The following is a 72089-nucleotide window of genomic DNA, read 5'->3' as shown; positions in this document are numbered from 1 at the left end:
ATGAATGAATGAATGAATGAACAAAGCGAAACTTGATTAATCCCAGAGGGAAATTTACTCAGCGCATTTATGTGCATGACGGTATGTATTTTATACCGTATAGAAGGTTATGTATTACAGGAGGAGGTAATAGAATATGGGGGCGCGGTGGCGTGGTGGGTTGGACCGGGTCCTGCTCTCCGGTGGGTCTGGGGTTCAAGTCCTGCTTGGGGTGCCTTGTGATGGACTGGTGTCCCATCCTGGGTGTGCCCCCTCCCCTTCTAGCCTTATGCCCTGTGTTGCTGGGTTAGGCTCCGGCTCCCCCGCAACTCCATCTGGGACAAGCGGTTCAGATGATGTGTGTGTAATAGAATAACTGTATGAGACAAAATTGTATACAGCACCCTGTGGAGTTTAGGGTTTCTTTCTACCAGTTTTACCATTACAGGGGTGTACAGTTGGAATGTGAATCACCGTTCTGTACGGTTGATGTTTCTGATGCACGTTTCGTATTTGTCGATTTGCAGTGATGTCTCTATCCAAAAGGTTACTGCATTCAACTGAGCTGCCCATATCGACCACACGTGATCAGGCAAATCAGGCAGTCGGGTTCCAAGAGTAATTTTAACACAGAACGGATTTTTATTTGTACTGTGATCAGTGAAATGTACACAGATACTTGTGGAACTTGTTGAACTAGAACTCCCAAGTGTAGCTGCACCTTATTGAGGCGAGTCATGTTTAAAATGAGTTCAGCACATCCTCGCTTTGAAATGAAATTCTGCCAATTTTAGAACCAGTTTTTGGGCGTCTTTCCTCTGTGGTTCCAGAAAGTAAATGTCAGATTTTTGTGAGTTTGTTACAAGAGGAGCAGTCTTTTTAAATGCATAAAGGTAATTTAGGTGGATAGAGCCATACATGGTAATGGGTGATGCTCTCTTTGGCCCATGTCCACTAAAGGTCACTTTGTCATTAATGCTCATGCCTTTGACCGAACCTGTGTGACCTATCAGCAATACTTGTCTCTTTGTGGGCAGGACAGCTGAGATGTGTGCTTTGATTACATGGTAAAAGAAATACCCAGCACATACACATGGTCTGAAACCACTTGTCCCCTGCGGGGTCAGGGTGAACCGGAGCCCAACCCGGCAACACTGGGTGCAAGGCTGGAGGGGGGAGGGGAACGCAAGTCCACCACAAGGCACCTCAAACATGACTTGAACCCCACAGCGGGCAGAGAGCAGGACCTGGCCAAACCCGCTGTGCCACCACAGTCCCCAAAGGAACACCAATATTCATTAACAATTTGAAAATAAAGAGCAAAAAGATACACTATAATGCATACGGAAGTTTAAATGAAGAAGGTGAGGTTTTCCGGTTCTCTGCATTTTTGGCAGGAGGAAGTAAAAATACATCAAAATCAACTGTAAAAGAAATATAAACATTTGTACTTTTATTAATATTTTATGATGAAGTGTATTGTGTATGTATTACATCATTTGATGTCATGGACAAATACAAGAAGTTATTAAACACTACTGAAAAAAGCTGTGGCACACAGGGTGAGCTGGATTCGGGGGGTGTCTAGGCGTGAGGCAGAATGAGCTGGACTGTTTTATTGAAAATACTAAACAAATAGTGAAAGGAACACATCATGCAAATACAATCGCTTTAGGCAACAAGCGAATGAAGAGCAGTCCGAGCTCCGTGGTCCACCAAATGCTCTGGTCACACTCGAAGAGGAGCATGACTGAACATCTACAAACTACAAATACTTTATTTATTTGCAACTCTGGTGCTTATTTTTAATGTGCAATGAGTTATTTCAACAAGTTTATACTAAAATAACAATATGTACAGCCATCCCTGACACTAACCAGGCAATCACTGTATATAGTTAAATCCATATATATGAATTCATAATCAACAGCATCACACTTGTGTTACGTAAGTAGAAGCGCGTCGCGTTGTTACGAGCTGTCTGGGAGGAAACTGGACTGTCGGCATGTCATACCTTCGCTTCCACACAATGACTCTACTGCAACGGAAGCACGCTGGCCTAGTCTTACCTGCTTCCTTGCCATGATTTTTGCACCAACATCTGAATGTCATGGGTGACTGATTCTATGTCTAAGGCTATCTGAAAATAAAGGCACCTTAAAAGTGCAATATATTGGAGCCCATGACCATACGTGTCCACATGAGGATCATTATTATTTTTTCTTTTGCTTTGTGCTCTATCGATGAATGTCTTCTTGCTTGTGCTGAAGGCCTGTATGTGGAGCTCATTAGTGAGTTTGCTGTGGTGACAAGAAATTGATCGCTTCCTTCATTTAGGCCACTGGGTGAGGCAGCTAATCACGTTTCTCATGGCACAATAAAGTTGGAAGGAGTGCGAGCGATAGGGTCTGCGACCCCGGAGCTGTACTGCGTTCACGTCTGCAGATCACTGACACAGCCCGCAGTGGAGAGTATACAGCAGAGTATATTACGGGACCGAAAATCTGTTTGTAACTCAATTTGGTCATAAATCCAACCACTGCACTACAATCAATAAAAGCTTAATAATACAGACATCCCTTGATTTTTTCACTCGTTATGACCTGTAGAAAAACCTTAGCTAAAGCCGTCATAAATTAAAAAAATGCCCCGTGACACTTTCATTTATTTATTTGCTTTTTCTTAAATGCTCATCCTATTTAGTATCACTGTGTTCCAGAGCCTATACTGGAAAACGCAGTGTGTGAGGAGGGAACCCTGTGAATTGATTGCAAATCCATTGCCAGACCTTCAGTTCATTATCTTTCATTAACATGTGCAACATTTGTCAGCATCTAGTCACTTTCAGTTTCCTTTAGCATCTATGCAGTCAATAAAAGCAAAAAACCTCTGTGTATTTGCTTATTTGCTTGTTTGTTCATTTTATTGTCCTTCGATGTAGTTATTGTAATGTAAGATATATGATACTGCTGAGAAAAGTAAGGCATCATAAGGATGAACCAACACAAGCAAGCTTGCTTTGACAACATTCGGCTGAAATAATTTTGTTGCTCAAATTATTTTGCTCAGTAATAGGAGAGCTGTACCCCACATGAATTTCTGGCAAACGTCTGATTCCCTAACTAGTACGACACACCAGATGCTACCAGATACACCAGATCCTTAAGCAAATATTTCTTTTGTTTGATGAAGAATTTTTGTGAAGCATTTTTTTTTTGATATGCCGTGCTTGTTTGCCAACGGCTCAATTGGTTTCTGGCACTTGATTCGTCGTGTTCTTTAAAGGAGAGTGGTGAACGGGCGCTGAGACGGCTCCGTGCATGCAAATGAGGTGGGGTGATAAATTCGCACAGGTGGTCCGACGGAGCAACTGCCTCAAACAAATGACTTCATCCGAACAGAGCAGCACTGCGCGTGGCACTAGGTATGTGGTCTCATAATAAAAACAAGGGGAATGCTGATTGAAGGTATGCTGATTGGAGGGAAGGCTGACAGGTGGAATGGTGATTGGAGGGATGCTGATTGGAGGAATGCTGATTGGAGGGAAGGCTGACAGGTGGAATGGTGATTGGGGGAATGCTGATTGGAGGGATGCTGACTGGAGGAATGCTGACTGGAGGGATGCTGATTGGAGGAATGCTGATTGGAGGACCACTGTCTAGAGGAATGCTGATTGGTCCGTTTGGCAAAGCTCTATGCACGGATGCGCACACTTCCCATCAGTATCAGTTTAAAACTCAGATTTTGCTCTTTGCCTCAAACCAGGCCAATATGTTTGATCCCCAAAAACTTGTTTCCACTGACAGGCTGAGCGAATCCCGTCAGATACGATCTGAGGATGTAATGGCGTCACAGGGGCTTTGAACCCAAATGTTCATTGATTTGCTGTTATCGAGAGCCGAAGGCTGATAACGGCTATTTCCACTGGATGCGACCGCCATTGTTTGTGTGGATCTCAGTTAATGAGACGTCTCACATCTCCAAAGCTCTGCGTTTACTCATAAGCCATTTTCTCCTCTCATTGAGAAGTAATCCTGTAACACAGGGCCTGTCGATGACTCTTTTGATGCCGTGTGGTTTCCAGTTATTTTCTTTAATTCATTTTTGCGTATTTTTAATTCCTATACGCTTAAACGTATTTATTGTGATTTCAAGGTATCGCCTCCGTTTTAATTTCCTTTTGTTAATTTTCATGCATTTGTTTGTTCTTACATATTTCTTTAAAAGTGATTATTTGCTTCCAGCCTGCTTCCACTGTCTCCGTCGCTACGCCGCTCTAGGTGTTTGCTGCCGCGGCCTCATATAATTTCTTTACACATTAATCGAGCTCCCAAGCAACCTGCAATCTTGTTGAATTTAAATCTAACCTAATCTTTTCATTCACGGTTTCCTATATTTAATGGAATTTTTATTTTCGGGCATCAGTTTATTATTTGCATTAGGACCAGATCTGCCTCTGCGCAGGTCGCGCAAACACAGAAGAGGTATGAAAAGCACACGCCCTGCATGCCACGCTCCGGTTGCCACCCCTGGGTCGCACCTGTAACCGACCAATTTGTAGGCGCAGCTGGGCGGCCGGGCCCGCGGTCTCGCCCCGCTGAGCGCTCGTCACGCTGAGGACGTGAGGGCCCATCGAGAGCCACATAATGAGAGCACCAGGCTTAAGAACAAAAGAAGCAACACGGAGGCTCTAGGAGTTGCGGAGATTAAGGTGTCAGCGCGCTGCTCGTGGGCCCGTACCCCGCGGGTTCGAGAGCTCCTAATGAAAGCTCCGGAGCTGGGCTGCCCTTGTTAGTTCCCAGTGCGGGCGCCAGGAACTCAAGCTGAACTCGCAGGGGCTTCGCCGCTCCCGCTTTCATGTGGGGTCAGAGCCGGTCGGCCGAAGCTTTGTCCTGACAGACAAAGACACGTCTAATGATGAAATAATCACACAAAATAATCCGTCCCACACAGGGCTGATGTGTGATTTAAACTCTTGTTTTACCATGTTTCTGGACCCTGCCAGGGACACAAGGGTCATTTCTGGATGTTCGCTTATATACTCACCGAATGTAAGCTGAAAAACGTTTACTTTAGTTCTCGCAAACTGAACAAACCATCAGAAAAACATTTGAAAACGTACAAGTTTTTCTATTTTCAATAAACTGTAAGTGAAAATAAAGGGTATAAAAAGTGAGCAGCACTTATGAAATAGATGTTTGGAAACATATTTAGTTTTATAGCGCTTTCATAAAAATATGATGGCTGTCAAAGCAGTCTGCTTCCCCATGCTTCCCCGCTTTATTTAATTCTGTGCTGTGTTTCTTTCGCTGTTTGTTTTGTTTGTTATTATTATTATCATTATTATAAATTCTGGATTTATCACTAGAGATTTCTGGTTCTTAAATGCAGGATCCCATGGAACTCAGACCTTTGAAATGAGGGGTGAAAATATGAACGCAAAACATTTTCACGATCAGTTCCTCTTCATCACAGTTGCAGAGCACTGGCAGGTATTCCACTTTTGGAACCTATAGCTCTATAAAGCTATGTAAAGCGCGGAGGTTCTCAGTTCTGGCTTCGTTGTGGTGGAACGGCCTCCCCCTCTCATTCAGAACTGCGGAAACTGTCTACATTCAAGAAGGGTCTGAAAACTCACCTTTTCCAGATCCACTTCGCCCAAGATCTCTCCAGCTCATTTACAGTATAGCTGTCCATGCATCGTAATTCCATAAGCATCCCCAGATACAACCTTTATTCAGCCACTACTCTGGCATTGTACTTGTTCATTTGTCTATCTTATAATATTAAAAAAAAAAAAATTGGTGGGAGAGTATCAGGATTTGTCTATCCTGTGTCTTATGCACCTACTTGAATGATGAACCTTGATGCAGCAAGTGGTAGGTAACAAACTAGGTTTACTTGAGTCACATGTCTGCAGCTATGTGTCCTTCTCTCAATGTAATGCATAAATTGTACTTTTGATGAGATGTACGTTGCTTTGGACAAAAGCGTCTGCTAAATTAATACACACACACACACACACACACACACACTTTCAGAACCGCTTGTCCCATACGGGGTCACAGAGCCTACCCGGCAACACAGGGCACAAGGCCCACCCACACCCAGGACGGGACGCCAGTCCATCACAAGGCACCCCAAACGGGACTCGAACCCCAGACCCACCGGAGAGCAAGACTGTGGTCCAACCCACTGCGCCACCGCTAAATTAATACATGTAAAAGTAAATGTAATAAAACTTTCATATCTTTAAAAAGTAATTGGTAATACATTGCAGGAATTAAGTTTTTTCCCCGCTAATATGTATAATTTGACATGCTTTTGGTGTAATTTTATTAATTCTGAATGCAAGTCTGCTGTAGTGGTTTCAAAGCTCAAGGTTTTACATGGTGAACTTGTACATCAAAGTGGTATAAATAAACGTTGACTGGAAATAATTATAATTCAAATTATTAAAACAATTTCCCTGTCATATTACCATATAAGATTCCTTTTTGTATTGTTACCACACACAGTAATAATCTCTGAACAGGTTGTAGTAGTCTTTAAAGAAAGGAAACTGAAGAGTTTAAGTGTATTTCTGGTTATTAATCTGTATCCTTGTTGCTCTATTGTGCTTCATTTCCTTTTTTTCTCACAAATTCCACCAGTTGCCTCGTGTTTCAGACTCTGTGTCAAACATCTGCTTGAATTGAGGTGCTCGTGCTTTTTGAGCTCAATCATCTTTCTGTTGTAGTTAACACACAGATCAGGCTCTCCATCCCTCCTCATGCAAAGAGGTCTGAAAATCTGTGGGACTGTGGATATTAATATTAGAGAGACATGTGAAACATTTCCAGGGTCTTCGCTAAGTTTCTACATTGGAAGTACAAGCATCAATATATTTATTAATGATGGAAAATAAGGAAATTCAAATTTATCCTCTTAGCAGATGCTTTTCTCTAAAGCAACTTCCAATGGATACTATGTAGTGTTATCAGCCCACACACCTTATTCAGCATGGTGACTTACACTGCTAGATACACTACTTACACTGGGTCACTCATCCGTACATCAGCAGAACACACTCTCTCTGTCACTCACACACTATGGATGAACCTGAACAGCAAGTCTTTGGACTGTGGGCGGAAACCAGAGCACCCAGAGGAAACCCACACAGAGAGAACGTGCAAACTCCACACACACTGAGCGGGGATCAAACCCACGTTCTCTTGAACCACCCAGACACTGCAAAACAGCACCACTACTTGCTGTGCCACGTGTTGCCCAGGTTCAAATTTAATTTCATTTATTAAATTTTAAAGAACCTTACAGCTTTAAATTATTTGCAGAATAGGCCTTCCCTTTATTTTGACACTACCCCATGACAGGAACCCCGCTTGTCAGTTTGTCATTTTATATTTTGCGTAATAAAAGGATTATGATCACAATTGACATAACTCCTGTTTGATTGTAAACATTCTTATTAATAAAAGCAATGAATAAATAAACATCCCAGCAGGCAAACCATATTGAACTGATACTGTAGTAGAAACCATACATATTGCACGTCAGAGGTTCCTCTGAGAAAAGAAAAGAAAAGAAAAGAAAAGACTTCTTGTGCTCATCTTTGGGCTCAAGGTATCTGGCACACTGCGCAGGAAGAGTGTCGAGGTGCCAAGGTATAGCATTTCTTGTGATTACCATGTTACACATTGTCACTCGTGTGAAAAAGAGAGCTGTTTCAGCAAAGGTGCATGGAAAAGATCACACTGCGCTTCGAAAGTTAAAATCCCTCAAAATTATGAAAAGAGTAATAAAATGTGTTTGCTCTCAACGGGGCTGTAATAATAGCAGCCATTTCTGAGTTGTTTTGGTATTTCTGTTTTTTACTCCAGAGGTTCACAGCATAGTACGATCAAATTACTAACAATCCAAATTAAATTTTTAGGTAGGAATATGCTCAGCGGAAACATCCAGAGGAGAAGATATACAAACAAAATATAATGCTTTTTTGACTTATTTTTGATTTTAGTGAACACTTAATGAAATCATTAGTTTGACCGTTGATATCAAACTGGGCATCACAAAATTACAAAATAAGATTCATAGCACTGCTGTGGAAATCAAAAGGAATAATATTTAGCTACTTAATTTCCACTGAACTCCTCACTACCTACATTTGTCCATGAATCTGACATTTTTCTCCAAAGCAACTTAGTGTTGAGCGACTTACACTGATTTACCCATCTATATAGCAGCGTAATTTGTACTGTATGAATTCGTGAAAGGTAGCTTCACGAAGGGTAGCGTAGTAGGATGTGGGATTCGAACCTGCAACACACAGTTTTACTGTATAAACACCATGCTGACCTGGATATGAGAGGAGGGGAAGTAGACTCCCCTACTTTCCACCCAGGATTTCATTTTAACTCACCAAATCTGGCCTGGGAGATAAGACACCCAGAGACACAAGTAAGCAGTTGTTTATAAAAGTTGCTCATAAAACCCAACTCATAAAAAGTGAGTCTCACTAAAATACTCCCCACAATCTGCATAAATCTACAGTGTCCTCCTGCCTGATAACACGTTTCGGAAAGAAGTAACACGATAAGATTTTTCTCTCCCATATTGCGCGTTTTTTGCCCTAAATGTAAGCTGTGCGGCTCTTTTGTTATGTAAAACGCTTCAATAAATCGAGCTCGGGAGGAAGTGATAAGATTGCCACTGGTTTACATGGCGCCTTTAATGAAACTCCTAGAGAAGCTGCGAGCTGCACTCCCAAGGCGCCGCATTTAATTATGAAACTACATTTGGTTACGCTCCTATTGAGCATATGGAAAAGATGGGACTTCTTTGATGTGTCCTGTAATAGCACCGGTAAAAAAAGAATAGCTTATTCACATAATGCTGCTGTGCTTCAAAGAACTGTTCACTGCAGCTCCCCAGATTGTTTTTAGAGCTCATTTATTCAAGGGGACAGTGGGAGATTGACATTTCTCACACAAGTGCATACACCGTGTGCTCATCCTGCTTATTTGTCTTGGCCACATTTACCACGTTCTGGTGACAAGAATCCACAAGCTTAGACATCTCACGCATTGCTCACATAACGGGGTTCAATTGTTCCGTCAAATTAGGCCCCTATTAGACCAATTGCCTTTGTTAGGGGCTCAAATAAACAATATTTCTGATGAAAACACACTTGGATAAAACACCACAGTATTTTTATCCATGATGAAAAGACCATCATATTTTGTAATATTTAGAACAAAATATTTCTCTGTTGTCTTTTAGTGTTATATTTTCATTCATTAATACCTAATAATCACAATAACTGCTTGTAAAGTGCAGAGTCACAGAGGTCCAACATCTACCCAGGAGGCACCCTAGACGGAGACGCTGGAATACTTTGACAAATGTTTATGATAGAAAAGAAACATAAAGTTTGCAATATCACTGCCTGTGTTTCACTCCGTAAAGCACATGGACACTGTGCTGCTAGAGGAGATGTGTAACCCACCTCCTGCCGTGTTACCCTTAATCAAGGTACTTAACCCTGAAGTGATACAGCAAAAATGGCCTGGCTGTACAAGCGGGAAAATAAACATAAGTAGCTTAACACTGTAAGTTGTTTTGGAGAAAACTGTCAGAAAAATCTATTAATAATAACAGTATTTAATCTGTGGTTACAGCTGTGGTATTATATTCACCTTAATAAAGGGTCATGATTGGTTGAGATTGTCAATGTCATAGGAAGGGTGACTTCATTTGCCAATAGGCCATTTATTAGAGTAGACAGAAGGGCAAGGTGGGGATGGGCAGTGGAGGCAGAATTATATTCTATAGTAACTCCTATAGATACTTACAGTCCACAGCGAAACATGGCCACAAATAAGAAGCAGTACAGCAGGGCCACCTATACACTGTACATTTGTAGATTATGATAAATTCTAGACTGATTAATGCAGTGAACATACCTAAAGTCAAGATATATAAGACTGTTTTCCAGTTAATTTTTCTTTTTATGAATGACAAGCGATTTCGACGTATCAACTAAAGTGATTATGAAGCAGTTTAGCTGACAGAGTTTATAATGAGCCTTTCATTTTCACGATGCCACAAATTTTCTCCGTAAGAAATTAGTGTAACATGGAGCATTTAATCTTCAGCTGAATGGTTAGAAGAGATACTCATTTGAATGGCAAACTTGTATTTTATAAAAGTTTATAGTATCCATACATTTTATTGTCTTGTTTCTTAAATACATATGCAAGTATACATATTAATCATGCCACAGGTCATATTATGGATTAACATCTAATAGGAAAGGTTTTTTTATACTTCAATGTATTTCAAAGCACTGAGTTGGGTATCTCTTGGATCAGCCTTAATGCAGCAGCAGCACAGCTTTGGTAAAATGCAATATGACGTAAAATTAGATACGAAGACTAAGAGGGGCACTCAGACTCGAAGGTGTTTCCAGTCTTCTTGCTGTATGTGTAGAATTGATGAAGTGCCCAGGTCTACCATCTACAACTCTGCCAGTTGCCACAACCGAATTTTGGTAGAAACTACAGGAATTCTGTTACTATACAACTTTAAAGACACAATTGTAGTTTATTATACACTGGTTCCTCAACTTACAAACACAATTGGGACTGTAAGTCCCCTCATAACTTGATCTGTTTGCAAATCCATCTTCCTCTAATTCACATTTAATAAAAGCTTAAAAATTCACATGCCCCTTGACAAAGCTATAATTAAAAAATGCAAGACACAGGCCCGTTGTTTGAAACCACTTGTCCCAAGCAGGGTCACGGTGAGCCGGAGCCTAACCCGGCAACACAGGGAGCAAGGCTGGTGGGGGAGAGGACACACCCAGGACAGGACACCAGTCCGTCGCAAGGTGTCGCAGAACACCCCAAGCAGGAGTCGAACCCCAGACCCGCCACAGAACGGGACCCAGCCAAGCCTGCTGCGCCACCGCAGCCCCCGAAGCAAGATGCATTTTATTATTTATATTGAAACATTAAAACTGATTCAAAATTTTTAATATTTAAAAAAACAGTTGACCAATTCATCAGATAAATGTCTGCAAAGTTTGTTGGGTTCTGTCACTTTCCACTTCATCACGTACACTTTCAAAAGGTTAATAATATAAACAGTCCTCACCTTATTTGTGAGTTAGGTCCTGTACATGTCTCAAATAAATGTATAATACACAACTGAAACTTGGACTTTTAACATTTTTATTAACTTTGATTTACATTTAAATCCAAACTAGTTTAAAATTATTTAAAACTATGTAATTTCTGCAAACTCTACAAATGCCTACTTAATGCCAGTTGTTGACAAATCCATTAACATGTACAGCATTTGTCATCTTGTTACTGATTAGCAACAGCCAGGTACAACAGATACAAGTTGTAAATACTCTGAAAGCCGGTTGAACAAAGGCGGTCACACATCCCTTCACTGTCTGTATGCATTTTACTAGTAAATAAGAGCTGAATGTGGAAACACAAAATAAAGAAAAACAGCAATTTAAGGAAATGCAATTTAAAATAAATAAAATCTGGAAAATATGTTTGTATCTGAAAAAATTCATAAGTCAAATGTTCGTAACATGAGGAGCCAGTGTATAATGACATGATCACAGCACAAGTAAAAATGCATCAGAGATAAAATTCAAAGCTAATTAAACGAATTGCATCTCATTAATTTCTCTTGCAACAGTTTTTAAAACTAAGACCAGTAAGACATTCATATGTTATTCTTTCATCTTCACACAATAAAAGCATATTTTAGAAGATAGCTGGGTTGTCATTTGTTTCTAAATTGATCTCATTTACACAGACTATGGGTTTTTGGAGAGAGGAATCAAAACAAAAGCAAGGACTTTGTTATGTGAAAGTCGCTGAATTCGTGATTCACCATTGGTGACACTGTAAGACTTTAAGTGGGAATATGACTTAGATGCATATAATTTTGTTATAAAAGACATCCTATCATTCAAAACAGCTAAAACTGCAGTATTCTGCAAGGGGGAAAATTGTGAATAATGATAATAATGATAATAAGGAGAGCTGACGAATATCCTTTTTCTGATTCCCCGTTAACACTTTCTTCAGCCGCTCTTCTTGTTTCTGCACAGCTAAATTTCTTTTTTGTCATCGAGAGACATCACAGTCATTGTTGCAACAGCTACTATGTATTTACAGTAAACCCAAGGAATTGTGCCGATCAGAAATGACCCATCTGCAGTTTGCCAAGAAAACAGTGATGGCAGAACTCCAGCGAGACTTCAGCTGCTGCATCACTCTACCTGCAATAAGATGTAAAATCCTAGAGTTAATTTTCTGCATTCATCTTCCAAGACATCCTAACTAATAATGTCCAGTTCGACTTTATGCTCTTTAAAGAAGAGTTAAAATCGATAGTTAAAAATGTGCTTGTCATAGGCTAACATCTAAAGCATTAAATACAGCTTATTCGGTACATTACAGGAGAACAAGATTACACTTGAAAATCAATAAATCCTCTTGTTAAATTTTGTTAATTAAGCAACTCCAGTAAAATAACAATGGAAAGGCCATCATCATAGTCAGATGGTGTTACTGATTTCAATAGTGACTTCCCAAACAACTTCTCATGTAATGAAATATGACTGTGTGGCTTTTAACATGTTAAGTAAGCTAAATTAACAATGCAAAATTTATGACAAAACTGGACACCAAAAACAGGATTTAGTCTGGAACATAAACAGACTATATGAAGTACCTTGCAATAAGAATCAGACTCTTGAAAAATTATCTCATTTTACTGAATCACAGATGCTATGTTTCAACTTCTCTGTAATACTTAATTTCAAAATATTGTAACTTCAATTTTTTTAAGTGACATTATTTTATGTTAAATTATTTTGAGGAAAAATAAAAACTGAAGCATGCTGTTTGTACAAGTATTTATGCCTCACAGATCATTACTAGGTAGAGCCATTTTTTGCTGTGATAGCAGTAAGTCTTTTGAGGTAAATATGCACCAGTTTTACACATTGTGCAAGAAACATCATCCTTAGTGTGGTGGTTGCAAGTATGGTGGTGACAGCATCATGCTGCGGGGTTGCGTTTGATCAGCAGGAACTGGTTACCTTGCTAAAACAGAAGAATGGATGGAGCAAAATACAGGGAAACAGTGTATGGGAACTGCTTCAATCTGATAAAAAAGTTCACCTTTCAGCAGGAGAATTACCCCAAGGCACAAGGCCAAAGAAATACTGGAATAAAGCAAACAAAAAAGTGAATGTCGTATAGTCATGATTTCAAAGTCCTGATCACAGCCCCACTGAGAATCTGTGGCACGTTTTGAAAACTGCAGTCCACAAGCATCGACCAACCAACATGAAGGAATATCAGTGTTCTACTTTTCGTTAAGTAAAATGAGAGAACTGGTCAGCTGTCTAAATACTTTTTGCAAGGCACTGTATATCACCTCAAAAAGGAATAACTGTCAGGCTGAAAATCTTGCACATTCCTCGTTTGGTTTGATTGTCTTTGTCTTGAAAAATCCACCATACTCACAAAGACGTGTCACACAGGTGTTCATGTAACAATGTAAGCATGTAGGCTGGAGGTTTAACCAACGTTGGCTGTGTGCTTCTTTAATGCATTCGTCAAAACATCTGATAGTTATGAATTTTTTAAGCATGCTACAGTTGCGGTGGACCTTGACCTCGTGTCTGCAGAGGCTATTTACAATGTGGTTACATTCTGAAAGATGCGTTAATTACATTTACAAACACTAAAGTGAATTAATTGCACTTTGTTTCCTGTGACTGGAAACGAACAAGCAGGTGATACTCTATGGAATTTGCTGAAAACTGGTTTGCTCATAAAGCTACACAGCAAAAGACAATTTCACTGAAATCATATCAGTAGAGAGATGACTGCCAACAGCCAACAAGGCTCCCAATGCTAATTTTATGATACCGAAACTCCACAAATAACTGCAGGGGTCAAAAATGCTTTTTGCTATTTCACTCAATCTGTGCAAACATTATATTTATGAATTAAAAAAGTATGAGCCAAGATAAACAAAGCAAACAAACAAACCAAAACAGTGGGCAAAAAAATTGATCATTAAATTGAACTATTAATTTAATGAACTTTATGCAATAAAATGCCATGAAAAATCCAGAGGGTCTTGGGCAGAATATATAGCTGAAGATGTGTTAAAATTCTCAACATCATTACGGGTAATTAAGTGCAACAAATACGATATGCGAGGCGGAAAAATTAGAACTTTGTTATGTCAAGGTTACCAAAGCTGATCTCTATCTGAGGAAACCTTAACGGAATTTTATATTAATAAAGGAGAAAAACCTCTATTTCACACCGAGAGAGGGAAGAATACAAAATCCAGTATGTATGGCGTGTATACGGCACAATGTCGTACAGCGGCATCTGCCTTAGCGCATGGCATCTTTGTGCTTATGAATATGTATATCTAGCCTTTGGGAAAACCAGCCTTGCAGAGTAACAATTAGCCTAACGAGGACAGCAACACTTGTTCCATCTATAAAGCAGAACAGAACTTAAATTCATATTAGTGTGATAAACAATGCAGTGAATGGGTTTATTAGAGCAGCGTGCAGTCAGACGAGGTCACCGCAAAGAGCCCCTGTCGGCGACGCAATATTCACTGCTGGGTTTACAGGTGGAACACAAGCCGCCAAAAGTCCATCACACCTACTTATTGAAAGAATGCATTTAACTGTGAATGGTGAAGTGCTAATGTGGTAAAGCCACTAAAATTAACTGAACTAGCTAAATACATTCCTAAACCTTATTTTCAGAAATATTTAGGTAACGCTCATCAACTGACGGGCTTTGCAAAGGCAGCTTACGCCGAGTTACCCATTTATACAGCAGGGCAACTTTTATTGCACCACCTCAAGGTACGTACCTTGATCGAGCCAACTATCGCAGTACGTGTGACTTGAAGCAGTATTCTTTGGGTAGAAGGCAGGGTCACTAACCACTGCACTACCTGCTGCCCCATCTACAGCCATTCAGATATTTTTAACATTAATAAAGCTTTGCTCTTTATGTATTTTAATCATAAACCTGTTCTGCATTAGATTACAGTTTTCTTTTTACTACATGCTCTAACTGCTCCTCTGTAAGAAATACCGCCCTTTCTACATAAGCTCTGTGTCCAATCGTTCCCAGCATTCCCGGCAACCAGGCAGCGGGCTGCTCAGGACAGTTCGGGACCTACCTTAGTGGTCTTAATCTTGTTGCCCGTGGCACAGCTCCAGCCTTTGAGGTCGGGGAGAACCTTACACTCCTCTCCATCCAGGCAGGGCTCCATCTGACACCACCACTTCTGCTGCACAATGGAGGCTGGGGACACGCAGAGACAGCAGATCACACACATGGAAACGCCTGCTTACATTCTCTCTGCCGTGCTCATCGCTCAGTCTGTTCATTTCATTATGTAGTTGTTCCCTGATCAGGATGACGTCACCATAACCACCAATTTTTTTTTTTTTTTTAATTCATGTTTTTATTTGTCTTTATGAAATTAAATTCTTTGAGCCATTTCACATTCAAACCCTGAGCTCTTAAATGCGTGCCATTGCCTCGCATTTGCTCGGCATCTTCAACACGCCTTTCAGACTGTCTGAGCTCCTCAGCTGCATCGCAGTATTATATGAATAAGTAAGAACTGTACATTTTGCTGAAGGTGAAATCTGCTCAGAATCAGGACTAAGTTTTGCCATGTCCTGCATTTCGGAAGCCCTGTGAGTCTGGAGTCGCCTTATCATAGAAGGAGAGACTGCAGCAGGATTGACCGGGTACAGTAGAGCACATCAGGTCAGTTATGCTTATTATAATGGTCACACATAATTTCATGGCTCTAGGGTAGGAGCACGGTGCACTGCATTGCAATTACACTGCAATTTCCAGGATGGAAAATAATTCATCAATGGCACTATATTGCATTTGTGGAAAATTATCTAAATGAAATTAAAGAAGTCACGTTTGCCTGCTGTGATGTAAACAGCTGTTTCGGTGTACTCATCAGTGGAGCAGACCTTAATTAAACACACACATCCGTCATGAAGGTGCACAGATAATGAACCCAAATAAAACAGAGAAATAGATATAGAAACAGATCAAATGAATCAGGAAAAAGTCGCAAAATACAATGTACAGAGAGAACAGACAACACCCCATCTTCTACTGTAGAAGAATAGTCCAAAGACATGCTGTTCAGGTTCCCCCATATTGTGTGAGTGACAGAGAGCAAGAGTGTGTTCCACTGATGTATGGATGAGTGACCCATTGTAAGTAGTGTATCTAGCAGTGTAAGTCTTTGGGTGCTCTGGTTTCCTCCCACAGTCCAAAGGCATGCTGTCCAGGTTCACCCATAGTGTGTGAGTGACAGAGAGTGTGTTCCACTGATGTATGGATGAGTGACCCCTTGTAAGTAGTGTATCTAGCAGTGTAAGTCACCGCGGTGAGTAAGGTGTGTGGGCTGGTAACACTACATAGAGTTCATTGGAAGTCGCTTTGGAGAAAAGCATCTGCTAAGTGAATAAATGTAAATGAATGTAAATGTAAACGAATAGAGTCTTGTGTCTCTTTAGTCAACGTGCGCAGGCATCAGCAGGGTTTTATGTTATCGTCATATGGGGAGCCCGGAGGTGTTGGAGGGGCGGTACCATCGACGCAGGAGGGCGCCGCGCGGGTCGTCCCGGCCACTTGTCCAGGGAAGCAGGAGCACTTGACGGTCTGAGAGCGCTCCTCGATCTTGTTCTTGTTGCAGCAGCGGTGAACAGCGACGACCTCGCAGGTCCCGGTCCGCACGGGGTGCGCTGCGGAGGCGGGAAGGCCGCAACACACGTGAACGCGGATCCCGCAAGGCCTTCGTGGGCAGCGCAGGAGTCATCGCTTGGCCCTGGTGTCTTAGCCAATTACCCAGCAATTTCCAGCTCGAACCGCCTTGTCTGGATCATTCAGAGAGCGAACCACTTCGTTGTCTTTTAATTGAAGGTGACATTTGCGAGCGGCGTCCATCTGGGACGGGGGCTTCCGCTCGAGCGGCGAGCGGCTCATTAGCAAGTGGTGATACCTGCCTTGGAAGTGCTCCTCTCGCAACAAACCACTACAGACAAGTGCGTCTCATTAAAATGCACCCAGAGCATCTCTTTGTCCTTTTGTGAAATTGCGCACTTTTATTTATTTATTTATGCACACTCTATAAAGGCTTCAGTCGCGGCCTCTTTAACTCGGGTGTGTTATATTGTGTGTTTGTTTCAGAAGCCGAGTTAGCATTCCAAAGCTTAGGCTTCAGGTCACAGCACCCTTTGAAAGAAAGAGCACGGCCCGCATGGGGGTACATCAAAACAAATATATTTCTGTGTCTCTATACGTACAGTACTGTGCAAAAGTTTTAGTCGCTTGGGGAAAAAAGCTGGAAAGTGAGAATGATTAAAGAATAGTGCTCTTAATTAATACACTTCCTACAAAGCTTAGTAACTATCCATCGCCAACAACCACTTGGCGCAGCAGGTTTGGCCGGGTCCTGCTCTCTAGCGGGTCTGGAGTTCGAATTCTGCCTGGGGTGCCTTGCGATGGACGGGCGTCTCGTCCTGGGTGTGTCCCCTCCCCCTCCAGTCTTTTGCTCTGTGTTGCCGGGTTAGGCTCTGGTTCGCCGTGACCCCACTTGGGACAAGTGGTCTCAGACAGTGTGTGTCTGTGTGTGTGTACTTGTTTTCTTTAACGACACACAAAGCCCTTGCTGTAATACTGTAACTTTTTGCAAAAGGAACGCTTGGAAATCTAAAATATGCTCTTTCCCATTGACACTAAGGCAGAAGACATTAAATAACCGTCTAAAACAAATATTTTTGTGAAACATCTAAGCACCTAAGACTTCTGCACAGTACTGTACATTTTAAACTTTTTTGGCAGTCAGTCACTGAACAGTAAAGCAGATTTTAGGCTGTTTATCCAGTTTTATAGAGGCTCTGAACACGTTACATTTGGCATACGCTGTCACATATGGCTATACCGTACCACACTTTGAAAAATGCTCTTAAACGTGCTCATAGTTCAGGCTCCCATATCAATATCAGTCGAGCAGATTTCAGCTGGTCCTGGGTCCAACCCCAGTGTTATAGTAGAACCCTGCCTGCAATGGACCGCAATTGGGTACAATGTCAGTCTGGATGGTTGAAGCTTCTCTGAAAGCACAGAAAGGCTCTTTGAATCAAATTTTATATCTTGTATATTTACTTTAACTACATTGTCGATTTGCATTTGGCACAAAACTCTGAAAATTTCTTTTCCCTTTCTTTCCCAGTCTATGCAAATACCGCGTATTATATATTTAGCCGGTGCCGTGCGGAACGCAGCTTCACGCTGCAGTGCTATTTGGCTGTTTGGTTATGTTTATATGAGCTGCTGCAGAAAGTAAAGAAATGATTTTAAGAGCTTTACAGAGCGCTCAGTTTGCGGACAGCCCGACTCAACCTGCCACCTCATCTGTAGCCTTGTTAGCCGCCTTGATTGACGGCGCTGACAGGTGACGGCCACACAGGTGCCCGAGTTCTCGCTTACAGTGTGACAACCGCAACCGCCGTCTTGTCACGCCCAATCCAAACAATGGCCTGGGACGGTCTGCCTGAGCGCCCAGGAGCCGCGGGGGACAGAAACAGACCCTCGCTCGGCCTCTTCGCACGTGACAGAAATGAAAGAGCTTTTCCCCTCTGCAAAAATGTCCCCGCTCTGTGATTTCGAGCAGCTTAATTGACATTGTAAGTCACCGTCTCTTCTTGGCTGAGGTTTGTGCCACAGGAGGATGAAGGTCATTCCTCGTGTGTTAGTCGCCTGCCAGAGGACAGGGCTGGGAGGGGAAGGTCAGCGGTAGAGTTAGGGCTCCGCGTGTGACTCTGAAATGACACACGCCGCACCGTCATCACACACATCCGCAACCGAAAAACCTCGCGGCCGCCAGACTGGCTAAGATTCGGAGCCCGTAAAACCTAAAGCCGACAGCCATTCGTCGGGAGGCTTCTATAACTGCTCTAGTTCCTACTTAACCCTGGTTATTTAGTTAAGGCGCTTTTACTTCATCAGGGATTCTGTGAGGATAAGCCATATAAACGTTTCAGTTACAGCATTTTCTATTATAACGCACTGCATATTGTAATAAAAAATAAAATCTCTATGGTGTACAGAAAAATTTGGCTAAAAATCGCCCTCCTGGGACAGTTTGTGAAAGCAACATTATTAGGTAACACATATTTCATCTGAATTATTACTAAATTATATGTGTTTTATTATTTATATATAATTATTGTCTTTCTTGGTGTGCCCTAAGTAATTTTTACAGAAAAAAGTAGACGCGATTAAATAAGATAATTTCGATTTTATGCCTGATATATAAGTGGCATTTTAGATAATCTGTCACAATTTCGCACAAAAGTAAGGATATGATGTTGAAAGACAAGAATATTGTGTATTTTGGCAGTTAACGCAAAGAGCTGCTTTGAATTACTTTTGTAAATCAGCTATTTTTGCACTGAAAAGCATGTCAATTTGTTTTGTTAAGCTGCTTCTCTAAATAGCAACACCAATAAGCGCAATCAAATTTTTTTAGCATATTTAAGGTTCACAGTAAACACTGTATTGTTTGAAACTGTTGTCACTCGTTGACACAATGTACCGCGCTTGCTGGAGTGGCAGCAAAGGCAGGAAAGCGTTTTGAAGCTCCGAATTTATGCAGCTGACAGATAAACTGATCCGAGAAAGGACTCGCTGAGGGATGCATGGACACCGGCTGCTAGAAGCTACCGGAATGTTGACCACCAAACCTTCTCCCACGACCAGTACATTTTTCAGCCTTCATTTTCAATATTCACATGGACAGTGCCTTGTAAATGTATTCAGAACCTTGATCAATTCCCTCATTTCACTCAATACCTTTCGACAAGGTACTTCACCTTAATTTCACAATAGATATTGACTGACCGCAGCCGCTTGTCCTGAGCAGGGTCGCGGCGGACCAGAGCCTAACCCGGCAACACAGGGCGCAAGGCTGAAGGGGGAGGGGACACACCCCGGACGGGACGCCAGTCCATCACAAGGCACCCCGAGCAGGACTCGAACCCCGGACCCACCAGAAAGCAGGCAGAGGTCAAGCCCGCTGCGCCGCTGCGCCACCGCACCCCTCTTTCATAATATATTACAGCATTAATATGAAATTGTGCATAACACTACTGACAAAGCCAAAAAATAAGTTGCTTATTATGCTTTATTACCATAGTATTAATTCACACCGGGGGGGAGCGGGAGTAGGTTTTTAACAGCCTGTACCGAGTTTAGGTTAACATTTGCAAGTTCCAGCACTGCAGCGCAAAGGAGCAAAGTCTGCCAAAGGTCAGTAACCCAATTAATAGAGCGAAAAGTAAGCGGTTTCATGGCTCACCTCTGTGGTCTTCTGCTGCTGCAGACCTCTCCCACAGGCCAATAACGCAGATCATTAGAAGAAGTGCACCTTTGTTTGCCTGCCGCATATATCTCAAACTCATCCTGATGGAAACACAAGAGCAGGAATCCCATTACCTGGGGCACAAGCGGCACAATTACACACGACAAATATTTACAGGGCCATAAAACTATAGAAAACCGGCAAGGGAAAAGGAACCTCAAATATTTAACATATCTCAGTGTATCTATAAACATTATAAGCATGCATAATCACTTGTGATTAACACTTAAAAAAAAATGAATCAATAAACGAATGAATAAATAAATAAATAAATGATTCTGTTTTTAAGACCCAGGCTGTGCATTTCAGTGAAAACAAAACAAAAATTCATAAATTTTAATATGTAACTATGGCTTGACTTGGTGCTTTGTTCACGTTGTGAATAGCAGTGCATCACAAACAAATGACCGAAATATTTGAACAACAGTATGTGTATTTATTGCCAGAATGCTTTAGGATTATTATTTTATAACAAAGTCAACAACTTTACTCAGAGCACTTCTTTATTGAGTGCAATGTTTATTCACGCAGGTTTAATTTAATTTACTTCAGAATTCACCAGCAAGCTCTCTCCTGGGGACTGGACCTGGAACAGGTTATCAGCTTTGAGCCTATCAATAAATTAACAACAGTTGGAAAAAATGAATGAAAGCAAACTGCTCCACATGTAGTACTGAGACTTTTGAAATAAGAATGTCTGCAGTGATGTTTGCGCATAAATTGTAACACAATTATGTGATTTCGGCCCACAGCAGGACTCATGCGGTTCATGCTTTCCGACGGGGTGCCTGCCACACGGAGGAATAGGCAAACAGCTCTTCTTAAATGTTTCAGGAAAAATTAAGGGCAACTACACACACCGGCTGAAACCGCTTGTCCCGAGCGGGGTCGCGGTGAACCGGAGTCTAACCCGGCAACACGGGGCGTAAGGCTGGAGGGGGAGGGGATACACCCCGGACGGGATGTCAGTCCATCACGAGGCACCCCAAGCAGGACTCGAACCCCAGACCCACCAGAGAGCGAGACCCGGCTAAACCCGCTGCACCATCGTACCACCACACCCCCCCCAAGCGCAACTAAAAAACATAAAATATAAAATTGTTTGAAAAAAAATTAAAGATACAAGAAAGATCACATTTAACGTAAAACTGAAGACTTGTGTAGACTCATGGTCGGCAGCATGTCTGCAATCAACTGGCACGAAAGATGCGTTGAATTACGTGTTTAGTAAATTTGCCAATGCCTGTAAACAAAAATATTCAATTATTTTATGCTACTTAAGAAAATAGTCTAATTCGTGATTTGGGAATAAAAGGCCCGGAAACACTTAATTCTCTGCGTACTGACATGAAAAAGCTGTTCTCCCAAACAGACCATCATTATATAATTATTTCCACGGCTTGACAGAGTTGTGTAAATTAACGGCTTCTTCTACCACTTGGATCATGGTAAAACATCTCCAGTTCTGGACATAAACACCAAGGTCTGAGTTCAGACATTCTGTCAGTTTTAACGTGTAGCTCAGGCAGAAAAAATGCGGGTTTCACTTTTTTTCTCCATAATCCCTGGTTCATTTGTGTCATTTGTTTCCAACCCATAGGTGGGTGCCGTGGCACAGCGGGGTGGACCGGGTCCTGCTCTCCGGTGGGTCTGGGGTTTGAGTCCCGCTTGGGGTGCCTTGCGACGGACTGGCGTCCCGTCCTGGGTGTGTCCCCTCCCCCTCCGGCCTTACGCCCTGTGTTGCCGGGTAGGCTCTGGTTTCCCGCGACCCCGTATGGGACAAGCGGTTCAGAAAATGTGTGTGTGTGTGTTTCCAACCCAATAACCAGAACAGAGCTTTAACTAATGTCCTGGGTTTTTTTTTTTTTTTTTTTTAAACTCCTGCAATGAAAAGATGGAGGAACTTTTTAAAGCAAATGGTGAATTTCATGCTTCATTCAGCACGCCTGTGGCTGTAAACCTGCTGTCAACCTGGGAGAAAAACCCAAATGCATTCAGTGTAAATAACACCGCCGCATGCATATTTTAATGTAACGACTTTTCATCCAGTAAATGCTTTTTCTCTGTTGTGACTTACAGTTCAGCCGATGTTAAAGATCACTTAAAAACAAACGAGGGTTGTGAGCAGAGCAGTTATAGTAGTTATAAGCTCCATGGTGCACCATTGCCATGCTCATAAACAGGGTCATGTAAATGTAGAAGAGTAAATTCACTGCACTAACAGGAGTTCTGGCCTGAAATGTGTTACAAAAAAGAGGCGGTTTGTGACTTCTTGAAGGCAGGAGGCGTCCAGCAGCCAACGGCTGAACTTTATTCCACCGCACGCGTGATGTCCGTTTGGATGCCAGGCCCCATCTGCGAGGGACGGTCAGATGATTGGAGATGGAGCAGCACTGGGGTGCAAGAAACATGCTACGGCTTCCTTGCCCTCAGCCTTGGAGGTGATATATGCGGCAGCTGGACATCAGTGGAAGGAGGAAGGACGGAAACATCTTGGCAGGTAGAAGGAATAAGGCTCACAGCGGTGGGTAATGAAGGCCGACCCCCAGGCTTCCGAATGCTGCTCAGTTCAAACGAGGTTCATGGATCGGCAGGGAACGATCACCAGTTGACAGAGGTCCTTTACTCTCCGGCTCTACTATGTATGATAATGGATATGAAACTGGAATGTGTTACAGTCACTCCTGTTAATACAGTGCTGCCTGAAAGTACATGAACCCTATAGGGATGATCATTATTCTTATAAAATTAACTTTCAAATCTTTCTTTTAAACTTATCAAGTGAATAAATGGTTTTGATTTACACACCTGATTCTACTTACCAGTTTGGTTTCTCCAGTGCAACTTGGGGTTCACTTTTTTCAGTCCCTGCACTACTTCCATGTATTTACTACATACGTGATTTCCTCTAAGGCAATACATGAAATTAGTAATTACACACCTATTATGTCACATGAGAAAAAGTGATAAAATGATGATTTTTATGGTAAAACTACGAGACACAAGGGGTTCACATACTTTCAAGCAGCACTGTGTGTGGGTCTGCAGACAACATGCTGCTCAGGGAGGTCGAGGCTGGGAAAATCATGCCTAACACACTGGCCTCTGTCCAATTACATGAGTTCTGGCCCACATTCTGCTTTTTTTTACACAGCTAGACAAACTGACAATTTGGATAATTACAGCAATGTTGCACACAATGATCAGCTGGCTCGCAAAATTACATCACATTGTGTTTCCAGTATTGCAAATATTTTGCTGATTTTAATCATTGATAGATTTCATACTAAACAGTTTCGTAAATGCTACTGAAACTGTAACCTGTTTACGATCATCTCGTCGGCGCACCTGCGCTTGTGACAGTTATCTATAGAGCAGATGTCACCAACATATTGCTGAAGACTGCTCAGTTCACGAAAGAACCACATGAAACCTCAGCTGACGTCATAAAATCATGAACAGGGCTGTAGTATCCTTCATCAAGGTACCTACCCTGAACCAATAGAGAAACACTTACCCACATACAGAAAACAGGTAAATCAGTGCAAGTTACACTAAGCTGCTTTGTAGAAAAGTGTGAGATAAATAAATAAATGGTAAGCAAATCTAATGTAAATACAGTTGTAAAGGAACAACTTCATCATTTCTTGGTTCTTTCTCGAATATTCTGCCAACCGCTGCCACCTCACCGAGCTCCGCTATCACTCATTTTTCCCCAGATTCGGCATACATTACTGCTGCACACCACAGGGTAACACACCATTTAGACACAAAGCAATAAGGATCCCCGACTTATGAAGAAGAGCACCACAGCATCAGGACCCAGGTTATTCCATTTCAGGGCAAAATTTCTAGCCACTATCCCACCTGAATGATGTACAGCATATGCATTTGCTGGTCATTATCATTCATTTACTTAGCAGATGCTTTTCTCCAAAGCAACTTCCAATGAACTCTATGTAGTGTTATGAGCCCACACACCTTATTCACCATGGTGACTTACACTGCTAGATACACTGCTTACAATGGGTCACTCATCCATACATCAGTGGAACACACTCTCTGTCACTCACACACTGTGGGGGAATCTGACTGGCACATCTTTGGACTGTGGGAGGAAACCAGGGCACCCAGAGAAAACCCACACAGACACAGGGAGAACATGCAAACTCCCCAAAGACCAAGTGGGGATCAAACCCACATTCTCCCGCACCACCCAGGCACTGTAAGACAGCAGAGCTACTCGTTGTGCTACTGTGCTACCACACCACCCATTCATTTTTGCGCTGAATAATTACACTCCCATAGTTAGCTGTCTCAGAACATAACCATATATGCTATGCATGTTTCAACCATTAATAATCAAATAGCAGCTACAAGACTGATGCTGATCACAATAATCGGTCACTTTCAGCATCTCCTCATGCAGGTAGGAGCTCTGGGAGCCACATCCTGTCCTGGGTAGAGTAGGGCAAAGATCCACAAAAATAACCCTACTGACACAGGCGGGCCTCAATTCAATTCTAAGTCAAGGCCATGAAATTACCTGCTGAGCTTCTGTGCCATATGAGCTTCAGGACAACAGTTACTGGTATATTTATTCATTTGTATCACACTTTTCTCCAAAGCAAGCCACACCGATTTACCCATTTATATAGCAGGGTAATTCTTACTGTATCAACTTAGGAAAAGTATCTTAATCAAGGATGGGAGGTGGGATTCAAGCCTGGGTCCTTCAAGTGTTCGATGGAAGGACTAACCACTATGCCCAGTGAGCATAAGACGCTTAAAACAATTTCGGTAAGAGTAAACGAAATTGGGGGTGTGGTGGTGCAGTGGGTTGGACCGGGTCCTGCTCTCCGATGGGTCTGGGGTTCGAGTCCTGCTTGGGGTGCCTTGCAATGGACTGGCGTCCCATCCTGGGTGTGTCCCCTCCCCCTCCAGCCTTACACCCTGAGTTGCCGGGTTAGGCTCCGGTTCCCTGCGACCCTGTATGGGACTAGCGGTTCAGAAAGTGTGTGTGTAAATGAAATTCAGCATGAGGTTGAATTTGCACTGTTCACAAGTGTGAGTGTGTCTGTGTGTGTGTGAGACAGAGAACGAAAGTGTGAACTCGGAGTGCACAGACCTCATCGCCCGTCTTAGGAGCAGGGAAACAGACTCCCTTCTCTGTCCTGTTTAATGAGCAGTGTGCAACAAACAATGAAACAATGCGGTTACGGTGCTGCACATTGCCTTCAAAACTCTCTTATTAAGTAAATGTCAGACAGCTTCTGGCAACTTCCTGCCGGGCGTTTTTTTTGACTGCGAGGAAGTGTTTAATGCATGCCATTTTATCTTGGAATATGCTCTAAACGAATGTGCATAATTTAAAGTTTTAATTGCAAACTGGAGAAAAGAATGCAGTGTACACAGTATCCACTTAAGGGCAGCAAAACAAACAGTTGCGGCAATTAACAAAACATCATCGCCGTCATTCCAGCAACATCACAGGCCTTTTACCGCACTCTAACCATGGTAAGTGTGGGGCACGTCAAGTGTCATCGGTCGCCCATGTTTCTGCACTCGTAACCACACACACACGCACACACTTTCTGACCCGCTTGTCCCATACGGGGTCGCGGGGAGCCGAAGCCTAACCCGGCAACTCAGGGCGTAAGGCTGGAGGGGGAGGGGACACACCCAGGATGGGACGCCAGTCTATTGCAAGGCACCCCAAGCAGGACTCGAACCCCAGACCCACCGGAGAGCAGGACCTGGTCCAACCTGGTTCAACACCTGGTCCAACCTGGTCCAACCCACCACCGCGCCCCCGCGCCACTTGTAACCATTTACACTCAATGAAAAAGTGAAGCTGCTGACCCAGGACATCCACAGATGCTGGAAATCTTCGCAGCTTTTGGACAATCCTGCTGTGCACCTTGTTGTGAGACAAAGAGAGGTGGGGACAAAGATTCGATATTTGATTCTAACTGGAAAGTCAGGTAAATCTTGAGGGTATGTGTGAAAATCACTGCATTAAAGATAGACGTCTGCAGGACAAGCTGCCGCCCTCGGTGGCTCCGTTGGCTGGTTCTCATCCTGAAAAGTGCACCGCTTCCGTTTCCGCATTTCTCCGACATCCGAACAGCTGCAGCGAACAAACACAATTTCTGTACTTTACGGCGCAGTCTCTAAGGCGTTTGCCCAACGCGGTATTTACCATGTTTTTTGCCAGCCCCATACAACTGAGATTTCCATACGAGGGGAAGATTACCCCGTTTGGCCACCTACCGTATATGCCGAAAGGGACTAAATCCTGTCTGGTAAGAGCACTGCATGGTTTATAGTGCCAGCAATGTCAATAAAAAGGCAGTCATTACACTTTTTAGTCAAAGGCAGAAGCAGGAGCTTCAGCTCACAGATTTACATGGATCAGCAAACTTTCAGGGTGACTCCAGACCAAAGAGACTCCGGATAAAGAGCTTCAGACAACGAGGAATTAAGGTCGCTGTAAATTTAATTGGTGTTTTCTATCATGGCCTATTATACGGCCGTAACTGACTCCGAATTTACATTCATTTGATTATCTCGTGTTTTTCCCAGCCACCTGACATAGGGATGGGAGATGTTAAATGTCTAATGAAGTTTATTATGTTTATGATATTTATGGTTTCATAAACATAAGCCCCACAAATGTAGTAAATCCCGGAATGCAGCTGTTAAATCCCTAAACTTGCTGGTTTATACACTATATAATTGAGTTTGGGTATAAGCAAGAGGAACACATTTAGGCCTTTTGTTGAATAGGTTATTAATTGCTGCCATGTTTCTCTTGTGTTCCATTGTGTTTTTATTCATTCCCATCGCACTCCTAATTATGTGCACTTTTGAATTCTCAGGTTTATTCCCTCCCTTTCATACACACACACACACACACACACACACACAGACAGATCATCTGAATCTGCTTGTCTCATACGGGGTCACGGGGAGCCAGAGCCTAACCCGGCAACACAGGGCAAGCGGACACAACCAGGACGGGATGCCAGTCCATCGCAAGGCACCCCAAGCAGGAATCGAACCCCAGACCCACCGGAGAGCAGGATCTGGTCCAACCCACTGCACCACCACCACCCTTTCTATTTTTTATATTTCCCTGACATTAGTCAGTATTTTAACTTAATATATTGTATGAGACCAAGTATTGTGTGTAATTTACTTACTTTCTCCTACATTTCCCGCATTATTTTGCTTCTTTTTCTGCTTCTCCTCACTTTCCTCTCTGTCTGCCTCCAGGCAGCAGGTGGCATACTGGTTACAGCTGCTCCCTCTGGATTTAAAGGGCACACTTTTGAACACCACATCCTGCTGTAGTAGCCTTGATCAAGGTACTTACCCTGAACTGGCACAGTAAAAATTACTCAGCTGTTCTAATGTGTAAAGCAGTTTAAGTAGCTTTACACAAAGTCACTTTGCAGAAAGGTGTCAGTTAAAATAATAAATAAGTAATATCTGGGAAATGCCTCTCCGAAGAGGGCAATTCCGGTATTCGGGATGAAGCCAGTGCTGTTTTTAAAAAGCAGAAGCATCGAGTGTGTGCAAAGAGCCTGTCCCCAATTCCTGGTCTCCATGCCTCCCTCACAAAGAGAGCGACGCTTTTGATGCGTTGGTTTGTGACTGCGGGGAGGGCCGTGGTGCTAGGTCCCCCGACGTGTAACCTGTACAAGGGACGAAGCAAATGAGGGCAGAGAGAGAGCGAGAGACACATCAGACCGAAAAGCAGGGAGAAGAAAACACAACTTCAATCCCAGGACCCATCTCCGGCACACAGAGTCATCTCCAGTGATGCAGGGATTTGCTAGCACTGCTCTCCACACAGTCACATCCCTTCACATTTGCCCTCACAAGCGAGGCCCTGCCAACACCGTGCGCAATGCCCGGACCCCACTGGTGGACGGCGTGGGAAGTCATACCGTGCTCCGGCCTTCGACTTAAACACCAGTCCCCACACATCTAACTACGAGCTCAATGCCTGACCCCTTGCTTCACACAACCCATTACTTCATTCACCTGCTGTGACATTCTGCAACAGGGCACTCCCTGTTTTCCTTGTTCTTCTGAACAGTGACTTCCTGCGTTTTCATTTTGCTACACAAGCAATAAACCAAAAGTCTGCCGTTTCTCGGTTTTGGATTCAATGTGGTGGAATGAGTTCCCTCTGTCCCTCAGAGCTGCTGAATCCCTTGTTCAAGAAAGGTCTCAAACCCATCTCTTTCATTTCCCTTCTCTCCTGACCTCCTAACTGGTCCATAAACTTGCATCCCACATCTGTCAATTCCATATATAACTACTCTGTAATGTGTGCTGGTAAAAATAGTGGTACTGGGCTAAATAACATTGTGTCTGTATCAATCTGCTGTAAGGCAACTTTTGTTATAAAAATACATTTTATTTAGAAATTAGTATTGTGCCTGCGGGGGTGCGGTGGCGCAGTGGGTTGGAGCACAGTCCTGCTCTCCGGTGGGTCTGGGGTTCGAGTCCCACTTGGGGTGCCTTGCGACGGACTGGTGTCCCGTCCTGGGTGTGTCCCCCTCCCCCTCCGGCCTTACGCCCTGTGTTACCGGGTAGGCTCCAGTTCCTCGTGACCCCGTATGGGACAAGCGGTTCAGAAAATGTGTGTGTATTGTGTCTGCAATTTTATCTGGAGGCTAGGTTTACCATGATCTGTCTTGTGATCGGTTGAGATTTTCACAAGAAAGGAAGTAGGAAGTCCACATGACGATCAGTTTAGTTGCTGGGAAGGGGCACAGCATCTGTGTGCTTTGTATACCGCAGCCAGTAAACAACATACCGCATTAACAGGAAAAACTGCATCTGTATGATGCGCAGCTGCCTACCGTACATGTAACAGGTGTCAAGCTCTCCGTTTCCGGCACAAAGTACACACTGATGAATGCTGAGGCTCAAAAAACTCACGAGGAAGTAAGAGAGAAGGTTCTAGTGCATTTAAAGGAGACATTTTCAAGGTTATTGTATAACTTAAGAGTCCTTCCCAGTAGTCATTTGCCGGTCGGAGTGCCAATGTTATAGTCCAACTCTTTCTATGACTTATAAAAATAAACTTTTGAAAACTTGAGAATAACAACTTGACAATTTTTCAGCTATACGATTACATTCATTGTAGAAATTATTACGTAATAAATGTATTGTCCGGATAATCCAGAGATACATTAAAAAGACATAGACCAAGACGTAGGGTTAAAGGGTTCTGTCTCAAGGCTGTACTCTGGACGGCCAGGATGATCTTAATATATTATACGGTCATATAAACAGTTTTTAAATCAATGAAGAAATAGTAAAAGTGAGGATTTTGTGTTTCATTCTTTTCATACCAAAGTACCTATGGTAAATGAGCCCTGACGCTAATAAGCAGCCAATGGGGGTTACAGTAAGGGGGGAATGGGAAAGTGGGTCACATGCAGCTCCTGGTGTTGGAGAGACACCCGTGCTGTCAACCCTCGGATGCTCCTTCAGCCTCTGAACCATCTCCCTCAACACGGCTTCGCAGGATCACGTGGAACATCTGCACTTGAGGAGGACCTTCAGTCCCGTGTGCCAACATGACCATGCCTATGATAAAAGCGCTTGTTTGCGGTCCTTCTCGTATCCGAAGGATATGCTCAAGGTCTGTAGTAGATGGCGCGCACGCACACGCACACACACACACACACACAAAGTCACTCCAGAGACACAAATACACCCAAACAGCACATATCCCAGCAAAGCACACAAAACACAGAGATATTAGCACAAGTTTTATGAAATAACTATATTTTAAAGATCCTTTCCTTTCTGCACACATCTGAACTGCGGTTTTTCCACCCTTGTAAATGTGCTCTATTTTTGACCTGGTAGTAAATATTCTATTATGAAAGGTGGATGAATTATGAATGATATGTCTTTCAAATCTTAGTAAAGCATCACATATCTCACAGTCGGTATTTTTAAAAGTGGAAGTGGAAGAGGCGAAAGAGGACTCCGGGACAATAATACTGCATTATGACCTCTGTAGTAAAACTAGAGGAAAACTCTCAGAAGATCGATATGAGGAGCACTTCTTTTATATTTAGCAGAACACATCTGATAGCGCCACTTTATTTGCAATAAAATTTTAATTTCCTAGTAAAAAATGTAACAAGTTGTAGAGATTTATGAAAAAATGATGTGCGCAAATTTTAAGGGCTCGAATTTTATGATGCTTTAAACAAACATTTAAGGCTGATAAATGAAGCACTTGCGAAACAAAAATAAATAAGGATTATGAAGAAAAATAAATTCACATGGGGGAGTATATAAAAAAAGAACATCCTTGGCCTTCCTCACCTTCTTATTATGGACCATTGTCACACTGTACTTATAATGTGACAATGGTGGATATACATTTGAATATGAAGGCCAGTTATTTTCTTTAAAATAAGTATTTATAAGTATTTTGTATAATGATTTCATTTTAAATAAAAACATTGGCTAAGGAACAAGATTTTCCTCTTGATGTTAATGACCTCATTATCTACTGGGGTGTGTTGTGGGGCAGCAGGACACCACGCAGGTTACAGGTACTCGGATATATTGGGCCCGACTGGAACCTTAAAGGTTTGCAGGTCCTTTTGGAGCTCTGTTCTACCCTGAAATACTGCTTCTCTCTGCAGTTTTTTTTCAGTCCTACAATTTGCAGCTAAATTCAAAACCTGAGTCAGACTGGTTCAGTGAAACCAGCGACTAAAGATCCATTTTTCAAGTTGTTCCATGTAATAGTTTCACTAACTTTCAGATACAGCACAGCGGCTTAGCAGGTAGCACTGGTGCCTCACGATTTCTGGACTGCGGGTCTGGAATCAGGGTTGAATCCCATGTTCATGTGGACTATGATAAATCATGTACCCGCACCCCCCCCCTTACCATGGAAACTGCTCGAGTGCTCTCACTCCGCAAATTAATGGAAGGAAGTCAAGTTGAACTTTTTACACTGCCAGTCCATCAGGAAGAAGACTGCTGGACAAGAGCACACGGCAAAATGGTGCCACGGAGAAGGGTGGCTGTGACATTTTTACTAAACAGCTTCAGGCAAAATACCCCTGTATGGCAGGTGCAGTTTGTTTCCCGTACCTACTGTTCAAAAGGGCACATCTGTTGTAAACAACAAAGTTTAGCACTGAAATTCGCCAGCAGGAGGCATAGTGGTTTTGCACTCAAAGGACCCAGGTCTGGATCCCATTCCTGCTGTAAAAATGGGTAAATCAGTGCAAGTCACTTTGGGGAAATAAATAAACCTAATGAAACTGTTCTGCTGTTTCCACCATTTCATTATTAATACCGAAGAGAATTCATTTCTTCTGGCATCACTAACTTGTTTTGGTCATTTTAATTTGTAGTTCAGTCCTCTCACATCAGTTCCGGATGAACGTGGCCTGATCAAAGCAACACCTCTCATGTGTTGTACGGTATTCCCTAAGTTAACCGACAGGGGCCGTGTCTTCGGTTTATTTTAACAGTCTGACTTCATCGCTGTGAGCAGTCATCTCATTTTTTAAAAGGCATCAGAAGAAAAAACATCTCATCTATGTAGATACCATTGCTCTGTGCAAGTTTCCAACGCACCACCGTTCATGTTCAGCTTGACACTTTGCCCTACAGGAATAACAATGAGCTCAGCAATAACACACATCTAAAATCGATAAAGGGAACACGGAGATATATTTTTGCCGTGTTTGGCCGTGTGGTCCGATGGAGCGACGGCCGCATCCTCGGTTGCCCTGCGTGGTCTGAGCGATTTCTTCGCACAAGTCATTGCTGGACCTTTACCAACATCAGTCCAACATACAGAGAAGATCCCTGTAGCTCAGAGCCTAAGGTTCAAAGACAGGGTCTCAACATTGATTCCACAGAAGAGTTTTCACCAAACCGCAAGGCTCCATGAAACGCGCTATAAAGTCTTCTTAAGAAGCTGCTTTCAAATGCACTATATAACTTAATAACATTTTTCTTCATAACTCTGCCTAACAACGTAATTCTCGTAATTGCCGCCATCACTCATAACGCTCACAGCCGCTCTCTGCTCAGTTACTTTTATTTGCATTAAAAGAATGTTAAATGAAATCACACAAAGTCACCAGGGCATGTGTTGTGAACTGAAATATCAGAGGTGTTTCTCATAAGTTCGTGCTGACAGCTCCTCGTGCCACTTTTCGGGTACGAATTACATTTGCTCATAAGTCCGAACTCTCGCGGAAAGACCCTCCGCTGCATCGGACTGCCGAACATCACTTGTTCTGCTGACACTACCCTCACCCTCACCCTAACCCTAACCCTAACCCTATCCCACAGTGCTTTACCACAGCGAACCAGGCTAAATATGTTTTTGTAGGGTAAAACAGAAGGGGCTTCACTTGAATGTGTGGCCTGCAGAGTATAAGTACGTGACGCTGTGCACAGCCACGGTGCGTAGTGCCACTGTTCCGCACTTCATGCTCCTTTACCGTGGTAGGGCTTACGCTGCTTTGAAGAATTGCCGCCACACACTTAATAGAGTAATGAGGAGCCGCACCCATGCTGGGCATCAACACCTCACCCTAGAATTATAAATGCAGAGTGATATTCTTACAATATTTAACAAAGGCAGGTAGACAAGTGGATCTGAGCGCCGCCTCTTAGCCACAAAGTTACAGGTTCGACTCCCACGAGGGCTGCTGCTGTTGTACAGTAACCTGTCCGGCCACACGGACGGTAACACAACGTTCTGTCGTTTGTACCGGCTGGACAGATGAGTGATTTTGAGGTTCGGTTTGTGCTGTCAGTCGGCAAGAGGGGCCCATGTCACTCAGCTGCCAAAAAAGCGGCGGGAAAGGTGCCGGCGCGGGTCCCGGGCGCAGGTTGTTTCACAAAAGGTGAGGAAAGGAGTCTGCGGATGACGGCTATTTTTAGGGTCCTCACGAAATTCATATCTCACATCAAGCACAGGCAGGATCTGACAGGTGATTATGTGCCCGTTTTAATTAGCCACGGGCGTGAATGTACCTCTGGAGAGATGCGCGTTAAAATACTTATCGAAAGAGTCGTTTCCTTCATTTTACAGCTGTCTAAATTCTCAAAGTGGGGCCCGACCCGCTCTCGTGTCTTCATTCACTTTGCGTGACTTTTGTGTCTTCCTCATACATTTTACCTACGCTTCTCTTCCATTACACATCTCAAAGAAGGAGTAACAAGACGTAATTCGAGTGCTTTTCTTCGCGCCCGGATGGAAATGAGGGGCAGTTCGGTCGAGGGCAGAGGGGGGAAATACATTGTTCATGGTGAGAATACAGTGATCGAAAGAGAACACACTCGATACTGTATATACATGTGTTTGTACACCATACTGTATACGCTTAGAAATAAGAGAAATTGGGCCGTAAACATCAGGGAAGGTGCGAGAAAAGCTCCGAAGAAAGGAGACAGAGGAGAGGGCCAACCCGAGCTGAATTTTCTACGAATATTATAAGTATAACCCCCTGTTTACTTTCCAACTGAATGCACAGTGACTTGACAAGTTTGCGCAGGACGCACTGACTGCCACGTTCTCACCAGCAGCACTTTACGCTTTCAGTTCCTCTCACTGAAAAAGAGTTGTCGTACTGGAAAATGCAGGCAGCCCCAAATTTCCATATAACGGCTTTTTTGACACCCAATTTTCGATTCGCCGAAGGACACGTCAACTTGAGGAAATTCACCCGAAGCCTGTCCAAAAAAAAAAAACCTTTATAAGTCCCACGTCGCGCAAGACGATGTACAGCAATTTACAAGAAAACACAATTCGATCCCGAAACTCACTGCCTACAAGTATACCCATTTATTTACTTTATCAAGTGTTTTATGATCATGACATGATTCATGTTCCCGCCTCCAGATCTCTCGGTCTGTTGGTGTGTGAGGAATGTGAGAGTGTTGCATTATGGGAAATGTAGTGAATCCACAGGAGCGTCTGTGAGGCACCTCACTAGGAGGTAAGTCCAAGCTAAGCCTCTTCCGTCAATGCTGGATCTTGGCACAGTGGCGTTAGGACTAATACGCTGGTCCAGATGCTCCAACGGTACCAGTCTCATCATAGGGCCTAGTAGAGGACAACTGGTAGTGTAGTGGTTTGAGTTACTGCTGTTAGATTGAATGGTTGTAGGTTCAAATCTCACCTCCACCTGTAGTACCCTTGAAAAATATACTTACTCTAAAAGTGCTCCAGCAAGAACTGCCCAGCTCTACAAAGGGGTAAATAATCATAAGATGCTTTGAAGAAAAGTGTCAGCTAAATGACAATACATAATGAGGAAAGCATGATTTGTTTCTGAAATGTGCTGCCTAGAAACATATCCATTTCTTATTAATGTAATCATCACGTGTTCGATAATCATGCCTGAATCATGGGTTGACAGGTACTGTAGCGGCAGTGAGATAAAGCTCCATGTTCGTGTCCTCAGTCTGTCCCCGCAGCACAGTAAAGGCCAGTGTCATTACATGGACATTATGCAGTCATATTTGGGTGAGTTGGTTTGGGTGGCTGGGAAAGCATTTTTTTTTTCCATTTAGTAACAGTGAGAAATAGGCTCTTGGAATCCGAAAATTAGATATCTGTAATGGTTTCTAAACTGGATTATTTTCAGATATCAACGGATATCTGTATAGTAGATGCTCCTACACAAGACTCTGTATATAGTTAATCATCAGCTTGCTGTATGAATATAAGAGATCTAGAAAACTAAAATAAAAATGCACGCTAAAACCTAAAAAACAAAATAAGACACCCGGGCAGCATAGTGGCACAGTGAGTAGCATTGCTGTCTCACAGCACCTCGGTGGTGAGAGACGGTGGGTTTGATCCCCACTCAGTCTGTGTGGAGTTTGCATGTTCTCCCTGTGTCTGTGTGGATTTTCTCTGGGTGCTCTGGTTTCTTCCCACACTCCAAAGACTTATTGTTCAGGTTCCCCCATAGTGTGTGAGTGACAGAGGGAGTGTGTTCCACTGATGTATGGATGAGTGACCCAGTGTAAGTCACCTTTGTGAGTAAGGTGTGTGGGCTGGTAACACTACATAGTGTTTGGTATAAGTTGCTTTGGAGAAAAGCATCTGCTAAGTGAATAAATGTAAAGTGACACTTTAGGCTGAGTGGCACATTAATTTGGGTAGGTTCATTCAAGGAAAAATGCACAAAGCTATTCAGACGGAACCAGCAGAGCTTGCATTAATAAGGGAGGCAAAAAATAATCTAATTATGAGGAGTCCAGTGGAAATTTAACAGAGGTGTGTGCACGGAAGCATTGAAACAAAGCGGTAATTTGCAAACAATAACAATACGCATTCAATAGCCTTCCTGATTTCAGTCCATTCTCTTGTGAGTTGATCTGACAGGCTAATTTGCCGTTATTTCTGCACATGCCTCATCTTGCCATCACCTGCAATTTATAACAAGGTTTTACTTGCGCACTAATTTCTGTCTTCAGAGGCACACTGACATCCAGGATGGAGGGGAAGGGCCTGACTCTGGGCCACCTGAATCCGCTGCATAAAACATCACCTGCCCAAGCTAAACCCAATTCCTGACCGAGCCCTGGGGGCGTATCGTAAGCAGAATTTGCACTGGAACGCATTACGAGTTCTTTCGGCAAAGCGTTCATGGTGTCTGAGCGCAGAACGAGTTATTAAGGGATATCTCAAATTCTGTAGCGGCTCCCATATTCACAGCCTCGTGCTAAAATGGAACAATACGGGAGTGTGGCGGTGTGTAGCGCAACTAATGAGAGAAAGACCCTCCAAAAAAAGAGCTGCTAATGGATGCGGTGCATAGCGAGATCGATGACAGCGATGGACGACAGCGAGGATGTGATTTATTAAGAATGCGGGACCGTGTGTCGACCGCCTGCTCAAGCAGAAACGATGCCGTTCCATAGGAGGGCCAGCCGATGGGCTCCGTCCTCCTCCGTCCCACACAAGCCACTGGGCAGCCGGCGGGTAATTGGCTCTCGTGCCGCTCAGACATGCCCCACAGCTGTCACCTGGGCTGCCGCTGACTTTCACAGCACATCCAACATGAGCCGCCAAGGCGAATAAACGCCTGCTGGCCCGTTGGCACGCCGTCCGGCTTTGTGATAAGAATAAAAAAGACGGAAAAGGACGAGAGAGGAGAACATGGTTCTGAGAGGCCCGTATGACATCCAGAGCACAGCCCTGCCCCATCTTTCCCGCTTACACGCTGACCAGTCGCACCCGATGGCATCTTACCTGTTCCACTGACAGCTGTGCGTGTCGCTCAGTGTGAGCGCAGAACTTGAAACATTCAGCGGTGTAACAGAGGATGGGAGCGTTAACTACTCTGCCCCACTGCCGCTCCTAGGACCACTTACCAAGCAACCGAGCTCTTCATCACAGTGTGCTGCCCTGTAAGGCAACGACTGTACTAGGATTTATACCCCAACTGCACCAAAGGCTGTTCTGCAGGATGAGCTTTATGAAGAAGTCGCTGTTGTGCGCTGGACACAGGTCTCTATTATTGGCCTTCTGCATTTCACCTGAACACAATGTTTCCTGTTTACATGCAAATAACGCTACAGATACTGTGGCTCCCATAAAACAGCTGCATTGTAATTATCAAATTATACAGTGCGCACCAAACAGCCCATTTTCCTTCATCATCAGCGAGATACACGTTCATACAAATAAAATCTTTTTCCTCCTACTGATAATAATTGCCAGCTGTTAATATTAAGTGTACCACTTGACATTAAAAAAAATACATTAAAGATTTACTAATGTTATTATTTTTAATCTGGGCATCAACAGGAAAATGATTAACAAAAAATGATTCTAGAAGTAGTGACAATCTGCCATTTGATATTTGTACTATTATTTTGCACACTCATTCCAAAAGTTCAAAAACACACATGGCACTAAAACACAACATCAGTGCAACCAATTAGCAGCTGCAAATGGAAAATCCATCAAAAAGTCAGACTGAAAATAATCTTTTCCCAGTGGTACAGTCTGCATTCAGATGTCTCCACCACTGCTGGCAGACAGTGACCTGATAGGGTGTGAAATATTTTCACTCTGCAGATGAGCTTCCATCACGTGTTTCTGTTATCCCAAAGTAAACTGGATGGATGGATGGACACCATATATATAGTGTTACATATTTACATGTAGTCCTATATTTTATGAATGCTTACAATTTGTATCTAACACTATACTGATTCACAGTGCATCTGTAACGAACACAAAAGTAATGAGTTTTTTGAAATTCATGAAACTACCACATTAATACTGTTATTCAGTGATGTGTGTAATTGCTAAAAGATAATGTATCCACAATTCTAAAACGGTCACAAGAAACACCACCTTGGGGCTTTGAACCTCAGCCGAACCGCAGCCTGAGCTGCACTGATCACATGGAGGTTTGGAAGTTTGGAACATGGGAAGTGGCCGTCCTGCCAAAATCTCTCCTTGAACAAGGCAAAAAATCATAAATGAGCTTAAGGAGAAAGTCAAGAACATCATGCAGGGAAGTGCAGCTGAAACCCCCATTCGTGGCTCCGCAGTAAGAAAGACGCTGCGCAAAACGGGGATACATCACAAACCGCTGCTCGCTACAAATAATGTTAAAGTTCACTTCCAACCTGCTCAACAGCACCTGGCTGGAAGACTGCTGGGAGAGTGTTGTGAGGACTGATGAACCAAAAGTGAAAGATTCTGGATGATACGGGCCCCATTACATCAACCAAAAACCAAACCTTTGTTACTCAAGTATAGTGGTGGCAGTGCGATGGTCTGGGGATGTTTGACCGCGTTTCTACGTTCTAAGGTAGAATGTCTGGCCATTGTTATTTGTCTACTTGGACTTTATCTAATACTGGGTTTTTGGTGAGGAGCTGACCAAATTCTGTATTTATTTACTGTACGTATAGAGTGGCAAAAACAAAGAGCACTGTACACCTACGTCCCCCTAGGCATTTATGTGTACATCACGTACTGACTTGTTCCTTATTGAGAGCCTCCCTGTCCCCCAAGGTGTCGTGACATCAGCAGTCTCACAAGAATCCAAAGGGGCCAAGACACAGCTCTCAGATGATCCCTATTTCCTGCAAAACGCACTAAAACAAACAGCCAGGCAGAATATGAATGAGATTGAGACGCTCGTGTTGTCAGAGACATGGGCCAGGTGCTGTCTGTAATTTCATCACACCTCTCTGACATTTGCAAGAGCCACTTATTGGCTTCCTGCATGATGGGTGTTATTAAAGAAAAGCAGTGCTGCTATTAATGAGCTCTACCTGTTTGTTTTTGCACAGCTGATGAGCATGCTGATGAACACCCGAATGTCCCTATTACATATAGAACCGTGCATTTATACTCATGCACATTCCAGAAGTAAAAGGCAAAATATAAGGAGACGTGAAAGGCTTATAATTTTCTGTCCAGCTCTTTCAGTGGATGCACAAATACAGACATACAGCAGCTCAGACAGCACTGGCAAATCCATGCTAATCAAAATACCACATTAAACTAAATTTTATATATTAAAATGTATTGTAAATTACGTACAGTAATATTCTTATATTGACCAATTGCGAATACTTCGCGTCAATAAAAACTCCAGTCTTTGCAGAAATTAATTTGCATTCAGAATGTAAATACATTTTCGTTTTAGCTTCCCAGTTACAAGATTTGAAATTCATCATTAGGTTCTTCACAAGGTGACAAAATGCATGAAAAATGAATGTATTCTCTGCTGTGTTTGCATAAGAAGCAGAAATAACACATTTTGCAACAAGTGTATGGCGGAAATGACCGATTAGAAAGTACAGAACTCATTATGGTGACAGTTCACAACGTCAGACGCATGAGACAAAAAGGGGTTAATTTCTTACTTGAGATCACTTTTTTCGGCAAATTCCCATTGCGAGGGAGTCAAATTACGATTATTATTAAAAAAAAAAAATCAATGTACACATTAAAAATGTCACCAGAAATGAATTACAACACCAGAATTAAAATTATTTTTGTGCATCACAAAGATAAGACATTTTTTTATAATATTTGTAACAGAGATTATTTCTAGCTTGTCTTTTACTGCGATATTTTCATTCATCTACTGTACCCATCATCAAAACCCCCTTGCTCAGTGTCGGGTCTCAGAGTCCATCCAGGAAGCCCAGAGCGTAAGAAAGGGGACACAGCTTCACCAAAAAATTAAAAAGATGCATCGAACGCTCTTGCAGTAATACCAAGGCTGATGTTACGACTTGTAAAACAAATACGAAAACAACTTTTTTCTTAAAAAAAAATTTGTAGGAAGGTGATCAGGAATCGTCTATTCTGCGTTTTACGCACCTTCTCGTGCGATGAGCATCGGTGCATAAAGTGGGAAGAAACAAACTAGGTTTACTTAAGAATCACACGTCTGCAACTATGTCCCTTTGTCCTAACGTAATGTACAAATTTTATTTCTCCGAGATGTACGTCGCTTGGGCTGACAGCACTACATAGAGTTCGTTGGAAGTCGCTTTGGAGAAAAGCTCCTGCTAGATGAATACATGTAAATGTAAAATTCCAAAAACACTAAAAAAACGCAGCTTCCCTTAAACATAAGGGACCGAATGTGGATTTTGGTTTCTCGAAATGAAAACGGGGAATAGAAGTTCTAACAACTCAATGGTCGGCCTCCTTCCCACAGTCAGCGCAGCGGGACACACCTCTAACATCACACTCTTTGAACATTTATAAAAGTCAATAATTCCTCTGTGGGCCAGCGTTAATGCAAAGCGGCGCTCGCTCACGATGAGGGAAGCAAGAGTAAAATCAGAGTGATGATAATTGGTGGCAAAACCCTCAGGAATGTAATCACAGCTAAAATTACATTTATGAGTAAAATAGCAGTGACAGCTGCTTTTCTGCATCAAAGGACCGATTCCTAGAAAGATTTTCCTAAGTCGCATGTGATAATTAATGGTCCGTAGTACCTGAAATTTCGGAGAAAATGTCAGCAGCGAACATGGGGCGGGACAGGTGCAGGGAGGGCCCTGCCGTCGTGCCGTTCGGCGCCCTTTTCACCCCAATAAAGACACCCGGCTGCGCCTACGGCCCAAAGCGCTCAAGGCGTTCAGCTGCAGACGAGGAATGAAATAGGGAAGGAATAAAACAATTCCGAAGGCGCCGTGGCGACGAAAACAAACATGCGTCACACAGGTGTGGGAAGGCACTCCTTTCCGTCTGTGTGAAAGGGCACATGAAGTGTGGGAAAAAGCAGAGTGAAGACAAAGCAAGAGAGCGAGCGGATCCTTCCGTTTCAACCGCGGATAAGGTTCAACATCGCTATGACGTCTCTTGATTTTTTCTTTCCGGTCCAATTTGAAAGCAAACCCGACCATGAAAGAGTGGGCCTGTGTTTATGTGACACCCCAACGAGACCTGTGACTCACTCCCACAGTGATGACGGATGGGGGGGGGGGGGCGGGGGGAGGATCAGAATTAAATGCCTGCAAAATCAAATTTCCACATGGGACATGGAAGTGAATATCAATGAAGAGCCCGTAATCCCCGCGAGACTCCGGATTAGAAATTAGTGGCTCACTGTAATTACGGAGAATTACGGCAATATTGTGGGACGTGCAAACATGATCAGGAAGGGAATGGGAAAGAGCCGTCTTTTGGGGATGCATCCTTATGGAGACCCCAGGACATGCCCATCCCATACTCTAGAGAGAGAGAGAGCGAGAGAGAGAGCGAGAGAGAGTGTATATCTTATCCTCTATGAACCATGAACGACCAAACAGCAAATTTTAGCAATTAAATTTATTCATTTAGCCGACACTTTTCTCCAAAACGACTCACAATGTTAAACTACTTACAATTACTTACCCATTTGTACAGCTGGGTGTTTTTTTTTTTTTAAACTGGAGCAATTCCATTTATGCCAAAAAATAAGATAATAGAGAAAGTGACCAAGGTTTTGTGTATATATGTACGTACTGTATTTATTAATAAATCTGAATCATTAAATTAAAAACGCAGTATTTCGTTTTCACTTTCTTAGGATAAATTCATGTTAGGCATCATCTCAGAGATAAGCAGACAATTTGTGGCACAAATTATAATTCATACACGCCATGGGTTCCTGTGAAGTGTGTCAATTTCATTTGCAGAGGGAAATGACAAAATAGCCCAACATGACCTTTTCTTTAGAACACAATCTTTGGCTGTTTTTGCCGTCTGCTTCATGGCGGTATTTGCGCCGCTGATTTTGCATATCTTTTAAGAAAGAAATCACTGCAGTTCTTCAACTCGTCCCCAGTTACTGGAGTGCCGTGAACGCCGTCCCCCCGCGACTGTAACACACACTAACAGTGTGTTCGGAATTAGTGCCGCTGTTATTCCAGCAAATCTCTCGCTGATCCATATGGTTACTTATGCTAATGAGGCCCCGCTCGGCACTAACAGCAGGGCAACCCTAAAGCAAAGTGAACCCCACTGGATCAATTCGCTTCCACCAAAAGCTCCGCTTCCCCCTCATGTGTCTCCAGCTCATGTTCAGAATTCCGAATGGTAAAGACGAACAAAACTCATCAATTTCTCATGTGACTCTAGTTTTACGCATATTCCCTTTTCTTTTTTTTTTTTTTTTTAAATCTGCACACTTTGTCTCCTCAACCTAGAAACACATCTGGGTGCGGAAGTATGTTCACAATTCGATTTGTTCATAAATCCGAACATGACATCACAGTCAATAAAAGCTTAAAACTACAGGCAGCCCTCGACTTCTTCACGGGTTAAGTTCTGTAATAACCTCTGTTGAAGCTAGAATTAATTTTAAAAAAAATTCTCTCTAAGACTTTGTTTCATTTTTCTCCAACAGCTCATCCTGTGCAGGGATGCTGTGTCCCAGAGCCTATCCTGAAAAAGCAGAGCATGATGCAGGAAACACTGTGTACAGGACAGCAGTCTACTGTAGGAGTAGAACCACACACACCCACACACACACACACACACACACACACACACACCATTCCTGCAACATTCATCAGCATCTGGTCACTTTGATTGTATAGTAATGCAAATTGAAAGTGTAACAATAGTGATTTAACTCCATTTATTTACAGGACATGTTCTGTAAAAGTCTCAACCATAATCACAATTTCTTTTTTTTTTTTTTTTTTAAATTAGCTGTAAAACTTCTTTTGTAGCATTTTCTTTTAATTAATTTTAAGCTACATTAAAATAAAATAAAAATACATTGTCCCCAGAAATGACTATTTAATGCTGATTGTTGAGTGATTTGCACCGTAAACTTGCAACCCGTCACGTTCTTGCTGTTCAAAGACCCTCCCTCACAAACACTAGACACGAGCTGTAACTGGTGTAACCCATTAACAGCTGGATGTAGAAACACGGGTGACGTTCATGCCGCGAAAAACACGTTTTTGAAAGTAGACGAGTGAAGAAAAATGCGTTCATTGTACTTACAGGCTATTATTGTTGTGTTGATGGTCCGTAATAGTTCTATAACCCCGTTATAATAAATCATTTCGACTGATGCTGCTTTAAATGCTTTAAACGTGTATGGAACGACTTGATCTGGATTAATGAAAAGCAACAGAAAATCGCAAAAGGCAAGCCACCCAGGGACCTTTTTTCTCCATTTCAAGGGAAATGTGACCATTTCCGAAAGCCCGTCTGCAGGCCCCAGAGCCCCCTACGGACTTCCTCTCGCACAAACGGAAGGATCTCAAATTCACCGCGAGTGTCGTCATCTGACCATGAAATCAGAGGTAATAAGAGGGACCACAGTAATGTCCAGCGCAGCCCGGAGAACAAAGGGACGCATGAAGAGCAGCTGTTTCACCCGCAATGAGGCGGCTCTTCGGACACAGCAGGGAAGTGTAAAATGCTCGCAAATGCAATATGGCACCAAATAACACACACACACACACACACACACACACACACACACACACACACACCTGGAGGCGAGCATCACTCCGGCAGCCAACATCTCACAATTCCCTAACCGCATCAGTTAAGATGATGTGAAGTGTGATAAAAATCACGATAACAGAGGATCCACGCAAACTTTGAAATTTAAGTTTGGGGAATAAACACGGTTTGCTAAAAAAGAAAAAAAAAAAATGTAATGATGTCTTCTCAGTGTTGTCTCCGGCTGGAGGGGGGATACCATGCAGACAAGGGTAAAGAATACCAGGTAAAGGTACAGCATTGTTTCCCCATCTGTGCCCTACTGGCAGCAGGTGGCGTAGTGGTTAAAGCTGCCAGTTTGCACTAAGTAGAATCAGGTTTTAATTCCACCTCCTGCTGAAGTACCCTTGATCAAGGTACTGTCCCTGAATTCCCGCAGTAAAAATTAAGCTGCTGCATAAATGGGGAAATCTGTGTAAGCAGTTTAGGGGAAAAGTTTCAGACAATAAATGTACATGTACAGATGAGGCGTCCATGTCCCACACGATCAGACACTCGGACAGCCCCGCTCGGGGTTCCACATGATTTCGACAGCCAGCAAATGCTGACAGCGCACATGGGGGGAACCAGAGAGGCCTGAGTGTGTGAGTGTATATATCAATGGCACACATGAATGCAATCAACTGCAGCACAGAAAATCACAATACTCCAGCTTTTTGAGCCTCCAGAAACATGATGCTGGATTTGCTCCAACTGGAAGCGGATGTTCTCGTGGATCCCGGTGCCTCTCTGCGCTCCATGCATCTCCTCTCCACCTGCACATCTTGCACACATATATTCTATTCGCACTTGTACTTCGGAGCTACATTAGTTGACTGTGGTGCCAGTTACATGTGCTCACTTTTTTAGAGTGTTTTTCAGCTCTCTCTCACACTCTCTCTCAGAGAGTCCAGTGCAACTCATACAGGAGAGAAAGAGACGATGAGAGCAGCAATTTGAGATGCACACACACAGTCATGGTCACGATCCACAGTCCACCCTAGGCGCTGCAGGTAGAAATGTGGTAAAAATCAAAGTTAATCTATTAGCCGCTGTGGCTATCCAATTCCAGAAAGACATCAGTGAAAAGAACTTGGCAGAGGAGCCTTTACCATGTGAGAGCAAACAGAGCCGAACACAGCGGAACTGGAAAAGTGAATGTCAGACAGGACCCCAAAGGCAAGACACACGGACATATACTGTAGACAGACAAAAAATAAACTTTATTGATAGAGAAGGAATTATTTTGCAAGGCTAAAGCAGCACATATAAGACAGTCGTGACACTGGAACACCACTGGAATAAATAAATAGTACAGAAACAGACTGTTTCCTGATTAGTGAAAAAAGGTAAAACGCAGTACTGCCAACTGAGTAGTGCAGTGACAGCAAGAGGTCAGTACCCCCGATGGAGAGAGGACTCCTTACGGAGACTACTGATACCTGGCAGGAATAAGATCTGGTGGATTAGCATGTGGGGACCACTGTGTTGCTGAAGGTGCTCCTTGGTTCAGCCCAGGAGCTGCGCTGTGGGTGCGAGAAGCTGTGCGGAGCTAAAGGGAAGGACAGGACTGTGCATCCCAAGGTGGACCTAAGAAGCAGCACGGTGGCACAGCGAGTAGAGTTGCTGTCTCACAGTGCTTGGGTGGTGCGAGAGGACATGGGTTTGATACCCAATCAGTCTGTGTGGGTTTCCTCCGGGTGCTCTGGTTTCCTCCCACAGTCCAAAGAAGGTTCACCCATAGTGTGCGAGTGACAGAGAGAGTGTGTTCCACTGATGTATGGATGAGTGACCCATCATAAGCAGTGTAAGTCACCATGGTGAATAAGGTGTGCGGGCTCATAACACTACACAGAGTTCACTGGAAGGTGCTGTGGAGAAAAGCGTCTGCTAAATAAATAAATGTAAGCAGCAGTGTGGCTGAAGGGCCGACCGGCTCCGAAGAGGCTTGCCCACCTGGGAGTTAGAGTGCAGAGGACCACAGGCAGCCACTCGATGGACAAATGGCTTCAAAGGCAGCTCACATGAATGTGGCGAATGTGCTGAACCGTCAGGGAACCGCAAATGCAGGACTCTCCTCGAGCAAACCTAACAGAAAGAGGACCTTCTAAAGCGGCGTACAGTTGAGAGCTCAGTGGAGGACCACTCTTCAGGAATGTGGGTGGCACCAGTGGAGCTTCTCATCTCCTCTATAAGAGACTGCGGGGAAACTCCGATAAGGGCTGCAAAACACTAGTAATAAGAGCGCTAAGTGGATCTATAGGGTTTTAATAATTTGCCTCATTGGGCCATATGAAGTCAACTGTTACAGCTCGGTTATGATCGTTCACAGCAGGAGAAGGAGGTGCTCGCGTACAGTACGGAGCTATGAGGGTAAAAGCTGCAGGCTGCGCCAGCAGTGAGAATCATCCAGATCCACAGAAGTTCCACAGCAGCTGCAACAACCTACAGTCAGCGTGACTCAACGGTATGAAAAATGGCGAGTGAAAATATGAGACGATGCCCATCGAGATGTTCTCACGGGTTTGCCAGCATCTTGGAACGCTGGACGTTCTGGGTGTCGACACACAGCGCCGGCCCGGAAGGGTCTCCTTCCCCCCGGTAGGAACATGTGACACGCGTGACACTGGGAGGAAGGAATGGCATTGGTGTCTCGAGCACCGAGAGCCACATTGAAGGTCACTTTGGAGAGAGCGGTTCTGAGGTGGCATCGGTTACGGCACCGGCACACGGGTACGATCTGGTGCCGACCGCAGTGCCGTGTCAGCTCCTCCATCTCCGACAGCAAACACACTTTACCGCCACCGGCAGCACTTCACCCACCCCCCCCACCCACCCACACACACACACAAGCCCTGCCGTTGGGTTTGAGCCCAGGGGAACCGTTAAAAGACCACATTTAATCCTGCATATTGCCAGAGCATATGGGGAATTCTGACACCTGAGCTCATTTCCTCAAAAAGGGCTTCTTCCTTTTCCCTCGACTGCCGACTGCAGCCGCTCCCACGGGCTCTACTGGACCTGCAGGCTGAACGTGACGCACACAAGAGCCTATAATCATCATGAAGAATTCCCATAATCATCTGGAAGAATTCCATTCATCAGGAACAATTTGCATAACCATGAGGAAGAATTCCATAACCAAGAAAAATATTTCCCACAATCATCAAGTAGAATTCCCATAGTCACCCTCCTGGAAATGAGGGCCCCCTATTAAAAAAAAAAAGTTGCATGAAAATATCTTTAAAATATATTTTGAAATTAAACTGCCAGGAAATTAGGCTGCCAACCTTTCAATGGAAAAACTGCAGGGAAAAAAAAAAATATGTTTGTCATCATTTCAATTTTTGTGCTTGTGAATTTTTAACGGATATAAATTAATTCTATGATAAACAAAAAAACAACATTTAAAATTTATTTCCATATTTGTCAACACACATTTCAAAGCAGCGATGGTATTTTTAATCTTAGTGAAGAAAACAAAAAGGAAAAGCGGCAGAGCATATTTGAGTCAGTGATGGATGATTCTTATTGTCAATATTAATTGTTTATTAATATATTAACCTCTGTTCCCTTGTAACTGTTTCACTGCAAATGAACATATAACATGTTTTATCTCGCTGGTACGAAACTGACCCTCATCAGATGTGAAAAATTAATCACCATTAATATTTTATATTTTATATTAATATTTTCTGCCTTGATTCCGTCCATGATACCAAAACTAAGCATCAGTAAACTATTGAAACCGCCAGCAGTGATTTCTCATGGGGCCCTAAGGTGAAACAAGGTATTTGAATTTAGTTTTTTTTGGGGCGTAACACGCCGAGGAGTTCGTGTAAGTGTTCAGTTTGGAGCAGGAAAAGCGCTTATTTCCCCCACGATCACGGACTATTCGTTATTAGCTGGTCAGACAGACATGTGCGCCTCGTGCGATTTTACTGTGGGGTTTTACCGCGTTCTGCTCCTCCGCCGGGCTCTTCGCGCGGCTTTGTTCTTATTTGTCGTGGACAGCCGGTGTTTCACGCGCACATTTACCCCCCATCGCGGTGTTTTCCCTCCCAAAAAGTCACCCTCGTGGCGCACGATTCCCGAACGCGATCCGATCCATAATAATCGCACCGCTGAAACAAAAACCGCGTGCAAAACGCCGCGCGCGATGGATTGTCGCACCACACAACGCGATGACACGCGCGCTTCACGCGACAGCAACTCGGTCGCGCGAAGCGCTCGTGTCGTCGTCACGTGCGCGCCGCCAGAAGCGCCGCCAGCTGCACCTTCCCTTCCTCGCAACTTCGGCGCCTCCGTCTCACTCGCTACGAGAACCGTCAGCGCCGGCTTCTCTGCACCTTCGCACCGCTTCGCGAGTTCGCCGAGAGTTAATTGGAGCGAAAATCGCAGCTCGCCGCGAGCGAAGGCGCGAGGACTTGTCTTCATTCTGAACTTTAATGCAATTCCGAGGAGCGGCGGCGGCCCCGGTGCGGCGGATGGAAACCTTTCTTTCTTTTCCTTCCTGCTTAAATTTTATTTTTTAAAATAAAAGAAAACGTAGTTTTTCCAACACTTGAATGCAGATCATGTCCTACATGATTAAGAGCAGAAACCCCGAATCCAGCGGCGGTCACATGTACGCAACCGGAAACAGAGATATACCAATATAAATATAAATATGAATATGAATATAGAGGGGGAGAAAGCCGTACCTGCTGCCCGGTGGCACCTCTCGACCTTGACTTTAGGAAATGACCATGTTTACTCCATGTGCGCCGTGTCCTCCCTCCCCGGAGCTCCAGGAGCAGAAGCGCGAGGACGCGAGCGGGACGCGCGCCTCCCACGGCGGACTGAGGAGTCGGAGAGCCGCGCGCGCTGCTGCCTCTACATCACCATCATCGTCGTCGTCACCATCAACATCATCATCATCATCAGCAGCAGCAGAAGCGATACTCCTTACTGTGGCTCTCGTGCCACTCGCAGGGTCTCCGCACCGCGACACCTGAGACCCGGCCGGAGCGAACGGAGCCGCGGGACTGTCGGGCTCCTCCGACTCCTCCTCGGCGTCCAAGCGCTCCTCTGTCCCCTGTCCTCCCCTGCAGGGAAGGAGCTCCGTGTGGACGCGCGGAAACTTGTGCTGTGCGCTGCTGCGCCTCCAGCGAAACCGAAGGCGGGGGGGGGGGCTAAAAGATGCTGTCAGCATCAGCACCACTCGCTCTCCGAGACCGCCGCATCGCAGCGGCGCTTCTTCACCTTCAGCCCCCCCCCCCGACACCCCCACACCTCTCGGTGCGACGCCCCCTGTGCGTCTGCTCTCCTTTCCACAACTTATTTAGCCTTTGCGGCACCTCAGTCCAAATTAATCGAATTTACACTCATTTACCCAGTTATCCTGCAGGGTAGGCCGTACTCGATCAACTCAGTCAAGGCTACTATTGTGGGCGTGGTATTCGAACCAGCAACCTTTGCAGCGCGAGGCCACGCCGCTGCCCAAGACGAGCAGAGTAACAGGGGCTACATCAATCCTTCCCTGCGTCTCGAACTGAAAGCAACTCAGTTCTATGGGGAATTTCATGCTTATTTAACATTTCCAGACAGATGCGGGGTCTCGAACACAGCTCAGCTCGTTGTCAGCTCGTGTCTCACACCCCCGGGCCTTTGCACAAGTGTCCGTTACATGGATACCACATATTGAAAGTATCCCGTGACCCCGCCGTCTCTCACAAGAGGCTGATCCCCCCCAACCCCCAATCTACTTACGGAACAGTGTGATCCACTATTGTTCTTTGAAATTATTTATTAGCGGGACACAACTCCATTGCACCTTCTTCCTGGAAATTACCCCGGAATGTTACCCGTCGCCAGTACAGAATCACGTGCAGTACAAGGGCGCCACCGTGTGGCCAGAGAGGAGAGGCTGCAGGCCCTCCAACCCTCTACTGTCCGTACTTCACTTATTAACGCACGCACAGTATAGCAGGTATATAAAGTGCACTCGCAGGCCTCGAGTAGGGACACCTGCTCATTTACATATAGACCGTGAATCACCTAGTCCTGAGGTCCACTTGAGGTTCAAAGATGCGCAATTTAAGCAACTTCGACCGAGGCATGACCGCTGGGCGTCAGCATCTCAAACAGCCACACTCGCAGGATTTTTGCAGCCTACAGTGTAGAACGGAGTAAGGAACAAGGAGACACCTTCTCGGCACCACTTCTGCGGGTGGAAACGCCAACAGGAGGTCACGCCACACCCGTACAGGAGCTGTTAAGGTAAGCCCCCTCCCTTGCAGGAAGCGCAGAAGGACCACTCCGTGGGCTGAGGTTTAGAACCCCGTGTGTGGAGCTGGCTCGCTGTGCTGCCAACACCTTCCATGCAGGAAAACAAAAAAGGAGGGAGCTTAGAAAAGCAATAAAAGATCTGTTTTTATTTGCTCACAATCACCGTGTGACCGCTTCACTGTGAGAACACAAAGCAGCGAGTTAAAACAGTAACCCCACGTCCCATCATGAAACGCCATACAAAGCAAGGGAGTCTCCTCAACCCGGGGGGGGGAAGGAGGGGGGGGAAAAAAAAAAAAAAAAGGGGGGGGCAGCCGTGCCACAGCTGGACCGCTGCACGCTCAGTTTGTGCCGGAGGTGCCCGTCGGGCCGGCGCCGCTACGTCTACGGAGCGGCACGGCAGCAGCGCTCTGCGTAAGGCATCGTCAGGAAATCCCACAAGCGCCGAAGGACCCGTCGAGCAGTTCCCATGGCACAGCTGGAATGTTCGTCGCGCTACAGGATCCTCCTTTAGACGCGTTCTTAGCAACTCTGTTAACAACGTAGAATCGACAGCGAAATCTCGACTGAGTAACGGGTCCCTTCGCGTTACCCGCGACCCCTCTTGTGCTTCTCATCGCTGCTGGTCCCGAGCGATCGCGGAAAGGAGTCGGCGGCCAGGCGACGGGGACCGCGGTCCGCTTGCGGCTCTGCCCTCGCAAACCTCAGCATTCCTCCTTGACGTACATCTGATCGTCCAGGTCCGACTCCAGGTGCTCCAGGCGGTCCGTCTGCCCGCTCATGATCTCATCCGGGGTCTTCATGAACCTGCGACGGAGAGCGACAGACGCACCCTCAGCGTGCGCATCATGCACGTTTTCATCTGCACGTTTCACACCTCGACTGGAAACATTAACGGGGCTCAAATCGGGGACCAAGAGCGTGTGCGTTCACACCGCCGCTCCTCTGCTCTGGGCAACGGTGTTCGCCGCACAGCAAATGTTCGCCAAAGGGAACGGTTGTTCGGGTCTGTTCAGTTGCGTATTTCCTACCGGGCCCGTATTTTCTTTCTGCACACGGACGCCTCATCCATTCTTATGGGCAAATGGCGAAACAAATTTTTGCAGGATTTTACCTTAGATGCAGGGGCGTGGTGGTGCAGCGGGTTTCGCCAGGTCCTGCTCTGTGGGTCTGGGGTTCGAGCCCCGCTTGGGGTGCCTTGCGAGGGACTGGCATCCTGCCCTGGGTGTGTCCCCTCCCCCTCCGGCCTTACGCCTTGTGTTCATGGGATAGGCTCCGGCTCACCGCGACCCCGCTTGGGACAAGTGGTGTCTGCGTTTGCGCGCGCGCGCATACACACGCGCACACACACCTTAGATGCCCAGCACTGTCTGTTGAATGCTATGGACCAATAGCTTTGTGTTTAAAATATAAAATTTCAAATATTTTATTTGTACCAGCGGTGCAACTGAAACAGTTGCAGTTAAGGAACTGGACTCGCTGGATGGTCCACAGGTTGCAGGTTCAAGGCCCGACGACTACGACAAAGCGGACACGTTCGCGCCCTACGATCGGCTCACCTGAACAGGAGCCGCTGCCCCGGCTCTTTCCGGATGATGTTCAGCTTGTAGTAATGTCTCAGCGCCCTCGACATCTTCTCATACGTCATATTGGTCCTGTTCTGGGTTGGCACAGCAGCGTCAACAATATTTCAGGCCATGTTCAAGTTAACATACCAAAGCGCATCTCAATAAAATCGATAAACTATACATCAGTCTTTCTCAAAATGCATCATGCGGCACGTTACACATCTCAGAACTTGCGTAAAAGGAGCCCCGTTGTACCAGGGAAGCATATTCTTTTCATATTTTCTCTGCACCATCTACATTTCCTACTCCAAACGGAGGCGAACGCATTTTGAGCAAAGCACTGATACAGTCTAATTTCGGGGAGAACGCGACTGACGCGACTGCGAGACGAGCGCTGAAGATGCAGGAAGTCGCGAGCAGGCGGCTACCTTGTGGTTTCCCCAGAGGCGCGCCAGGCCGTTGGGGTCCACGATGCGAAACACTTTGCTCTCCTTGTCTTCCCAGCGGATGTAGTTTTCGTACCGGCTGTCGGACAGGAGTTGGTACACGTAGTCCCACAGCAGCCTGCAGTCTGAGCTCAGCAAAGGACACACACAACACACACACACACACACACACACACACACACACACACACACAGTTAGGGTACAGCAGTGGGAAGAAAACACATTTAACTACATTAAAGTCTTACAAAGGTCAAGCTGCCAGCCATGGAGAATGCGGTGTTACACCGAACCCTCGTACCTCAAAGCCACTGAGAAATGGCACCTTTAGCCAGACAGCGGTGGTCAACCATTGTTGGCGACTGATACGTGTTGGTCACCGATCATCAGTGATCGTCAGTCACTTGACCATTAGCGATCATTAGCAATTGTCACCAATTCTTCAGCAATCGCTACTGATCATCAGCAGTCGCCAACGATTGGTAACAATGGGTAGCGATCACCAGTGATCGTAAACGGTCATCAGCGATCGTTAGAGGCCGTTTCCGATCACTGGTGACTGTTAGTGGTAGTCAGCGATAGCGGTTGCCGGGAACCGCGCCCAACTTACGGCCTGACCATTACAGCCACCGCGCGCATTTATTTATTCGTTTAGCTGATGCTTCCCCCCCCTCTAAAGCGACTTACAGCATTAAGGTACTTACAATTATTTTATCCCTTTATACAGTTGGGTCATTTTACTGGAGCAATTTTAAGGGTCAGTACCTTGCTCAAGGGCACTACAGCCAAAGGTGGGGATCAAACCTGCGACCTTTGGGTCCAAAGGGAGCAGCTCTAACCGCTCCGCTACCAGCGGCCCCTTCACATCAGTTATAGTCATATATACATATATATCTCGATACAGCGGTGCTTCCGGATTTACACCAGAAGACCGGGTATTGCGAAACGGCGCCGGGGCATTTCCGTGCCGGCATGGGTGGCATCGGCCTCACCGGCTATGCGGCCCATGGGCTGGGGCTGCTCCTCCGGGGGTGACACGGGCAGCATGATGTGGTTCCGGTAGAACAGATCCTCGCGGTGGTGAGCCAGCGCAAGGCCCTTTCCCTCGCGCCCGTTTTCGGGGGGGCGTGCGCGCGTGCTTGAAGTCCACTGCCCCTCCGCGGGGGTTCAGGATGAGCGGGTGCATGATGGTGCTGGGTACGAGCTGGATGACCCGCGCGCTCTCCTGGCTCGGACTGTCGGGCCGCGGGACGTCGTGCGGGGTGGCGCAGCGCCCGTTGCTACGCTCCGCCGGCGACACCGACAGCTGGTACTGCTCTTCCGAGTGATGGTTGCTGTCGGGCAGCTGGGAAGCCGCCTGCAGCGGGTCCTCGTGGAGGGCGGGCTCCGGAGGGGAGCGGGGGAAGGGCGACGGCCGGCTCGGATAGTGAGGGGAGCGGGGTCGGTGCCGCAGCTCGATGGTGGGCGTGTGCTGTGGGAGGGGCTCCGTACCTCGAGGGGTTCGCCGTACCGTTTCTGTAGGGGCATTGACAGGGCGCACGGGTTACCATGGGCACCTGCTTCATAAACACCATTCAGTTCTAGTTCTGTATGAATGGATGTGGGGAGAGGGAGAGGGGGAGAGAGAGAGAGAGAGAGAGACCCCACTGCTGTTTTCCTGACATTTCTCTGGGATGGAAGGTAATAAAATGTGCAATCAGTGTGCAAAATTAATTGGCCCTTCATAGTCAGTAAGTGGCAGAAACACCTTTAGCTGTAATGACTGCAACTAAACACTTCCTGCAGCTACCGAACAGCGTCTCGTGTCACTGCGGAGGAATTCCGGCACGCTGCTTCGTGCAGAACTGCCGTCGCTCAGCTGCATCTGGAGGTTTGAGCATCAGCAGCGCCGTCGGGCCTTGCCACAACATCTCAAGGCAATTCATGAGAAGACTGCCTAGACGCAGGCTCTCCGGCTGTGTTCAGAAACATCTCGTCAAATTTAACATCGAAAAGCTACAAAATTGGAGAAAACTAGACACTGAATACTTTTCGCAGTGCTACGCTTCATTAAATAATAATCATCAACATTTCAAGGAGGGAATCCTTATTCAAGGCTAAGTGACGCTGCTCTCCTCTACCACAAGGTGGCGCACTCGCTGTAATTTTTCCAAACGAGCAGCGTTCGCAGGGCTACAATGTTGAAACATTTTCAAATCGCAGCAATAACTTTGGAAAAAACATCATCAGTGGGCATGAGAGATTTTCATATTCTTCTTCAATCTACTTTTCATGTTACCAGGATCCCAATTGCAATATTTTGTTTATTTAAACACATATAATCTGACACTCATTTAATGTCACCAACCACTTTCTACAACAGCTTGTCCTGAGCGGGGTCACGGCGAGCCGGAGCCTAACCCGGCAACACAGGGCGTAAGGCTGGAGGGGGAGGGGACACACCCAGGACAAGATGCCAGTCCATCGCAAGGCACCCCAAGTGGGACTCGAACCCCAGACCCACCAGAGAGCAGAACCCGGTCCAGCCCACTGCACCACCGCACACCCCAGCTTAAATCAGCATGAAAAGTTATTCCGAATAGGTGCATTCTCGTGCTTAAAGCGTCGACTACTTCTGTTGTTGCACAAATGCTTTGAACAACTCCATGAAGGGGCGCAGGGAACTTCTGATCTGGCTTGCGAAGAATGCGATGAACGAGGAAGCCGACGGCGGCGGTTCCTCCGCAAACGCGCCACTTCCTCGTGCGACCGGTTCCGCGGTCCAAAGTCCGCGGCTCGACGGCGGGAAGCGGGAAAACGCCCTTTCCGCACACGCCTCCAACATACCGTCGCGCCCCGGGGCCACCGACGTTCCGAGCCCTACGCTCACCTTCGAGTTTGTGGTGCGCAAAGGCGCCCTCCGTGTGCGGCTGGAAGGAGCTGCCCGAGAAGAAGGCCGGCGGGTAGATGCCGTGGGGCCTCCTCTGCTTCAGGATGTGCTGCAGCAGCTCGTACAGGACGTCCCCTGCGACACACACACACACACACACACACACACACACACACACACACACACACACAGAGCGGTCAGGCCGCCATCCAGCTTTGCCTCTCTGGGCGGAGCCAAACAGCAACCATGTGACAACGGCTGAAAGAGGAGACCCCTTCTCAGCGCCTTCATTCGTCCGTCATGCACCAACTCCTTTCATTACCGTCACTCTTACCGTCAAGGGCCAGCAGGTGGCGCAATGGTTAGAGCTGCCACCTTACACCAGGATGACTTGGGTTTCAATCCACCTCCTGCTGCAGTACCCCTGATCAAGGTACTTACCCTGAATTGATACAGTAAAAATCACCCTGCTGTGTGAGTGACTTTGGAGAAGAGTGTTGCATAGATAAATCGTAACACTACTCCACCTCCCATTTCATCTACGACATCAGGAAGCAGGAAACGGTTCTCCCACGTTGCCTTGCACCAAGCATAGTTATTAATTTCTCTACACTGAGTCAGCTAACAAATGGCTAACATCATTGTAGTTGCTGTTTTGGAGCTCCTCAGCTCTTTCTAACCGTATCCCACCGAGTCTTTCACACCCCCCCCCCACAGGGTAAACCCCGCAACCCCCGGGGATGGGCTACCATGTTTCCGTGCACCGGTCTCCTCTTCTACCGCCAAAACGGAAAAGCTGCCAGCGTATCGTGGTCTCACACCATAGACCAAAAGCGAGAAAGCGACACCTTCGAGCGTCACCGTTCTGAGGAACTCCTTTCTGCGCCCTACACGAAAAAGCGGAAACCGTTTCCGCGTGGGGAAGTGCCGCGGCGCCCCCGCCAGGCCAGCGGGTAACGCTCCGGTGCTTGGAATTTCCCTGCACAGTGAGGCTACACATGTGGTCAGTGCGCAGCACTTCCTGGCTCTGTGTGTCTGTGGGGTGACTTCCTTAACAGTGCATCCAACACACACACACACACACACACACACACACACACACACACACACACACACACTTCCCCCAGCCCGGGAACACACCGCACAGTCACTAGCCACTCCCGAGTGAACAAAAATGCCCCCCTCAGTGCAGAGCAAGATGTGATCAGATGACCGAATAAATAACGGGGAGCGAAACGCTAATCTCGTTTGTGCTCGCCGACCCGTTACGTGGCCCAACGCTTCTGCCGCATTAGGGGCGCGGGTCCGACTCGCTCACCTGAGTGGGGGGAGCGCAGACGGAAGTCCTCCTTGGTGAGCAGCAGCAGGGCCTTGCCATTCATCTCGAAGGTGCCGCTGGACATGGGGTGTAGGGAGAACTCCCTCTCGGCCCAACGCAGCCACTGGGACACGTCCTCTCTGCTCCAGAAGACTGGCTGCAGACCTGCGGGGGGCAGGGGGGAGGGGTGAGGACAATGGTCACCTCACTGGGACAAAAACTGGAGGGCAGATGTCCGTTCATAACTCAGCTGAATCTCAAGTCCCTCCAAACCGCTAAGGCACAACCCGTAAAAGCGTAATACAGACATCCCTGTTTACTCAGCAGTCAGGCTCAGGAGGGGAGAGAAGGGAGGGGGGGAAAAAAAAAAAAAAAAAAAATGCACATAAAGTCACCATAAATCAAAAAACAAATAACTGCCCTGCTTATATTTATTTTTCAGCGCACTCTGTCACCCTGTTATAAAAATAAACTGAACGGCCAAAAAAAAAAAAAAAAATTCAGCTTAAGATTTATTATTAGCTTGAATGTTAAAATTAAGACACCTTTAAAAATTACTGGGGGGGGGGGGGGGGAGAAAAATGGACATCCACAACCCCCAGGGAACCCAAAAGGCTGACCGATTCATCCCACACTGCCTGTGTGGTGCTCGTCAGCTTCTGGCCGCTCTCCCCTCTTTATCATCTACTCGATCCAAAGGTTAGTAACACAGACGCATCCCACAATTTATTTACCCAAGTCCAAGATAAAGCTAATATACGAGAAACACTTTTCAGCATTGTTAACATCTCGGCTCCGGGCGCGACATTCGTCGTTTGTGACCGATTAAGGGCAGACAGACAGACACCGGAAAGCAGCAGTAAACACCGTGGAAATGACTTGAACCCAGGTTGCCGTGGCAACCTGCTGGCACTCGCAGCAGACCAACAGGACGGCTGGTGTCGTATTCCAGCCTCGCTTCCCCCTTGATGTGGGGCCAACGCGTCACCGGTGGAGGTGCTCGACCCAAGGTGGTGCGCCTTCCTCCACATTTCGTCTCTCTCCGTTTATTATTCACCACTAATCCTTTATCGTTTGGACAAGGATGGCTCGGCACGGACCTTATATTCTGTCCCCGTTTATCCCCACTTTGTTAATCATCGGTATAAATGAATAACCTCGAGCGGCGCACCACCGAAAGCTGGACACCGGGACTTTTTTCTGAAGGCGTTCAGCGGGAGGCTGAGAGCGGCGCATAAATCAGCCCGACGAGAGGAGGGCAGGAAAGGAAAGAAAAACAAGAGGAAGCCGAGCGGACACGTGGGTGGAAGGAGAATTCCCCCGGGGCTCCGCCGCAGGCCAGCGAGGGAGGGCTCCCGAAGGACCCTCAGCAGCGGAGGAAGGAGCACGGACACGACGCGCCCGGCCATCGCGACCGAGCATCCTCGCGCGCGCGGGCGCGCGCCGTTTCCGGACGAACCCGAGCCCAAAATAAGAGCCGCACCTTCGCGCCACGACTCATTTCGGCCGTTTTCCTTGGCGCCGCCACCGACGGGTCATTTTCCTTCGTGAAACACAGGCGGCATATGCACGTGAACACCATGTTCCTTCAGCTTAACTCTATACGCAGGGTACCAACCTTGGCCACCGAGCACAGCGAAAGTACGGCAGGCGCCACCGCCGATGCTCGACACGTCTTTACTCAGCCATTTAAACTTAATACTTTATTAAAACGCCGGGCACTGATTACACCATATTTTATAACGGTCCGTCTTGTCTTTCAACGTCGTGATCTTTCACTCGTTCACCATCAATAATGCTTGTACAACACAAGAGCTGTAGAGGTGCAGAGTCTATCCAGGAATCGTAGGGTGTGAGAGAAGGAACACAGAGCCAACGTGCCGTTAGAGGTCCTGTGCAGAGTCACTGCTCTACGTTTGACATCACATTAAGGCTTTATGTACAAGAGTGCAAGGATAGCCACGTGAAGCTGCTTGACGCGTTTTGGAAAACAAGCCCAATTTTACATGCGATGCGTTTTAGTTTGCTGCCGTAAGGGTGCAGAAGAGTCGGGTCCAAAGCCCAGCTCCTGCTGTAGTATCCTCCATCAGAGTACTTGCCCTCCAACTGATACTGCAAAAATTGCACTTGTGCACTAATGGGTAAATCAGTGCCAGTTACTTTAGAGAACAGTATCAGATCACTGAATAAGCAGCAGAAAAAGACGGACTCCGCATGTGTTTTCGTGTCTCTCGCAGCCAAACACATGCACAAAAAAAAAAAAAAAAAAAAAGTTCCTGTATTAGTGAAACAGACACCCCCCACCCCCACCCCCACCCCAAACACACAAGGATGCAGTGTGTGCATACACTTTATACCCGAGCCCCTGACCGAGGGTCTTTATCAGCAGCCCTCACGTTGTCGGTTGCCATCGGGGCCGCGCTGAGCTCAACACCAGGAAGCCTCCTGGGAAATCCGGGTGAGTCAAATCACACACTTCGAAAGGCCCTGGTGCGTCAGGGTGGCGCGCGCGGGGCGAGGACACGATCCTTATCTCATACTGCGGTCACGTCCCGTGTGCAGACTTCTGCCGTGGTCAACGAAGCACATTGTGCTGCTTGCGTTTCCCTGGAACCGGGGAGACGTTTCCACCAGAACCGGCCCAGTGGCTACAAATGGCGCGTAGCACCGCTGCCGAGGGGCACCGCTTCCTCTTTCGCATGCAGGAAATTCCCCCGGCTGGGACCCAGGCTGCCTCCAAGGCGTTCAGACGTCTTTGCCGAGCAGGACCTACCGCTTCCTCATCTCCGCAAGACACAACTGGGTACACAAACCTGTTCGTACCTCACTTTCGTTCATAACTCCAGCTCCTTTGATCACTAGTCCACGCCCAGTCGGACCTCGGCAGCGCAGCCAGCCTTTGAATTTTTACTGGTTGAATTCTGTAAAAACTTCAGAAAAAGCTGTAATTAAAGCTACCGGCAAGCATTATTTCATATAAACTTCACAAATTAAAATTTATTGGGGGGTGGGGGGACGACTCAGTCATAACCTCACCAGTATCAACCCCTCATAACCACTGGCAGCGTGCATCCACTTTTGGTCACTTTCAGCTTTATTGTTGACAGTCCAAAGGTTCCTAATAAACCTCACTTTATTTATGGGATAGTGTTTGTAAAAGTGTCCAATAAAACTAAGAAAAAGCCAAAACTTGACATTAAAATTTTCTTTTTAAAAAAAAAAAAAAATTTTTTTTTTTTTTTTTTTTTTTTTTAAACCATCTCCAACTCCTATCCACCGGAGATTTTCACCGACTCATCCCACGAACACAGGCCGCGTTCCTCATCTCGTCACCGATCAACACTAGAGCAGAGCTGTAAACACCGTGGAAGTGAGATTAATCAATCCGGTCCCACAATCTGTCGCGTTTCCATGCCTTATGCCGCCAACTAAATGCGGCATGAGGGAACGCGGGTCACTTCTGAACACCGGCGGAATGTGTAAAAATGTGTGCCTTCAAAGAGGAAATGCAATCAGAAATAAATATTTACACACTGCGTGCAACCGAGAGAGACTGTAGCCATGTTGCAACACAGTTCCCATTTGGCCCCACAGAGCAGGCTGATGGCGATACGCAGAGAAGGTTCCCGCAAAAGGCCCATCTGCACGTGGAATTACAGCTCCGGCTCTTCATGTTGACGCAGGCGAAGGAGGGAAGGAGAGCGGGAGTGCCGCGCGGCACCGTTGGAGGGTCGCGTCCGTGCCAGGGGCCTCCGGAGAACCGGGGCGGGGATCAGAGCCCCCCTGCGGCCCACGGCCATCTGCGAGGAGCCGCAGCTGCGGAGCGGGAGGAAGGGAGACTGACGGAAGGCCTCCTTTTTGGCATAAAGCACCGGCACCTTCACAGCGCCCCTCGCAGCTCAGGAAGCGCCGGCCCGGAGGCCTTTTCGCGTCTCTTTTTCTGCCGTACAAAAAGCGGCGCTCGCACTCGAGGTGGCTCTACTGTCCCTCACCCCAGGTGAGGTGCTGCCCTCCTGCCTACAAGCCCCTCCCACTCCACGCAACAACACAAGAGAGGAACAAATACCAAGGACACCAAAGCGTGTCATGTTCCAGCTCCTGAAAATACCCGGTGGATTCGTGAACATCCCGGGCGAATCCAAGGAGGCGCGCGGAGTTGCCGTGGCAACCTGCCGGAACTCGCAGCGGACCGACAGGACGGCCGGTGTCGTATTCCAGCCTCGCTTCCCCCTTGATGTAGGGCCAACGCGTCACCGGCGGAGGTGCTCGACCCAAGCCGACCCGGTGTCGGCAGCGGCTGCCCGTACGAGAAGCTCAGAGACACTTCCTCGTTAGCGAGAACATTTGCCTTCGGGAACACGACAAGAATGTGCTGTTATTGCCTCCGGCAGCAGCGAGGGAGCAGGAGGAGGAGGCTGCCAGTAAATGCCGGCGTCCCCCGCATCACCGACATGTGCTCACAGCGACCATGCGCCAAAACAAACATCCATCACACGTGGTGCACAAGAGGGCAGTCAAACTGCCGGGAAAGAATGAGGAGGAACTGTACACATTAATACTTCTGCACTTATGACAGTTCAGAGCAAATTGGATTTAAAAAAAAAAAAACCCCTGGTCACTCCCTACAGCCCAGCAAGAGCACTGAGCACCTCCACCCCTGGCCCCTTGGTAGGCCCACTCAGAAGAGGTCCAACATCCGAAATCCGTAAGTGCTCAGTTTGGCCCCCCAAGGTGATGGAATGAGCTCCCCCTGTCCCTCAGAGCTGCTGAATCCCTCCCAGTATTCAAGAAGGGTCTCAAACCCGTCGCTTTCAGCGACACTTCTCTCCTGACAGCTCCATGAACATCCATCGCAACCGTCACCCTTATCTGCACACCTCCACAATATCCACCCCGCGCACCGCACCACACTGGACCCACCTGTCCATAACGAAGTGGCGCAGAAACACACACGCGGAGTGTCTGAAAGCGTTCGGCGCATGTGCGGCGCCTCCCGGGGACTCAGGAGTCTGGGGCTCATTGTGCTGCTGGCACACAGCAACAGTTTCCCTTTCAGGAAACATCCATTCAGGAAGGAGCGTCGGCCCACTCAGGAAATTCCTGAAGAAAAAGAGCAGCTTCCAGGGGCAGGAAATTTCCCCTCCGGAACGTACACACACACACACACACACACACACACACACACACACACACACACACACACACACACACACCATTCAAGGCAGCGTCAAGTGGCCAGACTTTTCCTACAGAGACCAGTGCGATTACAGAACTGTCCCCATTTGCTCCTCAGCGTCACACTCGCAGTCACAACACGGGGACGTTCCCCAAGAATACTGCAACCGTCGTCTCCCGGGCAACAGGGCCGCTTCGGGATCGACTGGAGTGCGTTGCTCAACCCCTGTGATGAGTTCCAAGAAGAATAAACGCTAGGTTCTGCCGAAAGTGGGTGGCAAACACGCCTGGGCACTGCCCCTGCCAAATTTTACACTAGTTTACTCCATGCCAACTTACACCGTTTTACATTTATTAATTTAGCTGATTTTCTCCAAAGTGACTTACAATGTTAATGTAAGCAGGCGGCACCGTGACACAGCAAGTAGCGCTGTATGTGTGGGTTTCCTCCAGGTGCTCTGGTTTCCTCCCACAGTCCAAAGACATGTGGTTCAGGCTTCCCTATAGTGTGTGAGTGACAGCGTTCCACTGTTGTGTGGATAACGGACCCATTGCAAGTAGTGTATCTAGCAGTGTAAGTCACCACAGTGAATAAGGTGCGTGGGCTCATAACACTACACAGAGTTCATTGGTAGTCGCTTTGGAGAAAAGTGTCTGATAAATAAATGTACCTACAGTTATTTACCCATTTATAAAACCGGGTAATTTTACTGGAGCAATTTTTAGGTAAGTACCTTGCTCAAGGGTACTACAGCAAGAACAGAGTCGAACCTACGACCTTTGGGTCAAAAGGCAGCAGCTCTAACCGCTGTACTGCCAACTGTCCCTGTGATTTACCTCCTTACACAGCAGGGTCATTTTTACCGTACCCATTCAGTACAATACTTCACCAAGGGTACCACGGCAGGAGGCGGGATTCAAACCCAGGTCCTTTGAATCTAAGGCGGCAGCTCTAACCGCTGTGCCCCCTGGAGGTACAGCGACACTCCGAGCAGGTGGAACGCGTATCCTGCTGTATGCCCGCAAGGTAGCGGCGCACGTTCTCCCACAACGCACTGGACATGGTCGCACTGCCACCACAGTGGGGTTGACTGAAGCAGCTGCGTTGACCGCGAAGCCGCAGCGCAGAGAAGCGCGTTTATCGCTCGCGCCACTCGCGTCGTGTTCGCAACGCAGTAAACCAGTTTTCCGGGAATTGCCGGCGAGTTTCACTGCACTTCCTTTTTTGCACAAGACAACAGCGCTGAAAACCGTGGTACGGAGAGAAGACGCGACGAGAGGGTCGCAACCCAAAGAGATTGTGGCGCAACCTTACTTATAAAAATTACTGTATCTGAAGATATGAAACGAATGTACTTTGATATTTTAAAATCTTTTGTGGGGCAACATGAGGCACAGGGGTCACATCTGCCACCTCTGGACTCAGGAGGTCTCAGGTTTGAATCCAACCTCCTGCTGCAACAGCCTTGATTTAGGTACTCACCCTGAAGCGATACAGTAAAAATTACCCTGCCGGATCAATAAATAAATCACTGCAAGTCCCCGTTTTAAAGTTTCCACCATTTCGCTACTGAGCCGAACAATTTGGGCATTGATGCAAACCTTCTCCGCTGCATACTTCACATAATACATTCATCTTAAGACAAGAGCCACATCTGTTCCAGAAACATACATTTCAGTGTTTGAGAGGTGTTCGTTTTCAATTAAATACACATTAATGGCTTTGCCCAGCACTAGGGACTGCGATTCATAATTAATGAGGGACTGCTCAGATGAAAACCTTCACCGCTGAACTGACAGCTTTACACGTACAGTATATTTAGGTGTGCGCATTTTCAAGAGCCAGGCGGAGCAGCACGGCTTCAGCGTTCGCTCTCTCTCTCCCTCCCTCCCTCTCTCGTGCGTTTGTCACACAGAGCTCACTTCCCTTCCGGCTGAGGAAACGCAGAGCGCGGAGGGAAGGTGCACTGCGGGCCACACGCTCCCGTCCCTTTTGGCAACGGAGCCGTTCGTGTCTCAAAGCAATCCGAGGTCGGGGTTCCTCACAGGTGACTCAAAATGCACACGTGCCGGGGGGGGTTGGGGGTTCGAGGCTGTTGCAGAGTGACACTGGTAATGGGCGTAGTTTTATATTAATACATTTGCCAGTCGTGAGTCGCAGGGTCGCCGGCGGCCTGCAGGTTCGGGGAAACAAACGCGGCCCAGCCTGGTGAAGGACACTACGGGTACGAACGCGGGTTCGAGTTCCTCTCCCGGTCGCTGCAAATGCACACGAGGAAGAGGAAGGGGCCTGAGCAGCTTTCAGGAAGCTCTTTGGCAAGACAGACACAGGAAGTGGTTGAGGAGCACATTTCATGCTTTCACCCACCCTCCCAGTAACACACAGCCAGTCTGTATGGGAGAGACACACACACACCTACCTGGGTGCCAAGTTTCCAGCACAAGCCAGAGCCAGGATTGAAGGAGAAGCACAAGACGTCCGACGCCACTCGGTCAAGCCCTCACTTGTGTAAATTATTTCCCCTCTTCCTGGCTTGCTGCATGCATGTGCATGCGTGTGTGTGTGTGTGCGCGCGCACGCGAGAGGGAGGGAGGTGGAGAGCATACGCCCCGTGAGCATCACTTGGAAGGCAGAGCGCTGTGTCCACAGGACCTTTTGGGGACAGTATGTGAGGGAGCAGACGGGTCCGACCAGCACGCCTCCGAATTCTGCCCTTAAATATTTACATTTATCATACACTGTTCTCCAGTGGGACTTACACCGATGGAGCCCTTTATACAGATGGACCATTTTCACTGTATCGGTACAGGGTAAGTACTTTGATTAAGGGTACTAGGGCAAGGAGGAGGATTCCAACCTGGGACCTTCTAGTGCAAACTGGCAGTTCTAAACACTGTACCCCCGTCTGGCCGCACAGGTGAAAGTGTCAGTTCATTTCCAAGGTGCTTTTTCGTGTGTGTGTGTGTGGACAGTACCGTAAGAAGCGAGACTCCACCTGGGCTAAACCTGTATGGGACACACTAGACCAGAGATTGAAAGAAACACACACACGGAACCCAATTCTAGCAGGTGGACTCACTTCACACTGGTACTGCAAGTACACTCAAGCAGATGAGAAGGTGTGCTGCATTTATGTGTGCACACATGCATGCGGGCATTCTGCCTGCCTGCGTGTGTGTGTGTGTGTGTGTGTGTGTGTGTGTGTGTGTGTACTCACGCAGGTGTGTAGGCAGGCGCGCTGGCTCTTCCTCCATCCTGCCGCCGTGCCGAGATGCTGGATCATGAAGCGGGGAGGAAGTGGAGTTGGGCAGGGGGCTCGCCAGGGGGCTCAGAGAGATCCTCTCCTGCTGCAACACAAAGGAGGGATGGGGGGGGGGTTGAGAGAGAGCTAAAGTCCACACACTGACAACACAAACACCCACATGACCTGCTCCCTGGTACCATCCTCACGACAGGCTGGATGAGCTAATCAGGAACCAACACGTGTCATCCGTCATGTCCACAAACAAAGGGGGCAGGAACACAGGGAACACAGCACCACACTCCAGCCAACCGGTGTCTCTCAGAGAGAGAGAGACAGACACACACACACACACACACACACACACACACACTGTGCAGAAGGAGCCTTTTCTCAAGTTCAGGAACTTCCCCCGCCAACAGAGAATAACACCGAGCACCTAGGAGAGCCCCTCGTGGGCACCGTCCCGTCCCAGCTGTGGAGTCTCCAGTGTGAAAGCATCACGACAGCAGCTGCACGTCCACTTTCACCCCCCCCCAGAACATAGCAATGGTATAATTGATACAATCTGTTCAAGTCTCACTGCCAAAATGTACTACAGAGCTTCTTTCATATATATTATTATTTTATTTTGTTATACCCCGTTTTGCACTTTCAAGATCCCATGTAAAACAAAGTTTACCATTATTGTACTCTGATCACAGCAAATTGATGTCGAGCTGGGCTACACCTCCCCATTTCACCTGCTCTTCTCCACAGCACCCCGGCAAAGAGAAGAGGCATTTTCTGCAACAGTACAAGAGCGCCAGCTGGAATACTATTACAGGCGCCAAGAAATCATTTGGGGGGGCAAAGATTATTACTCTCAGTTTTAATCCTTAATCAGGGAAATCCCTGACCGTTACAACAATAATAATTCGGCAATTCATATTGATGATTGACAACAGCAGCACTCCATTTAACCCAATGGTCTGCATTTAATGTGAACTTTTCATTTATATCTTATTGTTCACCAACCGTATTTTGATTGCTTTTCACATTTCATTTACCATAATATCTCTGGAAACCATTACCGATATAGCCAATCAAATTTTTACACGCCACTGTCCTGTGATGCTCAGAATATAAAGAATTTTTCTAGTACAACATCTCTGCAGTTACACACTATATACTGAGCATCACCATACAGTCAGTATAAACTGCCCAGCACTGCATGCTACAAATTATTATTATGAAAGTTCTGCATACACATGATTTCAGTTCCATTTACTAGTATAAACACAACCAATTAGAACAGAACTGATGTATGACTCACACAGAGAGCACAGTTTTTAGCTGGACTAGTAAACCCAGTTATGTAGCTGGGCTGTACTCTAGTTAACCCTGGTATTGACCCTTCTCTCACCTGGGAACACTGGGAAGTGTTGAGCCTCCTCAACACCTCTAGCGCTGCACACGTACGGACACACTCTACTCACAAGTGCAATTATAACAGGAAAAAAAAGTGAGCACCGTGCGTCGCTGTATGATTTAACGGAGCATCGAGCGGAAATTCAATAAGGCCCAAGAATCAACCGCCACACCTGTAGTCCACAGCAGAGCCTCCTTGCCAAGTGAGGCTATCACCGGAAAACAGGATTGTGACCCTTGACAGAGGTTTATTCTTCCCTCACTTCCTAGGTCCTTTTTGTTTTCCTCTCCTCGGCTGCCAGATGGCTCATTTCAGTGCAGCTCAAGCCCCGTCTGCTCCACGCGAATCGTAAGACACCCGTCCAACAGTAGAGGAGAGGAGAGTGCGCCGGCAGGTGTACCGCGCACCATCTATGAGACACTCAAGGAGGATGAGATCCCAATAAATGAGTCCTAATCAATCAATCAATCAATCAATCGCTGATCACACAGTAGAGGCGCAGAGTCACGGCTGCTACAGCGCTAAAGCAGCCAAGCGAGAGGAGCCGTTTCTTTACGGCCAGGACGCTGGCGGCATGGGCCGGGAGCTCTGCCGGGAGCTCTGCCGGCAGCACTGCAACGACCCCAGAGGAGTTCAAGACCAGCATTACACCGAACTCATAAGATAGAAGCATATTACATTAGGGGCTGCGTTCGGAGTGATCGGAGAGTCCGAGTGCCGTCAACGAGAGCACGATACACTCCGCATCGTACAGCACATTTAAAAGCAGCTCCTTTAAACACTCTACAGTAACACTGTACTAATTTTTAACATTTTAATAGCAAATCCAGAATAGGAAGTTAAGGCGCAACAGACCAGCCAAGGACAAGGGGGAGCCACGGCAAACCCGACGACGCAGAAGACGCCAGGGTGAGGAGGAGGCCCTTCCACAACATCTCCCTTCTCAACTCAACTGGACAACCTCACCAGACACCTCAAGCACCCTCTTTTTTTAAGAAATATTACTCCAATGCGGAAGCAGCACTCCGCATTAACACTTCTACTGTGGAGGTAACAGCTGACATGTACTGTAGTGGTACGGTAGAGGTTAGGGTCTCGACACGAGGCTGAAAAAGTGAAGCCGAAACACAGCGTCTCCGTCATTTACATGTCATCGTCCAGCGCCCAACGGTTGTTGGAAACGGCACCGCGAGACACCCTATCCACCGCGAGCGTCACTTCGGCGCTCACAGACCCTCAGCAGGTGTTCTGTCGAAACGCAGCCGTCTTCTGTTGGTAAAAGGGATCACCGGTACTACAGTAAACTACGAATACCATAAAAAATTAAACGAGTGCAGGAAAACAAGGTAAGCTGCAGTTTACTTTACATTTGGTCAACTGCAGAGAGTACATCCAACAAATGGTTCAAGTTTAACCCTGGTTTAGGGTTACCTGGTAAACACTTTCATTTTGCTTTCTGTCATAAGACATACAGGCAGTAGGTGGCGTACCGGTCAGAGTTACCACCTTGCACTCAGAGGACCTGAATTACTCCAGCAAAAGCTACCTGGCTGCACAAATGCGTAAATAACAGTGCAAACGCTGGAAATCACTTAGGAGGAAAGTACAAGCAGTGTCACATCGCAGTAACTTAAGTACCGCGGTTCCATACAGATGATGCCAGCAGACGTGGCGACATCCACTAACAAACGCCGAAGTGCCCGGCTCGTGCGTAAACGTACATCACACGAACAGCACGCAACAGTGCAGTCACGTGACGGTGAACACTGGAGGTGCAACTCGAACCTCCACATTCCTGCTCACTTGTCAGAGGTGGGTAGTAACACATTACATTTCCTCTGTTACTTGCGCTTCTGTCACTTCCTGGAGATACTGTCCTTTCCAGAGCCCTTCTCAGTTTTTGCCAGCAATACACCGATTTGCCCTGTGATGGACTGGTGTCCCGTCCAGGGTGTCGCAGCCTCTTCTCTCTGCCTCGGGAACAGGGTCCAGACCTCTGTGACCCTGCATTGGACGAACATCTACTGGTACTTCTACTCATTTACACAGTGAATAATGTGGCCTTTCATTAATTAAAAGGTGTCCTTTTTACTTTTAATCTAATAAACCTTTTGGAGAGTACTTAAGCAATTCAATTCCTTATCAAATTTTTAATAGCATGCAGCAAGCATGGTGTTAAGTGTATGTAAAGACAGAGAGAGCGAGCGAGCGCAATATGAGCACCCATTGGGTTTCACTGGGACCAATTTTATGGGTTTCTCCTGGTTATTATTTGAGAGTTACCGCCTTTTTCGAGCCGGAACAAACGGGAAACGTACCGATACGCACGTCGATCCGCGGCTGGCCAGCGTAGGATGAGCGCGCTCACGTGCTCGGCGCGCGCTCCCCGAGCGAGCAGTAAATAAGGCCCGTGCCGAGTTTGAAGTCCGCCGCTTCACCTCGAGTTGTAGTCACGCGCCCTTCGGTCAGCCACCGCGCGTCACCGCCAGCGCGTCCCCGAGCACCGCACAACTTCCGACTCTTCGGAAGAAGCTTTTTTTTTTTCCAGGAAACACCATGCAAACAACACACACTCGCGCGCGGGCGCGCGCGCACGCACGCACATACACTCGGATACACACACGACATCCCAAGAGCGCGAAGTCCAGTAACTGCTAACAGCGCAACTTTGTTACAAGGCATTTCCCAAAAACAATTATATACTGTATCATATTATTATATCAAAACATGTTATCGAAATTCAGACGCCGTCTGAGACGGGGCGATGTGGGATCATGTACAAATGATATAATTAATAATCTGTTCAAATAATCTCGTTGTGTACGTGTCAGTACAGAACGCGCGTACAGTTACTGTACAAAAAAGTGACCAAGGTAACTTTGTGTGCAACTAAGTAAGTACGTGTGTTAGAGTGTGTGTGTGTGTGTGTGTGCGTGCGCACGCGCCACACACTCACCAGGCGCTGTGTAACAAACCCCTGGCCAACAGATGATCGCACACGGGAGCGCGGCTCGCCTCCGCTCAGCCACACGACGGCACACCGCGCGTTCGCGCCGCGCACACGTCTCAGTGCTCCAGTACCTTCATGGCCGGCGGCGGCGGCTGCTGCTGCTGCTGCTGTTGCTGCGGCGGCGGGTTCGACTGCGGCTCGGACATCATCATGTCCCTCAGTCAGTGGGCAGACAGAGACAGCAGCACGATCTCTGGGAAGTTCTCCTCCGTCCCCCACTTTGCTCTGCCCACTCTTTCCCCGGCGGAAGGCGCAGGAACGCGCTCATGCGACTCAAGTACTTGGGCTGCCTGTTTCCCGCGACTCCGGCGCACACGCGCGCGCTCACTCACTGTTGCGCTTCAGCGCGCGCGTCCTCCGCGTCCAGGCGCAGCTCCTTTGTCTCCTCTCGGCGCGCTCCTCTACATTGTGCGCCGCGCGCTGTGGGCGAGCTGCTTCCTGAGGGGCGGACGGCGCGCGCTGCCACTCATTGATCTGCGCGTCGGAGCGGCGAAATGACGCGAGTTCCCGGCAGCGGAGCGCCGCGCGGCGCTGCCCTCTTAAAGGGGACGCGCGCGGGCGCGCGCGCACACACACGCACCCAGGAAACAAGGCTCGGGTTTCAGCGCCCGCGCCGAGGAAGTGAGGAAACGAGGAAGCGAACGAGCCGGATACACGCGTTCCGGCCCGGAACTCGAGAGCCTCGTGCGCAGCAGCCTCGCCATATTTGGGCAGCGCGCTGCTGACGGCTGGGGGGGGGTTCAGCGTTCACACCGGTCGAATGAGATCAGTGGTTGTCCACTGCGGGCACTCATGTCCCAGTGTAAACCGCGTCCGCGGCCTTGCGAGCACTTGATCCGGCTCTGTTCTGCCCCCCCCCTTCCTATTTTGGTCGCGCGATCCCATAAACGCCTGGCTGTATGAGCTCGACTAGTTTCATCATTTGTCGTGCCCGTCTATGACGCAACTTGGCGCTCACCTCCCGCAATCTGTGCGCGGATCCTGTGCTAAAACGGGATAATAATTTCTTTGACACGTCGTGTGCGGCTCAGGAGATTTCAGCGACACTCGGAGTCCAAATAGTGCGGTGTTTCCGCAGGCACCACACACTACAAACAGTACAACATATTTTTACTGTAAATTATAATTGTGGATTTTGAATATAACAATTTCTCCAGGAAGGTACAGTTTAACGTTAAAAGGGGTTTGTTAAAAACGCAGTAAAATGAGTTGCTGGCATGGAATAGTCAGCAACTCAGCTGCAACTGTAGTCAGCAATGAGGTTCTCACAATGCTCCACACAGCTGTGAAAGTCAATACTGTATGATTAAGTCAAATCTCTTCCAGTGTTTACAACTTGTGTCTGGTGTTTGCAGTGTCAGTGATCAATAAAGGTGAGGAACGTCACACATGTTTATGGGATGAATCAGTCAACCGTTGGCATTCAATGGGCCCCTCACCGTTGACCTTTTCCTAAAGATGACCTCACCGGGAGCTTGAGGTTTGGGACACCAGCCATTTCTTACTGTGATCCACATGAACCAGTGTTTACGCAACCCAACCATACCATTCATGAACGCCATGCAGTTGCTGCTATATGCAAGTCAAAAGTTCTGGCACAACCGCCACTGACCATGTTTCTCTGTTGCCGACATACATTTGACACACTCCTCTTTCCCAGAGTTGACCGCTGCGCAGCCCTCCACGCTGAGGCCTGCAAATTCACCGGAAAGTTGCTGCAGATGTTCACACCTAAGCAGCTGGAGTCCTGACCAATCCCAGGATTCGAGCTTACTTGACCTTCCTCGGTACCATCAGGGAATGTACTACTCTAAACACCTTTAAATCCACACCAAAGACCCTCATGTTCAGCTTTCCAGTGACACACTTTTGTGGTCCTTTGTTCCCCCTCTCTGCATCATCATATCTTTGTATTATTTGTATTAACACACACACACACACCATTTTCAGAACCGCTTGTCCCATATGGGGTCACGGGGAACCGGAGCCTACCCGGTAACACAGGGCGTAAGGCTGGAGGGGAGGGGACACACCCAGGACGGGACGCCAGTCCGTCGCAAGGCACCCTAAGCGGGACTCGAACCCCAGACCCACCGAAGAGCAGGACTGTGGTCCAACCCACTGCGCCACCACACCCCCCTCCTTGTATTAACACTTTCTCTTGTTATGTTAAATTTGATATTGTGTAATTTTTATCATGAATTTTGCTGTGAATTTGTTCTTGTTTCTTCCAGTGGCTGTTTCTTTCTACATATCTTCTCACCGTAAACCTTTTAAGGTACTGTATAAAATTTACTGACCTTTTTTTTACATTTATCCTACTAAGGATTAATTTATTTTTCACATAAATGTTCTCAGTAACAAGGTCTTATTAATGGTGGGAAAAGGTAGACATGATTTTTCTTGGTTTCAACCCTTGCATCAGTCGGGTGTCGACTTCTGGCATCCACTGTGTATATACTGTACACATTAAAATATAACACTGCAGACTGGTACGTGGTCTGATGCACCGCATAAAATTAATCAGCACTTGCTGTTGAGCGAAATTGTTTTCTGAGTGAGATTTTTAATTTTTTTTTTAACTTTTCCCACGGATCAGAATGGATCACCAGCTCACCAAGGGTGTCTGGAGTGAGATTGTTAATGTTGCTTATTTCATACACAACAGACTGTATTTCCACAGATGGAAGCTACAGGCTGCTTGGTATAAGACGTCTGTGGGTAGTTGCTTCCATCTACTGGTTGGAGTCGTCAGTAAAAGGCGAAGCTAATTTATGCTGTAGTATGTGGCCCCTTTTACCCAAAGAAAACCAAATGCTTTTCACACACATGTTTATGTAAGGCACTCATTGTATTTTTCTCTGAGATTTAGATGGATTTTTCTTTGGAGTAAAGCATCTGCTAAATGACTAAATTACATGTAAATAACAGATCAAAGTAAACTTTAATTAGATATCCACTCCTTGAGCACAAAAATCCAAAGATGTCTCAAAACTCTGTCTATATTCAAGAAGGGTCTGAAAATTCACCTTTTCTGGACCCATTTCGCCCGAGATCTCCCCAGCTCATGTAAGGTGTAAATGTCATGCACCGTAACTTCATGAGCATCACCAGATAAAGCCTTTATTCAGCCACTACTCCGGCATTGTACTGGTTTATTTGTGTATCTTATAATATTAAAAAAAAGGTAGGAGGGTTTCAGGTTTTGTCTATTCTGTGTCTTATGCACCTACTTGAATGATGAAC

At 46.3% G+C, this 72089-nt stretch overlaps 2 protein-coding genes across 2 annotated transcripts; both read right to left on the bottom strand.

Annotated features, from left to right (window-relative positions):
• Nucleotides 1–14280: 14280 nt before the first annotated feature.
• On the bottom strand, nucleotides 14281–48447 carry LOC114910523 (chemokine-like protein TAFA-2). The gene is made up of 5 exons (XM_029251952.1): nucleotides 48241–48447; nucleotides 20464–20567; nucleotides 16694–16846; nucleotides 15244–15368; nucleotides 14281–14310 (listed from the first exon to the last, which is right to left on the bottom strand). Exons 2-5 carry the CDS (start codon nucleotides 20564–20566, stop codon nucleotides 14281–14283), a joined length of 411 nt encoding a protein of 136 aa, XP_029107785.1. The 5' UTR covers nucleotide 20567; nucleotides 48241–48447.
• Nucleotides 48448–50099: 1652 nt separating this feature from the next.
• LOC114909049 (transcription factor ETV6-like) lies at nucleotides 50100–69456 on the bottom strand. Its single transcript, XM_029251951.1, is given in 9 exon segments — nucleotides 50100–50614; nucleotides 51367–51467; nucleotides 51804–51946; nucleotides 52811–52943; nucleotides 52945–53333; nucleotides 54688–54822; nucleotides 56006–56170; nucleotides 64399–64528; nucleotides 68915–69456. Coding segments are annotated over 9 exon segments (1380 nt in total). The 5' UTR covers nucleotides 68996–69456; the 3' UTR covers nucleotides 50100–50511.
• Nucleotides 69457–72089: the final 2633 nt, after the last annotated feature.

This window comes from Scleropages formosus, chromosome 5 (genome assembly GCF_900964775.1).
Source record: "Scleropages formosus chromosome 5, fSclFor1.1, whole genome shotgun sequence".
NCBI classification, from domain to species: Eukaryota; Metazoa; Chordata; class Actinopteri; order Osteoglossiformes; family Osteoglossidae; genus Scleropages; species Scleropages formosus.
Note: the sequence above shows the minus strand (reverse complement) of the source record. Positions and strands in the feature narration are given on the sequence as shown.

Coding starts and splice junctions, on each gene's coding strand:
- LOC114910523 (XM_029251952.1), bottom strand. CDS start 20,566: ATGAGTTTGAGATATATGCGGCAGGCAAACAAAGGTGCACTTCTTCTA. Junction 16,847..20,463: donor AGCAGCAGAAGACCACAGAG/GTGAGCCATGAA, acceptor CCGCCTCCGCAG/CGCACCCCGTGCGGACCGGG. Junction 14,311..15,243: donor ACAAGATTAAGACCACTAAG/GTAGGTCCCGAA, acceptor AATTCCGTTAAG/GTTTCCTCAGATAGAGATCA.